We start from the raw sequence: 69,177 nt of genomic DNA, 5'->3' as shown, positions 1-69,177 counted from the left end.
AGTCCCACAAAATAAAGTTATAATGAAAAGGACAAAATCTGAAAAATCTATCTCAAAATTCAAAGAAATAATAGAGCCAATATTCAGTGACATGTCATGTGATCCTGCTGAGAACAGCTTTAGTCCCAGTTTAAGTGATCAATGTGTCGACTTGACCATGAATTCTCTGAAGTCTGCTCTTGACGTTGTCGCGCCGTTAAAACAGAAGGTCATTAGGCCAAAGCGCGCCTCCCCATGGTACAACCAAGAACTGCGTTCACATAAACAAAGAGTTAGAAAGTTAGAGGGATTATTTCGTCGCTCTCACACAGAAGAATCCCTAAAAGCATGGAAAAGTTGCCTGCTGTCCTATAAGCAGGCTCTGCGTAAGGCCCAAACCAGATATTATTCAAATCTAATAGAAGTCAACAAAAGTAACACTAAATTCCTTTTCAGCACTGTAGCTAGGCTAACAAACTGTCACAGCAGTAGAGCCCTCAATCCCAGCTACACTTAGCTCTGATGATTTCCTCCTATTTTTTAACAATAAAATAAAAACAATCAGAGATAAATTAGATGAAATTACCCCCGCTATTAGCCCTGAACTAGCCCAAGCTGTAAATCTAACGTCCCATATAAATCCACCTGTAAACCTAGAAAGGTTCACAGCTGTTGATCAAGCAGAGATAACTTCAGCCATTATGTCCTCTAAAAGCTCAACTTGTGTCCTAGACCCCATTCCAAGCTCCTCAAAGACATTCTCCTCCTAATTATAGACCCTATTCTTAATATAATAAATACTTCACTCCAAAGTGGCTATGTTCCACAGTCCTTCAAACATGCAGTCATTAAACCTCTTCTGAAAAAGCCTAATCTAGATCCCGACCTATTGGTAAACTACAGACCTATTTCAAATCTTCCCTTTGTCTCTAAAATCCTTGAAAAAGTTGTAGTAAAACAGCTTTGTCGCCACCTGCAGGACAATAACTTATTTGAAGTTTTCCAGTCAGGGTTCAGAGCCCACCACAGCACTGAAACTGCACTAGTTAAAGTCACAAATGATTTGTTATTAGCCGCTGACGATGGACTGGTCTCAATCCTGGTTCTGTTGGACCTCAGCGCAGCGTTTGACACCATTGACCACAACATTCTACTGCAGAGGTTAGAATGTGATGTAGGTGTTGGAGGAACAGCCCTCAGCTGGTTTAAATCCTATCTATCTGATAGGTTCCAATTTGTTAATGTAAACCAGAGCTCCTCACCAAGCTCTAAAGTAATTTACGGTGTGCCACAGGGTTCGGTACTCGGTCCAATTCTGTTTACTCTTTATATGCTGCCATTAGGCAACATTATCAGAAAGCATGACATTAACTTCCACTGCTCTGCAGACGACACTCAGCTGTATTTATCAATGAAACCTGATCAGAGCGATCAAGTAGACAGACTTAGTACTTGTGTGAAGGAGATAAAAACCTGGATGACACTAAACTACCTGCTTCTTAACCCTGAAAAAACCGAGGTCATTGTGCTGGTCCTAAGCATCTACGAGACGCTCTATCTGAGCAGATAGTCACACTGGACAATGTCAGTGTAGCCTCCAGTTCTACTGTAAGAAACCTCAGAGTCTTATTTGACCAGGAGCTCTCATTTAAAGCTCATATAAATCAAGCTTGTAAAACAGCCTATTTCCATTTGTGCAACAAGAGCCAAAATCGACTCGACTCCGACGGTCCCTCTTCTGCCTGAAGAGTGGGTCCAGCTCCAGTCTCCCTCGTGTCCGTCTGTGAGAGTGGGATCTCTCCTTCACTGGAACTCCTCCAGGTTTCTACGCTTTTTTCCCAAAGAGGTTTTTTTGTAGTTTTTCCGGCCGAGAAGGAGAGTCTAAGGACAGAGGACCCTGGGACATCGTCCCTCGCCACCACAGACATTGTTGATTCATTTCTCCCTGTGGCCCTCAGAGGCAACTGTTGTTGTGATTTTGGGCCTTACAAAAATAAATTGATTTGATTGGCGAGAGCGTCATATTTTTACTGAGTTTTTAAATCGTCGTCGTCTCCTTTTGCCTCACTTTTTCTGGACCTTTAACCCAATTTATTCTCTTACAGATGCCTTAATTCTTCTGGTATAATAACATTCAGTGAGTCCAGGTTTAGACCCGGTTTAGTCCCGGTTTAGACCTTATGGTTCTGACTGAGTGGGAGGAAACTAAACGGCCAATCATACGCCAGGAGCAGTAACAGGAGGAAACTCTGGAGCCAATCAGAGTCCAACATGTGTTTAAGTTTAACTTTAGAGTCAGAACTGGACTTTAGCCTTTAACGTGTTAAACGTGTTTAACACAAAGTCTCTCGTTTTGGACAAATTAAAAAATAAATTGCATTTAAAAGTCATTCATTTTGCTTCATAATTAAAATTAATTTCCATTTCAACTTTATTTGTATAGAGCCCTTCCCACCGACCCATTCGCCCGCCTCAGGCCCCCCCCGCCCCGCCTCAGGGCCCCCCCCCCCCGCCTCAGGACAGTATTGGTGTGTAAACTTGAGCTCTTTATTGGAGTAAAACCAGGTCCAGATGTTCTCACAAACCTCATCGTGACCAAGCAAGACCACCACAAAGACCACCTGAACCCCCCAAAGACCACCACAACCCCCCCACAACCCCCCAAAGACCACCACAACCCCCCAAAGACCACCACAACCCCCCCACAACCCCCCAAAGACCACCACAACCCCCCCACAACCCCCCAAAGACCACCACAACCCCCCAAAGACCACCACAACCCCCCCAAAGACCACCACAACCCCCCACAACCCCCCCAAAGACCACCACAACCCCCCACAACCCCCCAAAGACCACCACAACCCCCCAAAGACCACCACAACCCCCCCACAACCCCCCAAAGACCACCACAACCCCCCCACAACCCCCCAAAGACCACCACAACCCCCCCACAACCCCCCAAAGACCACCACAACCCCCCCAAAGACCACCACAACCCCCCCAAAGACCACCACAACCCCCCCACAACCCCCCAAAGACCACCACAACCCCCCAAAGACCACCACAACCCCCCCACAACCCCCCAAAGACCACCACAACCCCCCCAAAGACCACCACAACCCCCCCAAAGACCACCACAACCCCCCCACAACCCCCCCAAAGACCACCACAACCCCCCCAAAGACCACCACAACCCCCCCACAACCCCCCAAAGACCACCACAACCCCCCCACAACCCCCCAAAGACCACCACAACCCCCCCACAACCCCCCAAAGACCACCACAACCCCCCCAAAGACCACCACAACCCCCCCAAAGACCACCACAACCCCCCCACAACCCCCCAAAGACCACCACAACCCCCCAAAGACCACCACAACCCCCCCACAACCCCCCAAAGACCACCACAACCCCCCCAAAGACCACCACAACCCCCCCAAAGACCACCACAACCCCCCCACAACCCCCCCAAAGACCACCACAACCCCCCCAAAGACCACCACAACCCCCCCACAACCCCCCCAAAGACCACCACAACCCCCCCAAAGACCACCTGAACCCCCCAAAGACCACCACAACCCCCCAAAGACCACCACAACCCCCCAAAAACCACCTGAACCTAAGAGAGGGATTAGATCTAAACCATGGTTTGGGGGCGGGGCCACAGCTGCACTTGTTCTGATTGGTTGGGAAGACATTAGCGTTCAGAGTAAATGTAATTTCAAGAGCAAAACACATCTGCGGGTCTAAACCAGGACTAAACCAGGACTAAACCAGGACTAAACCAGGACTAAACCAGGACTAAACCAGATCTAAACCAGGACTAAACCAGGACTAAACCAGGACTAAACCAGGACTAAACCAGGTCTAAACCAGGACTAAACCAGGACTAAACCAGGTCTAAACCAGATCTAAACCAGGACTAAACCAGGACTAAACCAGGACTAAACCAGGTCTAAACCAGGACTAAACCAGGTCTAAACCAGGACTAAACCAGGTCTAAACCAGGTCTAAACCAGGACTAAACCAGGACTAAACCAGGACTAAACCAGGACTAAACCAGGACTAAACCAGGTCTAAACCAGGACTAAACCAGGACTAACCCGTCCCCGGTGTCACTGACCTGAGATCTTCTCCTGGTAGCCCTTGGTGAAGAACTGCATGGCGGTGGCGGCTCTCCACGGGGTCTTGATCAGACCCTGGCGCTCTGGATCTTCTCCTAAGCCGCGGAGGATGGAGCTGTACGCGGCGGCGAGCGACGGCAGGTTCCGCTCGTTCTCCTCCAGGCTCCGAGTGCGCTCCTCCCGCCGACTCTCAGCCGCCGCCGAGCCGACCCCGGAGCGCGTGAGGCCGGGGAGGACGGGCTCTGGGGCCGCGGCCACCGTCTGGGGGTCCATCTGCTCCATCTGCTCCATCTGCACGGCTCAGAGCGGGCTGAAGCGGGCTGGGGCGGGCTGGGGCGGGCTGGGGCGGGCTGAAGCGGGCTGAAGCGGGCTGAGGCGGGCTGAAGCGGGCTGAGGCGGGCTGAAGCGGGCTGGGGCGGGCTGGGGCGGGCTAAACGCGCACTTGGGACGCACTTGCGCTCTGTCTTTCTGGCGCAGGTTTAGTCGCGTTTTGGCCGCACTTTGCCCTATTTTGGACTCGTTTTTCTGTCTCTCAGTTGCACTTTCGTCCCTTTTTGCCCAGGTTCCGTGACACTCTCGCGTGTCCCTCGCGTGTCTCTCGCGTGTCTCTCGCGTGTCTCTCGCGTGTGTCGCTCGCGTGTGTCCCTCGCGTGTCCCTCGCGTGTGTCTCTCGCGTGTCCCTCGCGCAGATTGGGGCAGGATTAGTGCAGCTCGTCCAACTGTTGCTCTTCCTCTCGCAGCCTCAGCATCCTCAGGCTTTATACTGGAGGATTACTCACGGAGCGACGCCATTGGCCGAGAGCGGAGAGGGGGCGGAGCCACGGGGGAAAATATGAATGAAATCTGCAATTAAAAGATCTCCCAATCCTGGTGTGAACCGAGCCTCAGGTCGGCCAATAGGAGGGAGGGGGCGGGGCAATTAAGTTGTCAAATAGTCAACATAAATGTGATAAAACTGTCTTAACGATTCAAGTCGAATCATGAGACAAACTCTTTTCTGAAAGTTATTTTTATATTTATTGAGCTCTTTTGGTGACATTTCTAAGAGATAACACACTTTTATATTCGACAAAGATCTAAATGATTGTATATTTTAGTATTATTTTTAGTTTCAGTATCAAACAGGTTTTTATTTTTATTTATCCATAATTAGCCTGTAGCAGCTTCTCAATTATTTTCTGATAAGCCCCTCCCCTAGGAAGAAGAAAACACGCCCCCGACCGCTATAAACATGGTGAGCCTATAAACTCCGCCCCTCGATATGTTAGCGAAGCTAAGTGTGTTTTATTGTCATTTTTATTCTTTTAATAACAATTAACTTCCCCACTCTTTAATACAGCGGATTCATTTCAAAATAAAATGGCCACAAATGGATTAAATTATATAAAAGTGTGCTTATTGGCCCCTCATTGTAGCTCTTTTAAGCATTATATCATTTATTAGTGAGATGATCTCCATGGTAACGCTCGGGGGCGGGGCTTGAAACTTTCCTTTGGCTCACGCCCACAACAAACAGATTTGTGAAGAATAAAAAAGCATTTAGTTTGTTCTGTGGCTCCACTTTGTGAGTCGCACTGAGCGACTGCAGCACCGCCAGTGGTGGAGGCCCTGCTCCACCCAAGATAAAACTACTCACGCTGACGGAGGGATGGAGGGACGGATGGAGGGATGGATGGAGGGATGGATGGAGGGATGGACGGATGGAGGGACGGATGGAGGGACGGATGGAGGGACGGATGGACGGATGGAGGGACGGATGGAGGGACGGATGGAGGGACGGATGGACGGATGGAGGGAGGGATGGAGGGACGGATGGATGGAGGGACGGATGGATGGAGGGACGGACGGACGGATGGAGGGACGGAGGGATGGAGGGACGGATGGAGGGACGGATGGAGGGACGGATGGAGGGATGGATGGATGGACGGATGGAGGGACGGATGGAGGGACGGATGGAGGGACGGATGGACGGATGGAGGGAGGGATGGAGGGACGGATGGATGGAGGGACGGATGGATGGAGGGACGGACGGACGGATGGAGGGACGGAGGGATGGAGGGACGGATGGAGGGACGGATGGAGGGACGGATGGAGGGATGGATGGATGGACGGATGGAGGGACGGATGGAGGGACGGATGGAGGGACGGATGGACGGATGGAGGGAGGGATGGAGGGACGGATGGATGGAGGGACGGATGGATGGAGGGACGGACGGACGGATGGAGGGACGGAGGGATGGAGGGACGGATGGAGGGACGGATGGACGGATGGAGGGAGGGATGGAGGGATGGACGGATGGAGGGACGGATGGATGGATGGAGGGACGGACGGACGGATGGAGGGACGGAGGGATGGAGGGACGGATGGAGGGACGGATGGATGGATGGAGGGACGGATGGAGGGATGGATGGACGGATGGATGGAGGGACGGATGGAGGGATGGATGGACGGATGGATGGACGGATGGAGGGACGGATGGAGGGACGGATGGAGGGACGGATGGAGGGACGGATGGAGGGAGGGACGGATGGATGGAGGGACGGATGGAGGGACGGATGGAGGGACGGATGGAGGGATGGATGGAGGGACGGATGGAGGGACGGATGGATGGAGGGACGGATGGAGGGATGGACGGACGGATGGAGGGACGGAGGGATGGAGGGACGGATGGAGGGACGGATGGAGGGATGGATGGACGGATGGATGGAGGGACGGATGGATGGAGGGACGGATGGAGGGATGGATGGACGGATGGATGGAGGGATGGACGGATGGAGGGACGGATGGAGGGATGGAGGGACGGATGGAGGGATGGATGGACGGATGGACGGACGGATGGAGGGACGGATGGAGGGACGGATGGACGGATGGAGGGAGGGATGGAGGGACGGATGGATGGAGGGACGGATGGAGGGAGGGATGGAGGGACGGATGGATGGAGGGATGGATGGACGGAGGGATGGAGGGACGGATGGAGGGATGGATGGAGGGACGGATGGAGGGATGGAGGGATGGACGGATGGACGGACGGATGGAGGGACGGATGGAGGGACGGATGGACGGATGGAGGGAGGGATGGAGGGACGGATGGATGGAGGGACGGATGGAGGGAGGGATGGAGGGACGGATGGATGGAGGGATGGATGGACGGAGGGATGGAGGGACGGATGGAGGGATGGATGGAGGGACGGATGGAGGAATGGAGGGATGGATGGAGGGATGGACGGATGGATGGAGGGACGGATGGAGGGACGGATGGAGGGACGGACGGAGGGATGGACGGATGGAGGGACGGATGGAGGGATGGATGGAGGGACGGATGGAGGGATGGACGGATGGATGGAGGGACGGATGGAGGGATGGACGGATGGTTGGAGGGATGGAGGGACGGATGGAGGGACGGATGGAGGGATGGACGGATGGTTGGAGGGATGGAGGGACGGACGGATGGAGGGATGGATGGAGGGATGGACGGATGGAGGAACGGATGGATGGACGGATGGATGGATGGACGGATGGAGGGAGGGACGGATGGAGGGACGGACGGATGGAGGGAGGGATGGAGGGACGGATGGATGGAGGGACGGATGGAGGGATGGATGGAGGGACGGAGGGATGGACGGATGGAGGGACGGATGGAGGGAGGGACGGATGGAGGGACGGATGGAGGGGTGGACGGATGGAGGAATGGAGGGATGGATGGAGGAATGGAGGGATGGATGGAGGGACGGACGGATGGAGGGACGGATGGAGGGACGGATGGAGGAATGGAGGGACGGATGGAGGGACGGATGGAGGAATGGAGGGACGGATGGAGGAATGGAGGGACGGATGGAGGAATGGAGGGACGGATGGAGGGATGGATGGATGGACTGGGCGCTCCTACTCTCAACGATAAACTCTGTGGTTTGGTCTGAAGACACTAGAGTTCAGGAGCACAGAGCGTCGTGCAGCTCCAGCTGAAGGCCTCAAAGTAAAGGAGGCGTTTTCATTTACTCATAATAACCCAGGGGGCGGGATCAGATGGTAATCAGGTACTCATCAGTGATGAGGAGCTGCAGCAGCTACCAGGCTAATAGGATATGGCCCATTACAGGGCTGTGAGGGTAAAAAAGGACAAAAGACAATTAGCAATAGTGTTAACAAATAGATAAACTGGACTGGCTAATATCAGGAGGCTCCACCCACTGGGCGAGGCTTACTCTGAGTTCTCAGACTAGTTCCACAGATTGAGAATGACTCTTGGATGAGTTGAAACGTCTCGTTCATCTGAAGTGTCCAGAAACGATGGACCCCTCCTGGACAGATGAGGAATTACACTTGATAAACTCAATATTTACATTTTTGCCTCTGTTTTAAACTCATGTTCTCGACCTTTAACCCCCAGAACCAGCGACAGTGACGTGTTTGTGCAGAGGGAGGTCCTCCTGACACCAGCAGGTGGCGCTGGTTCGTTTAGCTCCACAAAGAGGATTCGGAGACACAAAGTGCAGCTTCTAAAACGTGAGGAAACATTTATTGAAAAGACGTTTGAGGCTCAGTTAAAAGCAAACGCAGACAGTTTCTCGTTCACAGTCTTGGCCTTCTTTGCACTCGTCTCCTCGTTCGTCTCCTTGTTTCCTTCCTGGTCCTCTTCAGGTCGTTTCCTTTTCTTCAGCTCGTCTGCGCTCGGCCCTTTGGCTCGCTCCGTCCACGACTGAAACACAAACACTCACTTTAACATGAAACTAAAGCACTTTAAACACATTTGATTCATCTTTTCAGTCTGAAATAAATCATAATAAAATAAAGAAGGTTCTTGGATCGATTCCCCGTGGGGCCTTTCTGTGAGGAGTTTGCATGTTCTGCCAGTGTCTTCCCGCCCACTAAAAGGACTTGACCCTCCTGTCCACTGTGAGGCGCTGTCTGCAGGACATGGGACACCGTGAGAATGGAGCACTTTTTAAATATGGTTTAAATTCTTCACCGCAAAGAAAGTGTGAAATGTATTCTTAAAATGTGGATTCTTTTCTCCAACGTTTAAAACACATAAAAGACAATCAAACAATTACAAAAAGACAACAAAATAACCACAATGAAAAATTGTGGATGTTTGTGTCCATTTCTTTGGAATGTACTTTTTCCTGCTGCAAAAAGTACACTCCACAAGTATCCATGTATTGTGTCCATCCATCTTACTGTGATAATGTATACTCTCCACCAGGAGGCGCTCTCTCTTTAAATAATACATTTAAATAATACATTTAGTACATAAATACATAATGAGTTGATCTTTATCTGGAGAAAGATGAATCCTAATGTCACAATAAACACATTTTTACAACTCACATAAGATCTAAACTAGAGACGACTAAAGTGACAGAGGCCGACACAGGTCCAATAGATGTAAACTTAGATCTGGAACAGGAACAAAAAACACACTTTGGACATCCCATTCTCTGGGAGGCTCCTCCCATTCTCTGGGATGCTCCTCCCATTCTCTGGGAGACTCCTCCCATTCTCTGGGATGCAGCTAAAGCAGGTTTGAGGGGCAGAGTTATTGCTGTCGCCAAAAATAAACAAAGGCAGAAAACAAATGATTTACAGAACAAACTAAACATGCTGAAAACAAAGATCTCAAATGCAAAAGGAAATTAAAAAGACAAAGTGTGAGATTAATGACCCAAAGGAAGTCATAAAAATGCTCTTCAAACAAAGTGGATGAAAGTGGATCAAAATTCACTAAAATTATTAGCTTGGAAGTTTAGAAAACAACAGGTAGAAGCAGAGGAAAGGTTTTGTACCAAATAGAACTGACTCAAGGTCTGGAGGTCTAAAGGTTTTTCACCAGATGTAAAAGAATCACATGAAAATATTTGATATGTTGAAAGAGAAACAGAACTTTTATAGTTTTTACAAATAAAGACTTATTATAACCAAGACATGAAACAAAGTCATGACCTTTATAACCTCTGACTGAGATGTTTATCAAGGTCATGACCTTTATAACCTCTGACTGAGATGTTTATCAAAGTCATGACCTTTATAACCTCTGACTGAGATGTTTATCAGAACTTTCCAGAGGAATAATATCTAAATGATATGAATACATTTATAATCTGGACAAATACTAAATATAACGTACTTTTGGAACGTACTTTTGGAACGTACTTTTTGCAGTAGGAGAAAAGTCCATCACAGTGAAATGGACACAAACATCACCAACGATCAAGGACTGGACTGAGAGAGGAAGAGGCAAATGGAACAAATCTGACACTTTGGACTAAGGGGACATTTCTTTTTTGACTTTTTGTACCTTAGATTTCTTTGGGTCTCTTCTTTCTTTCTTTTATTATTTAATTTACTTTGATATGTTGTGTACTCTCTGGTCTCGTTTCTTGATTTTTTGTTATGTTTTTAAAATGAGAAAATGTATATCTATAGTAAAGTCCTGGTTTAGTCCTGGTTCAGTCCAGGTTCAGTCCTGGTTTAGTGCTGGTTTAGTCCTGGTTTAGTGCTGGTTTAGTGCTGGTTTAGTGCTGGTTTAGTGCTGGTTTAGACCTGGTTTAGTCCTGGTTTATTTCTGGTTTAGTCCTGGTTTAGTCCTGGTTTAGTCCTGGTTTAGTCCTGGTTTAGTCCTGGTTTAGACCTGGTTTAGTGCTGGTTTAGTCCAGGTTTAGTCCAGGTTTAGCCTCTAGGTTTTTTGTGGTATATTTAGGATCCACCTGTATGAGCCAAACAAAGACTAATGACACGTCTCATTCACGTGTGTGTGTGTGTCCAGTGCTGATGGATCAAAACAAAAGAGCTGCTGTGACTCATCTCCAGAGGATGGATTCTAACCAGGACTAAACTAAGTCTAAACCAGGACTAAACCAGGTCTAAACTAGGACTAAACCAGGCCTAAACCAGGCCTAAACCAGGCCTAAACTAGGACTAAACCAGGCCTAAACCAGGACTAAACCAGGCCTAAACCAGGACTAAACCAGGACTAAACCAGGCCTAAACCAGGACTAAACTAAGTCTAAACCAGGACTAAACCAGGTCTAAACTAGGACTAAACCAGGCCTAAACCAGGCCTAAACCAGGCCTAAACTAGGACTAAACCAGGCCTAAACCAGGACTAAACCAGGCCTAAACCAGGCCTAAACCAGGACTAAACCAGGCCTAAACTAGGACTAAACCAGGACTAAACTAGGACTAAACCAGGCCTAGACCAGGTCTGAAGCCGGTCTTTCTCACCAGTCTCTCCTCTGCAGACAGGGTCCTGAAGCGGCCCATTGCCTCTTTGATCAGCTCGGTCTCATCGAGGTCTGGACTTTCAGCCAAAATGGTTTTCCTGTGGTCTTCCAACCAGAGCTGGAACCCGGTCTGAGGCCTGGACAGAGGGAGGGGCAGGTACAGGTGAGGTACAGGTGAGGGAGGGGCAGGTACAGGTGAGGGGCAGGTACAGGTGAGGGGCCGGTACAGGTGAGGGAGGGGCAGGTACAGGTGAGGGGCAGGTACAGGTGAGGGGCAGGTACAGGTGAGGGAGGGGCAGGTACAGGTGAGGGGCAGGTACAGGTGAGGGGCCGGTACAGGTGAGGTACAGGTGAGGGAGAGGCAGGTACAGGTGAGGGGCCGGTGGAGGTGAGGGAGGGGCAGGTACAGGTGAGGGAGGGGCAGGTACAGGTGAGGGGCAGGTGCAGGTGCAGGTACAGGTGAGGGGCAGGTGAGGGAGGGGCAGGTGCAGGTGAGGGAGGGGCAGGTACAGGCGAGGTAGGGGTAGGTACAGGTGAGGGAGGGGCAGGTACAGGTGAGGTAGGGGCAGGTACAGGTGAGGGAGTACAGGTGAGGGAGGGGCTGGTGCAGGTGAGGGAGGGGCAGGTACAGGTGAGGGAGGGGCAGGTACAGGTGAGGGTGTACAGGTGAGGGAGGGGCAGGTGCAGGTGAGGGAGGGGCAGGTACAGGTGAGGGAGGGGCAGGTACAGGTGAGGGAGTACAGGTGAGGGAGGGGCAGGTACAGGTGAGGTAGGGGCAGGTACAGGTGAGGGAGTACAGGTGAGGGAGGGGCAGGTGCAGGTGAGGGAGGGGCAGGTACAGGTGAGGGAGGGGCAGGTACAGGTGAGGGAGGGGCAGGTGCAGGTGAGGGAGGGGCAGGTACAGGTGAGGGGCCGGTACAGATGAGGTACAGGTGAGGGGCCGGTGCAGGTGAGGGAGGGGCCGGTACAGGTGAGGGAGGGGCAGGTACAGGTGAGAGAGGGGCCGGTACAGGTGAGGGAGGGGCAGGTACAGGTGAGGGAGGGGCAGGTACAGGTGAGGGGCAGGTGCAGATGAGGCAGGGGCAGGTACAGGTGAGGGAGGGGAAGGTACAGGTGAGGGAGGGGCAGGTACAGGTGAGGGAGGGGCAGGTACAGGTGAGGGGCAGGTGCAGGTGAGGGGCAGGTGCAGGTACAGGTGACGGGCAGGTGCAGGTGAGGGAGGGGCAGGTACAGGTGAGGGAGGGGCAGGTACAGGTGAGGGAGGGGCAGGTACAGGTGAGGGGCAGGGGCCGGTACAGGTGAGGTACAGGTGAGGGAGGGGCAGGTGCAGGTGAGGGAGGGGCAGGTACAGGTGAGGGAGGGGCAGGTACAGGTGAGGGAGGGGCAGGTGCAGGTGAGGGAGGGGCAGGTACAGGTGAGGGGCCGGTACAGATGAGGTACAGGTGAGGGGCCGGTGCAGGTGAGGGAGGGGCCGGTACAGGTGAGGGGCAGGGGCAGGTACAGGTGAGGGGCCGGTACAGGTGAGGTACAGGTGAGGTACAGGTGAGGGAGGGGCAGGTACAGGTGAGGGGCAGGGGGGCAGGTACAGGTGGGGGGCAGGGGCAGGTACAGGTGAGGGGCCGGTGCAGGTGAGGGAGGGGCCGGTACAGGTGAGGGAGGGGCAGGTGCAGGTGAGGGAGGGGCAGGTACAGGTGAGGGAGGGGCAGGTACAGGTGAGGGAGGGGCAGGTACAGGTGAGGGGCAGGTGCAGGTGAGGGGCAGGTGCAGGTGAGGGAGGGGCAGGTACAGGTGAGGGAGGGGCAGGTACAGGTGAGGGGATGGGGCAGGTACAGGTGAGGGGCAGGTGAGGGGCAGGTGCAGGTACAGGTGAGGGGCAGGTGCAGGTGAGGGAGGGGCAGGTACAGGTGAGGGAGGGGCAGGTACAGGTGAGGGGCAGGGGGGCAGGTACAGGTGAGGAGCAGGGGCAGGTACAGGTGAGGGGCCGGTGCAGGTGAGGGAGGGGCAGGTACAGGTGAGGGGCAGGGGCAGGTACAGGTGAGGGGCAGGGGCAGGTACAGGTGAGGGGCCGGTACAGGTGAGGTACAGGTGAGGTACAGGTGAGGGAGGGGCAGGTACAGGTGGGGGGCAGGGGCAGGTACAGGTGAGGGGCCGGTGCAGGTGAGGGAGGGGCCGGTACAGGTGAGGGAGGGGCAGGTGCAGGTGAGGGAGGGGCAGGTACAGGTGAGGGAGGGGCAGGTACAGGTGAGGGAGGGGCAGGTACAGGTGAGGGGCAGGTGCAGGTGAGGGGCAGGTGCAGGTGAGGGAGGGGCAGGTTCAGGTGAGGGGATGGGGCAGGTACAGGTGAGGGGATGGGGCAGGTACAGGTGAGGGGCCGGTACAGGTGAGGTACAGGTGAGGGAGGGGCAGGTACAGGTGAGGGGCAGGGGGGCAGGTACAGGTGAGGAGCAGGGGCAGGTACAGGTGAGGGGCCGGTGCAGGTGAGGGAGGGGCCGGTACAGGTGAGGGAGGGGCGGGTACAGGTGAGGGAGGGGCGCGTGCAGGTGAGGGAGGGGCGGGTGCAGGTGAGGGAGGGGCAGGTACAGGTGAGGGAGAGCAGGTGCAGGTGAGGAGGGGCAGGTAAAGGTACAGGTAAGGGAGGGGCAGGTACAGGTGAGGGAGGGGTAGGTACAGGTGAGGGAGGGGCCGGTACAGGTGAGGGAGGGGCAGGTACGGGTGAGGGAGGGGCAGGTGCAGGGTGAGGGGCAGGTGCAGATGAGGGAGGGGCAGGTACAGGTGAGGGAGGGGCAGGTACAGGTGAGGGGCAGGTGCAGGTACAGGTGAGGGGCAGGTGAGGGAGGGGCAGGTACAGGTGAGGGAGGGGCAGGTACAGGTGAGGTACAGGTGAGGGAGGGGCAGGTACAGGTGAGGGGCAGGGGCAGGTACAGGTGAGGGGCAGGTACAGGTGAGGGGCAGGTGCAGGTTAGGGAGGGGCAGGTACAGGTGAGGGAGGGGCAGGTGCAGGTGAGGGAGGGGGGCAGGTACAGGTGAGGGGCAGGTGCAGATGAGGCAGGGGCAGGTACAGGTGAGGGAGGGGAAGGTACAGGTGAGGGGCAGGTGCAGATGAGGGAGGGGCAGGTACAGGTGAGGGAGGGGCAGGTACAGGTGAGGGAGGGGCAGGTACAGGTGAGGGGCCGGTACAGGTGAGGTACAGGTGAGGGAGGAGCAGGTACAGGTGAGGGGCAGGGGGGCAGGTACAGGTGAGGAGCAGGTACAGGTGAGGGGCAGGTGCAGGTGAGGGGCAGGTGCAGGTGAGGGAGGGGCAGGTACAGGTGAGGGAGGGGCAGGTACAGGTGAGGGAGGGGCAGGTACAGGTGAGGGGCAGGTGCAGGTGAGGGGCAGGTGCAGGTACAGGTGAGGGCCCGGTACAGGTGAGGGCCCGGTACAGGTGAGGGGCCGGTACAGGTGAGGTACAGGTGAGGGGCAGGGGCAGGTACAGGTGAGGGAGGGGCAGGTACAGGTGAGGGAGGGGCAGGTGCAGGTGAGGGAGGGGCAGGTACAGGTGAGGGAGGGGCAGGTACAGGTGAGCGAGGGGCAGGTGCAGGTGAGGGAGGGGCAGGTGCAGGTGAGGGAGGGGCAGGTACAGGTGAGGGAGGGTCAGGTACAGGTGAGGGGCAGGTGCAGGTGAGGGAGGGGCAGGTACAGGTGAGGGAGGGGCGGGTACAGGTGAGGGAGGGGCGCGTGCAGGTGAGGGAGGGGCGGGTGCAGGTGAGGGAGGGGCAGGTACAGGTGAGGGAGAGCAGGTGCAGGTGAGGGGGGGCAGGTAAAGGTACAGGTAAGGGAGGGGCAGGTACAGGTGAGGGAGGGGTAGGTACAGGTGAGGGAGGGGCCGGTACAGGTGAGGGAGGGGCAGGTACAGGTGAGGGAGGGGCAGGTACAGGGTGAGGGGCAGGTGCAGATGAGGGAGGGGCAGGTACAGGTGAGGGAGGGGCAGGTACAGGTGAGGGGCAGGTGCAGGTACAGGTGAGGGGCAGGTGAGGGAGGGGCAGGTACAGGTGAGGGAGGGGCAGGTACAGGTGAGGTACAGGTGAGGGAGGGGCAGGTACAGGTGAGGGGCAGGGGCAGGTACAGGTGAGGGGCAGGTACAGGTGAGGGGCAGGTGCAGGTTAGGGAGGGGCAGGTACAGGTGAGGGAGGGGCAGGTGCAGGTGAGGGAGGGGGGCAGGTACAGGTGAGGGGCAGGTGCAGATGAGGCAGGGGCAGGTACAGGTGAGGGAGGGGAAGGTACAGGTGAGGGGCAGGTGCAGATGAGGGAGGGGCAGGTACAGGTGAGGGAGGGGCAGGTACAGGTGAGGGAGGGGCAGGTACAGGTGAGGGGCCGGTACAGGTGAGGTACAGGTGAGGGAGGAGCAGGTACAGGTGAGGGGCAGGGGGGCAGGTACAGGTGAGGAGCAGGTACAGGTGAGGGGCAGGTGCAGGTGAGGGGCAGGTGCAGGTGAGGGAGGGGCAGGTACAGGTGAGGGAGGGGCAGGTACAGGTGAGGGAGGGGCAGGTACAGGTGAGGGGCAGGTGCAGGTGAGGGGCAGGTGCAGGTACAGGTGAGGGCCCGGTACAGGTGAGGGCCCGGTACAGGTGAGGGGCCGGTACAGGTGAGGTACAGGTGAGGGGCAGGGGCAGGTACAGGTGAGGGAGGGGCAGGTACAGGTGAGGGAGGGGCAGGTGCAGGTGAGGGAGGGGCAGGTACAGGTGAGGGAGGGGCAGGTACAGGTGAGCGAGGGGCAGGTGCAGGTGAGGGAGGGGCAGGTGCAGGTGAGGGAGGGGCAGGTACAGGTGAGGGAGGGTCAGGTACAGGTGAGGGGCAGGTGCAGGTGAGGGAGGGGCAGGTACAGGTGAGGGAGGGGCGGGTACAGGTGAGGGAGGGGCGCGTGCAGGTGAGGGAGGGGCGGGTGCAGGTGAGGGAGGGGCAGGTACAGGTGAGGGAGAGCAGGTGCAGGTGAGGGGGGGCAGGTAAAGGTACAGGTAAGGGAGGGGCAGGTACAGGTGAGGGAGGGGTAGGTACAGGTGAGGGAGGGGCCGGTACAGGTGAGGGAGGGGCAGGTACAGGGTGAGGGGCAGGTGCAGATGAGGGAGGGGCAGGTACAGGTGAGGGAGGGGCAGGTACAGGTGAGGGGCAGGTGCAGGTACAGGTGAGGGGCAGGTGAGGGAGGGGCAGGTACAGGTGAGGGAGGGGCAGGTACAGGTGAGGTACAGGTGAGGGAGGGGCAGGTACAGGTGAGGGGCAGGGGCAGGTACAGGTGAGGGGCAGGTACAGGTGAGGGGCAGGTGCAGGTTAGGGAGGGGCAGGTACAGGTGAGGGAGGGGCAGGTGCAGGTGAGGGAGGGGGGCAGGTACAGGTGAGGGGCAGGTGCAGATGAGGCAGGGGCAGGTACAGGTGAGGGAGGGGAAGGTACAGGTGAGGGGCAGGTGCAGATGACGGAGGGGCAGGTACAGGTGAGGGAGGGGCAGGTACAGGTGAGGGAGGGGCAGGTACAGGTGAGGGGCCGGTACAGGTGAGGTACAGGTGAGGGAGGAGCAGGTACAGGTGAGGGGCAGGGGGGCAGGTACAGGTGAGGAGCAGGGGCAGGTACAGGTGAGGGGCAGGTGCAGGTGAGGGGCAGGTGCAGGTGAGGGAGGGGCAGGTACAGGTGAGGGAGGGGCAGGTACAGGTGAGGGAGGGGCAGGTACAGGTGAGGGGCAGGTGCAGGTGAGGGGCAGGTGCAGGTACAGGTGAGGGCCCGGTACAGGTGAGGGCCCGGTACAGGTGAGGGGCCGGTACAGGTGAGGTACAGGTGAGGGGCAGGGGCAGGTACAGGTGAGGGGCCGGTGCAGGTGAGGGAGGGGCCGGTACAGGTGAGGGAGAGGCAGGTACAGGTGAGGGAGGGGCAGGTACAGGGTGAGGGGCAGGTGCAGATGAGGGAGGGGCAGGTGCAGGTGAGGGGCAGGTGCAGGTGAGGGGCAGGTGCAGGTACAGGTGAGGGGCAGGTGCAGGTACAGGTGAGGGGCAGGTGAGGGAGGGGCAGGTGCAGGTGAGGGGCAGGTGCAGGTACAGGTGAGGGGCAGGTGCAGGTACAGGTGAGGGGCAGGTGAGGGAGGGGCAGGTACAGGTGAGGTACAGGTGAGGGAGGGGCAGGTACAGGTGAGGTACAGGTGAGGGAGGGGCAGGTACAGGTGAGGTACAGGTGAGGGAGGGGCAGGTACAGGTGAGGTACAGGTGAGGGAGGGGCAAGTACAGGTGAGGGGCAGGTACAGGTGAGGGGCAGGTGCAGGAGAGGGAGGGGCAGGTACAGGTGAGGGAGGGGCAGGTGCAGGTGAGGGAGGGGCAGGTGCAGGTGAGGGAGGGGCAGGTACAGATGAGGGAGGGGCAGGTACAGGTGAGGGAGGGGCGGGTACAGGTGAGGGAGGGGCAGGTGCAGGTGAGGGGGGGCAGGTACAGGTACAGGTGAGGGAGGGGCAGGTACAGGTGAGGGAGGGGCAGGTGCAGGTGAGGGAGGGGCAGGTGCAGGTGAGGGGGGGGCAGGTACAGGTGAGGGAGGGGCAGGTACAGGTGAGGGAGGGGCAGGTACAGGTGAGGGAGTACAGGTGAGGGAGGGGCAGGTGCAGGTGAGGGAGGGGCAGGTGCAGGTGAGGGAGGGGCAGGTACAGGTGAGGGAGTACAGGTGAGGGAGGGGCAGGTGCAGGTGAGGGAGGGGCAGGTACAGGTGAGGGAGGGGCAGGTACAGGTGAGGGAGGGGCAGGTACAGGTGAGGTAGGGGCAGGTACAGGTGAGGGAGTACAGGTGAGGGAGGGGCAGGTGCAGGTGAGGGAGGGGCAGGTACAGGTGAGGGAGGGGCAGGTACAGGTGAGGGGCCGGTACAGATGAGGTACAGGTGAGGGGCCGGTGCAGGTGAGGGAGGGGCCGGTACAGGTGAGGGAGGGGCAGGTACAGGTGAGGGAGGGGCCGGTACAGGTGAGGGAGGGGCAGGTACAGGTGAGGGAGGGGCAGGTACAGGTGAGGGGCAGGTGCAGATGAGGCAGGGGCAGGTACAGGTGAGGGAGGGGCAGGTGCAGGTGAGGGAGGGGCAGGTGCAGGTGAGGGAGGGGCAGGTTCAGGTACAGGTGAGGGAGGGGCAGGTTCAGGTACAGGTGAGGGAGGGGCAGGTACAGGTACAGGTGAGGGAGGGGCAGGTACAGGTGAGGGAGGGGCAGGTACAGGTGAGGGAGGGGCAGGTACAGGTGAGGTAGGGGCAGGTACAGGTGAGGGAGTACAGGTGTGGGAGGGGCAGGTGCAGGTGAGGGAGGGGCAGGTACAGGTGAGGGAGGGGCAGGTAGAGGTGAGGGAGGGGCAGGTTCAGGTACAGGTGAGGTAGGGGTAGGTAGAGGTGAGGGAGGGGCAGGTACAGGTGAGGGAGTACAGGTGAGGGAGGGGCAGGTGCAGGTGAGGGAGGGGCAGGTACAGGTGAGGGAGGGGCAGGTACAGGTGAGGGAGGGGCAGGTACAGGTGAGGGAGGGGCAGGTACAGGTGAGGTAGGGGCAGGTACAGGTGAGGTAGGGGCAGGTACAGGTGAGGGAGTACAGGTGAGGGAGGGGCAGGTACAGGTGAGGGAGGGGCAGGTACAGGTGAGGGAGGGGCAGGTACAGGTGAGGTAGGGGCAGGTACAGGTGAGGGAGGGGCAGGTACAGGTGAGGGAGGGGCAGGTGCAGGTGAGGGAGGGGCAGGTACAGGTGAGGGAGGGGCAGGTTCAGGTACAGGTGAGGTAGGGGCAGGTTCAGGTACAGGTGAGGTAGGGGCAGGTACAGGTGAGGGAGGGGCAGGTACAGGTGAGGGAGGGGCAGGTGCAAGTGAGGGAGGGGCAGGTACAGATGAGGGAGTACAGGTGAGGGAGGGGCAGGTGAAGGTGAGGGAGGGGCAGGTACAGGTGAGGGAGGGGCAGGTACAGGTGAGGGAGGGGCAGGTACAGGTGAGGGAGGGGCAGGTACAGGTGAGGGAGGGGCAGGTACAGGTGAGGGGCAGGGGGGCAGGTACAGGTGAGGAGCAGGGGCAGGTACAGGTGAGGGGCCGGTGCAGGTGAGGGAGGGGCAGGTACAGGTGAGGGGCAGGGGCAGGTACAGGTGAGGGGCAGGGGCAGGTACAGGTGAGGGGCCGGTACAGGTGAGGTACAGGTGAGGTACAGGTGAGGGAGGGGCAGGTACAGGTGAGGGGCAGGGGGGCAGGTACAGGTGGGGAGCAGGGGCAGGTACAGGTGAGGGGCCGGTGCAGGTGAGGGAGGGGCCGGTACAGGTGAGGGAGGGGCAGGTGCAGGTGAGGGAGGGGCAGGTACAGGTGAGGGAGGGGCAGGTACAGGTGAGGGAGGGGCAGGTACAGGTGAGGGGCAGGTGCAGGTGAGGGGCAGGTGCAGGTGAGGGAGGGGCAGGTACAGGTGAGGGAGGGGCAGGTACAGGTGAGGGGATGGGGCAGGTACAGGTGAGGGGCAGGTGAGGGGCAGGTGCAGGTACAGGTGAGGGGCAGGTGCAGGTGAGGGAGGGGCAGGTACAGGTGAGGGAGGGGCAGGTACAGGTGAGGGGCAGGGGGGCAGGTACAGGTGAGGAGCAGGGGCAGGTACAGGTGAGGGGCCGGTGCAGGTGAGGGAGGGGCAGGTACAGGTGAGGGGCAGGGGCAGGTACAGGGCAGGGGCAGGTACAGGTGAGGGGCAGGTACAGGTGAGGTACAGGTGAGGGAGGGGCAGGTACAGGTGAGGGAGGGGCAGGTACAGGTGAGGGGCAGGGGGGCAGGTACAGGTGGGGGGCAGGGGCAGGTACAGGTGAGGGGCCGGTGCAGGTGAGGGAGGGGCCGGTACAGGTGAGGGAGGGGCAGGTGCAGGTGAGGGAGGGGCAGGTACAGGTGAGGGAGGGGCAGGTACAGGTGAGGGAGGGGCAGGTACAGGTGAGGGGCAGGTGCAGGTGAGGGGCAGGTGCAGGTGAGGGGCAGGTACAGGTGAGGGGATGGGGAAGGTACAGGTGAGGGGATGGGGCAGGTACAGGTGAGGGGCCGGTACAGGTGAGGTACAGGTGAGGGAGGGGCAGGTACAGGTGAGGGGCAGGGGGGCAGGTACAGGTGAGGGGCAGGGGGGCAGGTACAGGTGAGGAGCAGGGGCAGGTACAGGTGAGGGGCCGGTGCAGGTGAGGGAGGGGCCGGTACAGGTGAGGGAGGGGCAGGTACAGGTGAGGGAGGGGCAGGTACAGGTGAGGGGCAGGTGCAGATGAGGGAGGGGCAGGTACAGGTGAGGGAGGGGCAGGTACAGGTGAGGGAGGGGCAGGTACAGGTGAGGGGCAGGTGCAGGTGAGGGGCAGGTGCAGGTACAGGTGAGGGGCAGGTGCAGGTGAGGGAGGGGCAGGAACAGGTGAGGGAGGGGCAGGAACAGGTGAGGGAGGGGCAGGTACAGGTGAGGTAGGGGCAGGTACAGGTGAGGGAGTACAGGTGAGGGAGGGGCAGGTGCAGGTGAGGGAGGGGCAGGTACAGGTGAGGGAGGGGCAGGTGCAGGTGAGGGAGGGGCAGGTACAGGTGAGGGAGGGGGGGGTACAGGTGAGCGAGGGGCAGGTGCAGGTGAGGGAGGGGCAGGTACAGGTGAGGGAGGGTCAGGTACAGGTGAGGGGCAGGTGCAGGTGAGGGAGGGGCAGGTACAGGTGAGGGAGGGGCGGGTACAGGTGAGGGAGGGGCGCGTGCAGGTGAGGGAGGGGCGGGTGCAGGTGAGGGAGGGGCAGGTACAGGTGAGGGAGAGCAGGTGCAGGTGAGGGGGGGCAGGTAAAGGTACAGGTAAGGGAGGGGCAGGTACAGGTGAGGGAGGGGTAGGTACAGGTGAGGGAGGGGCCGGTACAGGTGAGGGAGGGGCAGGTACAGGTGAGGGAGGGGCAGGTACAGGGTGAGGGGCAGGTGCAGATGAGGGAGGGGCAGGTACAGGTGAGGGAGGGGCAGGTACAGGTGAGGGGCAGGTGCAGGTACAGGTGAGGGGCAGGTGAGGGAGGGGCAGGTACAGGTGAGGGAGGGGCAGGTACAGGTGAGGTACAGGTGAGGGAGGGGCAGGTACAGGTGAGGGGCAGGGGCAGGTACAGGTGAGGGGCAGGTACAGGTGAGGGGCAGGTGCAGGTTAGGGAGGGGCAGGTACAGGTGAGGGAGGGGCAGGTGCAGGTGAGGGAGGGGGGCAGGTACAGGTGAGGGGCAGGTGCAGATGAGGCAGGGGCAGGTACAGGTGAGGGAGGGGAAGGTACAGGTGAGGGGCAGGTGCAGATGAGGGAGGGGCAGGTACAGGTGAGGGAGGGGCAGGTACAGGTGAGGGGCCGGTACAGGTGAGGTACAGGTGAGGGAGGAGCAGGTACAGGTGAGGGGCAGGGGGGCAGGTACAGGTGAGGAGCAGGGGCAGGTACAGGTGAGGGAGGGGCAGGTACAGGTGAGGGGCAGGTGCAGGTGAGGGGCAGGTGCAGGTGAGGGAGGGGCAGGTACAGGTGAGGGAGGGGCAGGTACAGGTGAGGGAGGGGCAGGTACAGGTGAGGGGCAGGTGCAGGTACAGGTGAGGGCCCGGTACAGGTGAGGGCCCGGTACAGGTGAGGGGCCGGTACAGGTGAGGTACAGGTGAGGGGCAGGGGCAGGTACAGGTGAGGGAGGGGCAGGTACAGGTGAGGGAGGGGCAGGTGCAGGTGAGGGAGGGGCAGGTACAGGTGAGGGAGGGGCAGGTACAGGTGAGCGAGGGGCAGGTGCAGGTGAGGGAGGGGCAGGTGCAGGTGAGGGAGGGGCAGGTACAGGTGAGGGAGGGTCAGGTACAGGTGAGGGAGGGGCAGGTACAGGTGAGGGAGGGGCGGGTACAGGTGAGGGAGGGGCGGGTACAGGTGAGGGAGGGGCGCGTGCAGGTGAGGGAGGGGCGGGTGCAGGTGAGGGAGGGGCAGGTACAGGTGAGGGAGAGCAGGTGCAGGTGAGGGGGGGCAGGTAAAGGTACAGGTGAGGGGGGGGCAGGTACAGGTGAGGGAGGGGTAGGTACAGGTGAGGGAGGGGCAGGTACAGGTGAGGGAGGGGCAGGTACAGGGTGAGGGGCAGGTGCAGATGAGGGAGGGGCAGGTACAGGTGAGGGAGGGGCAGGTACAGGTGAGGGGCAGGTGCAGGTACAGGTGAGGGGCAGGTGAGGGAGGGGCAGGTACAGGTGAGGGAGGGGCAGGTACAGGTGAGGTACAGGTGAGGGAGGGGCAGGTACAGGTGAGGGGCAGGGGCAGGTACAGGTGAGGGGCAGGTACAGGTACAGGTGAGGGGCAGGTACAGGTGAGGGGCAGGTGCAGGTTAGGGAGGGGCAGGTACAGGTGAGGGAGGGGCAGGTGCAGGTGAGGGAGGGGGGCAGGTACAGGTGAGGGGCAGGTGCAGATGAGGCAGGGGCAGGTACAGGTGAGGGAGGGGAAGGTACAGGTGAGGGGCAGGTGCAGATGAGGGAGGGGCAGGTACAGGTGAGGGAGGGGCAGGTACAGGTGAGGGAGGGGCAGGTACAGGTGAGGGGCCGGTACAGGTGAGGTACAGGTGAGGGAGGAGCAGGTACAGGTGAGGGGCAGGGGGGCAGGTACAGGTGAGGAGCAGGGGCAGGTACAGGTGAGGGAGGGGCAGGTACAGGTGAGGGGCAGGTGCAGGTGAGGGAGGGGCAGGTGCAGGTGAGGGAGGGGCAGGTACAGGTGAGGGAGGGGCAGGTACAGGTGAGGGAGGGGCAGGTACAGGTGAGGGGCAGGTGCAGGTGAGGGGCAGGTGCAGGTACAGGTGAGGGGCCGGTACAGGTGAGGTACAGGTGAGGGGCCGATACAGGTGAGGTACAGGTGAGGGGCAGGGGCAGGTACAGGTGAGGGGCAGGTACAGGTGAGGGGCAGGGGCAGGTACAGGTGAGGGGCCGGTGCAGGTGAGGGAGAGGCAGGTACAGGTGAGGGAGGGGCAGGTACAGGGTGAGGGGCAGGTGCAGATGAGGGAGGGGCAGGTGCAGGTGAGGGGCAGGTGCAGGTGAGGGGCAGGTGCAGGTACAGGTGAGGGGCAGGTGCAGGTACAGGTGAGGGGCAGGTGAGGGAGGGGCAGGTACAGGTGAGGGGCAGGTGCAGGTGAGGGGCAGGTGCAGGTACAGGTGAGGGGCAGGTACAGGTACAGGTGAGGGGCAGGTGAGGGAGGGGCAGGTACAGGTGAGGTACAGGTGAGGGAGGGGCAGGTACAGGTAAGGTACAGGTGAGGGAGGGGCAGGTACAGGTGAGGTACAGGTGAGGGAGGGGCAAGTACAGGTGAGGGGCAGGTACAGGTGAGGGGCAGGTGCAGGAGAGGGAGGGGCAGGTGCAGGTGAGGGAGGGGCAGGTGCAGGTGAGGGAGGGGCAGGTACAGGTGAGGGAGGGGCAGGTACAGGTGAGGGAGGGGCAGGTACAGGTGAGGGAGGGGCGGGTACAGGTGAGGGAGGGGCAGGTGCAGGTGAGGGGGGGGCAGGTACAGGTACAGGTGAGGGAGGGGCAGGTACAGGTGAGGGAGGGGCAGGTGCAGGTGAGGGAGGGGCAGGTGCAGGTGAGGGGGGGGCAGGTACAGGTGAGGGAGGGGCAGGTACAGGTGAGGGAGGGGCAGGTACAGGTGAGGGAGTACAGGTGAGGGAGGGGCAGGTGCAGGTGAGGGAGGGGCAGGTACAGGTGAGGGAGGGGCAGGTACAGGTGAGGGAGTACAGGTGAGGGAGGGGCAGGTGCAGGTGAGGGAGGGGCAGGTACAGGTGAGGGAGGGGCAGGTACAGGTGAGGGAGGGGCAGGTGCAGGTGAGGGAGGGGCAGGTGCAGGTGAGGGAGGGGCAGGTTCAGGTACAGGTGAGGGAGGGGCAGGTTCAGGTACAGGTGAGGGAGGGGCAGGTTCAGGTACAGGTGAGGGAGGGGCAGGTACAGGTGAGGGAGGGGCAGGTACAGGTGAGGTAGGGGCAGGTACAGGTGAGGGAGTACAGGTGTGGGAGGGGCAGGTGCAGGTGAGGGAGGGGCAGGTACAGGTGAGGGAGGGGCAGGTAGAGGTGAGGGAGGGGCAGGTTCAGGTACAGGTGAGGTAGGGGTAGGTAGAGGTGAGGGAGGGGCAGGTACAGGTGAGGGAGTACAGGTGAGGGAGGGGCAGGTGCAGGTGAGGGAGGGGCAGGTACAGGTGAGGGAGGGGCAGGTACAGGTGAGGGAGGGGCAGGTACAGGTGAGGTAGGGGCAGGTACAGGTGAGGTAGGGGCAGGTACAGGTGAGGTAGGGGCAGGTACAGGTGAGGGAGTACAGGTGAGGTAGGGGCAGGTACAGGTGAGGGAGGGGCAGGTACAGGTGAGGTAGGGGCAGGTACAGGTGAGGGAGGGGCAGGTTCAGGTACAGGTGAGGTAGGGGCAGGTTCAGGTACAGGTGAGGTAGGGGCAGGTACAGGTGAGGGAGGGGCAGGTGCAGGTGAGGGAGGGGCAGGTACAGATGAGGGAGTACAGGTGAGGGAGGGGCAGGTGCAGGTGAGGGAGGGGCAGGTACAGGTGAGGGAGGGGCAGGTACAGGTGAGGGAGGGGCAGGTACAGGTGAGGTAGGGGCAGGTTCAGGTACAGGTGAGGTAGGGGTAGGTACAGGTGAGGGAGGGGCAGGTACAGGTGAGGGAGGGGCAGGTACAGGTGAGGGAGGGGCAGGTGCAGGTGAGGGAGGGGCAGGTACAGGTGAGGGAGGGGCAGGTGCAGGTGAGGGAGGGGCAGGTGCAGGTGAGGGAGGGGCAGGTGCAGGTGAGGGAGGGGCAGGTACAGGTGAGGGAGGTGCAGGTGAGGGAGGGGCAGGTACAGGTGAGGGAGGGGCAGGTGCAGGTGAGGGAGGGGCAGGTACAGGTGAGGGAGGGGCAGGTGCAGGTGAGGGAGGGGCAGGTGCAGGTGAGGGAGGGGCAGGTGCAGGTGAGGGAGTACAGGTGAGGGAGGGGCAGGTGCAGGTGAGGGAGGGGCAGGTACAGGTGAGGGAGGGGCAGGTTCAGGTACAGGTGAGGGAGGGGCAGGTACAGGTACAGGTGAGGGAGGGGCAGGTTCAGGTACAGGTGAGGGAGGGGCAGGTACAGGTGAGGGAGGGGCAGGTACAGGTGAGGTAGGGGCAGGTACAGGTGAGGGAGTACAGGTGTGGGAGGGGCAGGTGCAGGTGAGGGAGGGGCAGGTACAGGTGAGGGAGGGGCAGGTACAGGTGAGGGAGGGGCAGGTTCAGGTACAGGTGAGGTAGGGGTAGGTACAGGTGAGGGAGGGGCAGGTACAGGTGAGGGAGTACAGGTGAGGGAGGGGCAGGTACAGGTGAGGGAGGGGCAGGTACAGGTGAGGTAGGGGCAGGTACAGGTGAGGTAGGGGCAGGTACAGGTGAGGTAGGGGCAGGTACAGGTGAGGTAGGGGCAGGTACAGGTGAGGGAGTACAGGTGAGGGAGGGGCAGGTACAGGTGAGGGAGGGGCAGGTACAGGTGAGGGAGTACAGGTGAGGGAGGGGCAGGTGCAGGTGAGGGAGGGGCAGGTACAGGTGAGGTAGGGGCAGGTACAGGTGAGGTAGGGGCAGGTACAGGTGAGGGAGGGGCAGGTACAGGTGAGGTAGGGGCAGGTACAGGTGAGGTAGGGGCAGGTACAGGTGAGGGAGTACAGGTGAGGGAGGGGCAGGTGCAGGTGAGGGAGGGGCAGGTACAGGTGAGGGAGGGGCAGGTTCAGGTACAGGTGAGGTAGGGGCAGGTTCAGGTACAGGTGAGGTAGGGGCAGGTGCAGGTGAGGGAGGGGCAGGTGCAGGTGAGGGAGGGGCAGGTGCAGGTGAGGGAGGGGCAGGTGCAGGTGAGGGAGGGGCAGGTGCAGGTGAGGGAGGGGCAGGTACAGGTGAGGGAGGGGCAGGTGCAGGTGAGGGAGGGGCAGGTGCAGGTGAGGGAGGGGCAGGTGCAGGTGAGGGAGGGGCAGGTACAGGTGAGGGAGGGGCAGGTGCAGGTGAGGGAGGGGCAGGTACAGGTGAGGGAGTACAGGTGAGGGAGGGGCAGGTGCAGGTGAGGGAGGGGCAGGTACAGGTGAGGGAGGGGCAGGTTCAGGTACAGGTGAGGGAGGGGCAGGTACAGGTACAGGTGAGGGAGGGGCAGGTTCAGGTACAGGTGAGGTAGGGGTAGGTACAGGTGAGGGAGGGGCAGGTACAGGTGAGGGAGTACAGGTGAGGGAGGGGCAGGTGCAGGTGAGGGAGGGGCAGGTACAGGTGAGGGAGGGGCAGGTACAGGTGAGGGAGGGGCAGGTACAGGTGAGGGAGGGGCAGGTGCAGGTGAGGGAGGGGCAGGTACAGGTGAGGGAGGGGCAGGTACAGGTGAGGGAGGGGCAGGTACAGGTGAGGGAGGGGCAGGTGCAGGTGAGGGAGGGGCAGGTACAGGTGAGGGAGGGGCAGGTGCAGGTGAGGGAGGGGCAGGTACAGGTGAGGGAGGGGCAGGTACAGGTGAGGGAGGGGCAGGTGCAGGTGAGGGAGGGGCAGGTACAGGTGAGGTAGGGGTAGGTACAGGTGAGGGAGGGGCAAGTGTGTGGATCTCTCGTTCACTGTGGGAGAATAAAGCATTGGGAGATTTCTTCTTGGGGCCAGAGGTGCAGTACCGTGGAGCAGCCACTGGTCAATCTGCCTCGGACAGAGGGGAGTGTCTTATGCAGATGATATAATAGATCCACACGCCTGCTCAGAGTAAAGTCATCTCAAAGTACATCTAGTAATAAAAATACTAGAACAAAGATGATATTGAATTGGAAGTGTAGATATTTCTAAGATGTTACAAGCTCTTACAGACATTACCTCCTGTTCTCTGTGCTCTCAGCCTCTCGTCGTTCCCCTGGTTTCTCCCCTGGTTTCTCCCCTGGTTTCTCCCCTGGTTTCTCCCCTGGTTTCTCCCCTGGTTTCTCCTCTGGTTTCTCCTCTGGTTTCTCCTCTGGTTTCTCCTCTGGTTTCTCCTCTGGCTCTGCTCTCTTGGTGTTGGTCTTGGAGCTCATCTGCAGCAGAGTGGACTGAGTCTACAGAGAAAAAAATACAAGAGTTTATTATGAGAAATAAATCACATGGGATAAACCAGGACTAAACCAGGACTAAGAGTACCTTGCTCTTGGCTCTCGGGGCCAGTGGCTTGAGGACAGGGCTCTTCCTGGTTTTGGAGGAAGTGAGTGGAGTGTACTTCCTGTTTGGGATGTTGTCCAGGATGTTAGTGCCGCGCGGCTGAGCAGGAGACGCAGCTGCACACGACACCTGAGGGGGGCGCTCAGCAGTTACATCATCAACACAGAAACATTTAAAGATGCGTTTGTGTGTGTGTCTGTGTGTGTGTGAGTGTCTGCGTGTGTGTGAGTGTGTGTGTGTGTGTGCGTGCGTGCCTGTGTGTGTGTGTGTGTGTGTGCCTGTGTGTGTGTGTGTGTGCGTGCGTGCCTGTGCGTGCGCGTTTGTGTGTCTGTGTGTGTGCGTGCGTGCCTGTGTGTGTGTGTGCCTGTGTGTGTGTGTGTGTGTGTGCGTGCGCGTGTGCGTTTGTGTGTCTGTGTGTGTGTGTGTGTGCGTGCCTGTGTGTGTGTGTGCGCGTTTGTGTGTCTGTGTGTGTGCGTGCGCGTTTGTGTGTCTGTGTGTGTGCGTGCGTGCCTGTGTGTGTGTGTGTGTGTGTGCGTGCGTGCCTGTGTGTGTGTGTGCCTGTGTGTGTGTGTGCGTGCGCGTTTGTGTGTGCGTGTGTGTTTGTATCCTCACCTTGAACGGGTTGGAGCGAGTGACTTTGGACACTGAAAAAAGAGAATACTTTATAGACAATGTTTAGAAACTGTTGGATGGTTTAGAGTTCACACCTGGTTTTAGAGCTTTCTCTGGAGAAGCAGCAGCATCTTTGACAAACGGATTCAGGCCTAAACCAGAGAAAAAGACACTTAAGGGTAAAATGTCCGTTTGATTTTTTATTACAAAAGATGGAAAAGTGAAGAATCATTAGTGTCACATTCCTGGAAATCAAATCAAAAACCATTCAGGGGTCGATGAGTGATTTGTCTAGTAAAACCTCAAATCAGCACTCTGGAGCTCACACTGACCCCTGACCCTGGAGCTCACACTGACCCCTGACCCTGGAGCTCACACTGACCCCTGACCCTGGAGCTCACACTGACCCCTGACCTCACACTGACCCATGACCCTGGAGCTCACGCTGACCCCTGACCCTGGAGCTCACACTGACCCGACACTGACCCCTGACACTGGAGCTCACACTGACCATTGACCTCACACTGACCCCTGACCCTGGAGCTCACACTGACCCCTGACCCTGGAGCTCACACTGACCCCTGACCCTGGACCTCACACTAACCCCTGACCCTGGACCTCACACTGACCCCTGACCTCACACTGACCCATGACCCTGGAGCTCACGCTGACCCCTGACCCTGGAGCTCACACTGACCCCTGACCCTGGAGCTCACACTGACCCTTGACCTCACACTGACCCGTGACCGTGGAGCTCACACTGACCCCTGACCTCACACTGACCCGTGACCCTGGAGCTCACACTGACCCCTGACCCTGGAGCTCACACTGACCCCTGACCTCACACTGACCCTGGAGCTCACACTGACCCCTGACCTGATACTGACCCCTGACCTCACACTGACCCCTGACCCTGGAGCTCACACTGACCCAACACTGACCCCTGACCTTACACTGACCCCTGAGCTCACACTGACCCCTGACCCCACACTGACCCCTGAGCTCACCCTGACCCCACACTGACCCCTGACCCCACACTGACCCTGAGATGATCCACTTACGTTCCCTGGGCTGCGTCTCCGTCTCCTCCTCTTCTTCTTCGTCTCGCTCATCTTCAGTTTGTCGAGCGCTGGATCGAGGGGCTTGACCGCGACTCCCTCTGGACACAGACAGGACCCTTTCATTTGTGTTTGAACTGACCCCTGAACCTCACAGTGACCTGGGCGTAGAACAGTTTGACCCATTGTTTGGTGGAAAAGAAACCACGACACAACGTTGACCAGTCCGTCCTGCAGTGTGCCCGTATCAAGTCAGCGGTCAGAATAACTGGACTGCTTCGTCTGAGCGTCTGAAGCGTTTTCTGCTGCACTGACCCGAGGCTCCTGTCAGACACAGTTAGACCAGAGCGCTGTGGCATTTCACAGAATACGCTCTAAACACGGCCAGATGCCCTCCCATCCCCCGTGTCCAGGCCCCGTGTCCAGGCCCCGTGTCCAGGCCCCGTGTCCAGGCCCCGTGTCCAGGCCCCGTGTCCAGGCCCCGTGTCCAGGCCCCGTGTCCAGGCCTGTCACGGTCATCACCAGATCCACTCATCATGTCATAAACAACATGTGCCAGTCGTTCCTCTGCACGTGTGTGGTCAGAGGTCAGAGGTCAGAGGTCGGGCGCTCCACCTTTTATCAAGTACCTTTTATCTGGAAGTGGGAAGAATGTGATTTATCATTCATAGTAATAAACATTAAATCAGGGGTTTCTGCTTAAAATAACACATTTTATTCTTAATTTCAAACGTTTGTTTGAAAAAGTGAGACACGGAGGCTAAAGCGAGAGACGGAGGCTAAAGCGAGACACGGAGGCTAAAGCGAGCGGCGCACGGAGGCTAAAGCGAGCGGCGCACGGAGGCTAAAGCGAGCGGCGCACGGAGGCTAAAGCGAGCGGCGCACGGAGGCTAAAGCGAGCGGCGCACGGAGGCTAAAGTGAGACACGGAGGCTAAAGCGAGCGACACACAGAGGCTAAAGCGAGCGGCGCACGGAGGCTAAAGCGAGACACTGAGGCTAAAGTGAGACACCGAGGCTAAAGCGAGCGGCACACGGAGGCTAAAGCGAGACACGGAGGCTAAAGTGAGACACCGAGGCTAAAGCGAGCGGCACACGGAGGCTAAAGCGAGACACGGAGGCTAAAGCGAGACACGGAGGCTAAAGCGAGACACGGAGGCTAAAGCGAGGCACGGAGGCTAAAGCGAGGCACGGAGGCTAAAGCGAGACACGGAGGCTAAAGCGAGGCACGGAGGCTAAAGCGAGACACGGAGGCTAAAGCGAGCGGCACACGGAGGCTAAAGCGAGCGAGGCACGGAGGCTAAAGCGAGCGAGGCACGGAGGCTAAAGCGAGCGAGGCACGGAGGCTAAAGCGAGCGAGGCACGGAGGCTAAAGCGAGCGACACACGGAGGCTAAAGCGAGACACGGAGGCTAAAGCGAGCGACACACGGAGGCTACAGCGAGCGGCGCACGGAGGCTACAGCGAGCGGCGCACGGAGGCTACAGCGAGCGGCGCACGGAGGCTAAAGCGAGCGGCGCACGGAGGCTAAAGCGAGACACGGAGGCTAAAGCGAGCAACACACGGAGGCTAAAGCGAGCGGCACACGGAGGCTAAAGCGAGACACGGAGGCTAAAGCGAGCGGCGCACGGAGGCTAAAGCGAGCGGCGCACGGAGGCTAAAGCGAGCGGCGCACGGAGGCTAAAGCGAGCGGCGCACGGAGGCTAAAGTGAGACACGGAGGCTAAAGCGAGCGGCGCACGGAGGCTAAAGCGAGCGGCACACGGAGGCTAAAGCGAGCGGCAAACGGAGGCTAAAGCGAGACACGGAGGCTAAAGCGAGCGGCGCACGGAGGCTAAAGCGAGCGGCGCACGGAGGCTAAAGCGAGCGGCGCACGGAGGCTAAAGCGAGCGGCGCACGGAGGCTAAAGTGAGACACGGAGGCTAAAGCGAGCGGCGCACGGAGGCTAAAGCGAGCGGCGCACGGAGGCTAAAGCGAGCGGCGCACGGAGGCTAAAGTGAGACACGGAGGCTAAAGCGAGCGACACACAGAGGCTAAAGCGAGCGGCGCACGGAGGCTAAAGCGAGACACTGAGGCTAAAGTGAGACACCGAGGCTAAAGCGAGCGGCACACGGAGGCTAAAGCGAGACACGGAGGCTAAAGTGAGACACCGGGGCTAAAGCGAGCGGCACACGGAGGCTAAAGCGAGACACGGAGGCTAAAGCGAGGCACGGAGGCTAAAGCGAGGCACGGAGGCTAAAGCGAGCGAGGCACGGAGGCTAAAGCGAGCGACACACGGAGGCTAAAGCGAGCGGCGCACGGAGACTAAAGCGAGACACGGAGGCTAAAGCGAGCGACACACGGAGGCTACAGCGAGCGGCGCACGGAGGCTACAGCGAGCGGCGCACGGAGGCTAAAGCGAGCGGCGCACGGAGGCTAAAGCGAGACACGGAGGCTAAAGCGAGCAACACACGGAGGCTAAAGCGAGCGGCACACGGAGGCTAAAGCGAGACACGGAGGCTAAAGCGAGCGGCGCACGGAGGCTAAAGCGAGCGGCGCACGGAGGCTAAAGCGAGCGGCGCACGGAGGCTAAAGCGAGCGGCGCACGGAGGCTAAAGTGAGACACGGAGGCTAAAGCGAGCGGCGCACGGAGGCTAAAGCGAGCGGCACACGGAGGCTAAAGCGAGCGGCACACGGAGGCTAAAGCGAGACACGGAGGCTAAAGCGAGCGGCGCACGGAGGCTAAAGCGAGCGGCGCACGGAGGCTAAAGCGAGCGGCGCACGGAGGCTAAAGCGAGCGGCGCACGGAGGCTAAAGTGAGACACGGAGGCTAAAGCGAGCGGCGCACGGAGGCTAAAGCGAGCGGCGCACGGAGGCTAAAGCGAGCGGCGCACGGAGGCTAAAGTGAGACACGGAGGCTAAAGCGAGCGACACACAGAGGCTAAAGCGAGCGGCGCACGGAGGCTAAAGCGAGACACTGAGGCTAAAGTGAGACACCGAGGCTAAAGCGAGCGGCACACGGAGGCTAAAGCGAGACACGGAGGCTAAAGTGAGACACCGAGGCTAAAGCGAGCGGCACACGGAGGCTAAAGCGAGACACGGAGGCTAAAGCGAGGCACGGAGGCTAAAGCGAGGCACGGAGGCTAAAGCGAGACACGGAGGCTAAAGCGAGGCACGGAGGCTAAAGCGAGACACGGAGGCTAAAGCGAGGCACGGAGGCTAAAGCGAGACACGGAGGCTAAAGCGAGACACGGAGGCTAAAGCGAGACACGGAGGCTAAAGCGAGACACGGAGGCTAAAGCGAGGCACGGAGGCTAAAGCGAGACACGGAGGCTAAAGCGGGACACGGAGGCTAAAGCGAGACACGGAGGCTAAAGCGAGGCACGGAGGCTAAAGCGAGACACGGAGGCTAAAGCGAGACACGAGGCTAAAGCGAGCGGCACACGGAGGCTAAAGCGAGCGAGGCACGGAGGCTAAAGCGAGCGAGGCACGGAGGCTAAAGCGAGCGAGGCACGGAGGCTAAAGCGAGCGACGCACGGAGGCTAAAGCGAGCGGCGCACGGAGACTAAAGCGAGACACGGAGGCTAAAGCGAGCGACACACGGAGGCTACAGCGAGCGGCGCACGGAGGCTACAGCGAGCGGCGCACGGAGGCTAAAGCGAGCGGCGCACGGAGGCTAAAGCGAGACACGGAGGCTAAAGCGAGCAACACACGGAGGCTAAAGCGAGCGGCACACGGAGGCTAAAGCGAGACACGGAGGCTAAAGCGAGCGGCGCACGGAGGCTAAAGCGAGCGGCGCACGGAGGCTAAAGCGAGCGGCGCACGGAGGCTAAAGCGAGCGGCGCACGGAGGCTAAAGTGAGACACGGAGGCTAAAGCGAGCGGCGCACGGAGGCTAAAGCGAGCGGCACACGGAGGCTAAAGCGAGCGGCACACGGAGGCTAAAGCGAGACACGGAGGCTAAAGCGAGCGGCGCACGGAGGCTAAAGCGAGCGGCGCACGGAGGCTAAAGCGAGCGGCGCACGGAGGCTAAAGTGAGACACGGAGGCTAAAGCGAGCGGCGCACGGAGGCTAAAGCGAGCGGCGCACGGAGGCTAAAGCGAGCGGCGCACGGAGGCTAAAGCGAGACACGGAGGCTAAAGCGAGGCACGGAGGCTAAAGCGAGCGACACACGGAGGCTAAAGCGAGACACGGAGGCTAAAGCGAGGCACGGAGGCTAAAGCGAGCGGCGCACGGAGGCTAAAGCGAGACACGGAGGCTAAAGCGAGGCACGGAGGCTAAAGCGAGCGGCGCACGGAGGCTAAAGCGAGACACGGAGGCTAAAGCGAGGCACGGAGGCTAAAGCGAGGCACGGAGGCTAAAGCGAGGCACGGAGGCTAAAGCGAGGCACGGAGGCTAAAGCGAGAGACGGAGGCTAAAGCGAGCGGCACACGGAGGCTAAAGCGAGACACGGAGGCTAAAGCGAAACACGGAGGCTAAAGCGAGCGACACACGGAGGCTAAAGCGAGACACGGAGGCTAAAGCGAGCGGCACACGGAGGCTAAAGCGAGCGGCACACGGAGGCTAAAGCGAGCGGCGCACGGAGGCTAAAGCGAGACACGGAGGCTAAAGCGAAACACGGAGGCTAAAGCGAGCGACACACGGAGGCTAAAGCGAGACATGGAGGCTAAAGCGAGCGGCACACGGAGGCTAAAGCGAGCGGCGCACGGAGGCTAAAGCGAGCGCCGCACGGAGGATAAAGCGAGCAACAGACGGAGGCTAAAGCGAGCGGCGCACGGAGGCTAAAGCGAGCGACGCACGGAGGCTAAAGCGAGCGGCGCACGGAGACTAAAGCGAGACACGGAGGCTAAAGCGAGCGGCACACGGAGGCTAAAGCGAGCAGATGAAGGGTGTGTGTCAGATGCCGTCCCATCCTGCATACCTGGCCGGCTCCTGGTCCTGGTCCTGGTCCTGGTCCTTCTCCAGGGCGATCTCACTCAGCCTCTGGGCCAGTCCCATCTTTCCGCTGCGAGACGCGTATTTAATGGCCAGAGTCACAAGGTTCTGACTCATCATCTCTGCCAACTCCACACAGCGGAACTCACGGTGCAGTTTACAGGAGAGCTGAGGGTCAAAGGTCACAGGGGAGCTGAGGGTCAAAGGTCACAGGAGAGCTGCGAAACAGGTCAAAGGTGAAAACTCACAGCAAACATCTTCATGAGCAGTTCTTGTTGTTCCTTCAGACTCTTGCTCTGAGCGTCCTCGTCGATCTCGTATCCGCTCGACGACAGGAAACTGAAGTGATTGTGAAGCAGCGTGGACCTCCAGAACTGCTCCTGAGAACAGAACAGGGTTTAGACCAGGACTAAACCATCTCAGCAGATCTAAACCAAGACTAAACTCGAAACTAAACAAGATTTTACAAAAGAAATATTTGAAAAGGGGATTTTTACTTCAATTGAACCTAAAACAAGGCTGTGTTGACATGACATCATAACACTTAAAATAAGACACTTTAGGGTTTGTGGCATATCTGCGACAGTCCAAGTACAAAACAGAACTAAACCAGGTCTAAACCAGGTCTAAACCAGGTCTAAACCAGCCCTAAACCAGCCCTAAACCAGGACTAAACCAGGTCCAAACCAGGACTACGGCATTCCACCATCACAATGACAAATATACTTTTTTCATTTAATGTTAAATAATAATGTGACTTTTGTTTATTTGTGGCGACAGAGAAGACTGGATCGGCACAGTAATTAGACATGAACGTGACCTCTGACCTCTGCCACACAGAGTTCACCTGAGGATTCAAACAGTTTAAATGTGGTGATGTCACAAGAACACAACGTGGTTCTGGACAGTACCTCCATCTGACCCTTCTCTGTGGACGTCTGACACAGAGGGATCTTAAAGGAGAGCACGGCCACAGCAGGTCTGGGCAGAGTGGGAGGGAACCTGGAGCCTTTACACGGGATACACCTGGAACACACCCACAAACGCAAAACACGCCCATCATTACCTGTGTGAAGGCCACGTTTGGGTTAGCGCAGGTCTAAGTCCTCCTGAAGGACTCTTAAGACACTAAAAGAGCTTTAGTGTTCAGTGTGTGAGGGGCGTGGCTAAAGCTAGTGTGTGTGAGGGGCGTGGCTAAAGCTAGTGTGTGTGTGAGGGGCGTGGCTAAAGCTAGTGTGTGTGAGGGGCGTGGCTAAAGCTAGTGTGTGTGAGGGACGTGGCTAAAGCTAGTGTGTGTGAGGGGCGTGGCTAAAGCTAGTGTGTGTGAGGGACGTGGCTAAAGCTAGTGTGTGTGAGGGGCGTGGCTAAAGCTAGTGTGTGTGAGGGGCGTGGCTAAAGCTAGTGTGTGTGAGGGGCGTGGCTAAAGCTAGTGTGTGTGAGGGACGTGGCTAAAGCTAGTGTGTGTGAGGGGCGTGGCTAAAGCTAGTGTGTGAGGGGCGTGGCAAAAGCTAACGTGCTTTGCTAGCTTTGTGTTGCTAAGGCTCTTTGTTCTTGCCTGATCTGCTGAGGGTTCTCGTGGACGCCGATGACCCAGTAGTGGTCAGACTTGCTCTTGCAGGTGTCTCTGGTGTTACAGATCGGAGTCCAGGTGTTTCCCAAAGAGCGGTTCAACATCCGGACCACGCCCTCGGAGTCCACAGAGCACGGGGTCCCTGAAAACACAGAAAGGATCAACATCCGGACCACGCCCTCGGGGACCACGCCCTCGGGGTCCCTGAAGATGATGGTGGAGGTTCAGACCCTCGGCGCTGAAGCCCATCCAGCTGAGGTGAGAGCAAGGACTCAGAGGCAGAGGCGTGTCCAGGATCAGTCTCCTCCTCCTGGACAGAGACAGCAGCTGGACGCCCAGAGCCTGGTCTCCAGAGATGCCTGGACCTGAACACAGGAGCCACTCATGAGCCACTCATGATGAAACCCTGAACACAGGAGCCACTCATGATGAAACCCTGAACACAGGAGTCACTCATGATGAAACCCTGAACACAGGAGTCACTCATGATGAAACCCTGAACACAGGAGTCACTCATGATGAAACCCTGAACACAGGAGTCACTCATGATGAAACCCTGAACACAGGAGTCACTCATGATGAAACCCTGAACACAGGAGCCACTCATGATGAAACCCTGAACACAGGAGTCACTCATGATGAAACCCTGAACACAGGAGTCACTCATGATGAAACCCTGAACACAGGAGTCACTCATGATGAAACCCTGAACACAGGAGTCACTCATGATGAAACCCTGAACACAGGAGTCACTCATGATGAAACCCTGAACACAGGAGTCACTCATGATGAAACCCTGAACACAGGAGTCACTCATGATGAAACCCTGAACACAGGAGCCACTCATGATGAAACCCTGAACACAGGAGTCACTCATGATGAAACCCTGAACACAGGAGTCACTCATGATGAAACCCTGAACACAGGAGTCACTCATGATGAAACCCTGAACACAGGAGTCACTCATGATGAAACCCTGAACACAGGAGTCACTCATGATGAAACCCTGAACACAGGAGTCACTCATGATGAAACCCTGAACACAGGAGTCACTCATGATGAAACCCTGAACACAGGAGTCACTCATAATGAAACCCTGAACACAGGAGCCACTCATGATGAAACCCTGAACACAGGAGTCACTCATGATGAAACCCTGAACACAGGAGTCACTCATGATGAAACCCTGAACACAGGAGTCACTCATGATGAAACCCTGAACACAGGAGCCACTCATGATGAAACCCTGAACACAGGAGTCACTCATAATGAAACCCTGAACACAGGAGCCACTCATGATGAAACCCTGAACACAGGAGTCACTCATGATGAAACCCTGAACACAGGAGTCACTCATGATGAAACCCTGAACACAGGAGCCACTCATGATGAAACCCTGAACACAGGAGCCACTCATGATGAAACCCTGAACACAGGAGCCACTCATGATGAAACCCTGAACACAGGAGCCACTCATGAGTCACTCATGATGAAACCCTGAACACAGGAGTCACTCATGATGAAACCCTGAACACAGGAGTCACTCATGATGAAACCCTGAACACAGGAGCCACTCATGATGAAACCCTGAACACAGGAGCCACTCATGATGAAACCCTGAACACAGGAGCCACTCATGATGAAACCCTGAACACAGGAGCCACTCATGATGAAACCCTGAACACAGGAGCCACTCATGATGAAACCCTGAACACAGGAGCCACTCATGATGAAACCCTGAACACAGGAGTCACTCATGATGAAACCCTGAACACAGGAGTCACTCATGATGAAACCCTGAACACAGGAGCCACTCATGATGAAACCCTGAACACAGGAGCCACTCATGAGTCACTCATGATGAAACCCTGAACACAGGAGTCACTCATGATGAAACCCTGAACACAGGAGCCACTCATGATGAAACCCTGAACACAGGAGTCACTCATGATGAAACCCTGAACACAGGAGTCACTCATGATGAAACCCTGAACACAGGAGTCACTCATGATGAAACCCTGAACACAGGAGTCACTCATGATGAAACCCTGAACACAGGAGTCACTCATGATGAAACCCTGAACACAGGAGTCACTCATGATGAAACCCTGAACACAGGAGTCACTCATGATGAAACCCTGAACACAGGAGTCACTCATGATGAAACCCTGAACACAGGAGCCACTCATAATGAAACCCTGAACACAGGAGCCACTCATGAGCCACTCATGATGAAACCCTGAACACAGGAGCCACTCATGATGAAACCCTGAACACAGGAGTCACTCATGATGAAACCCTGAACACAGGAGCCACTCATGATGAAACCCTGAACACAGGAGTCACTCATGATGAAACCCTGAACACAGGAGTCACTCATGATGAAACCCTGAACACAGGAGTCACTCATGATGAAACCCTGAACACAGGAGTCACTCATAATGAAACCCTGAACACAGGAGCCACTCATGATGAAACCCTGAACACAGGAGTCACTCATGATGAAACCCTCAACACAGGAGTCACTCATAATGAAACCCTGAACACAGGAGCCACTCATGATGAAACCCTGAACACAGGAGTCACTCATGATGAAACCCTGAACACAGGAGTCACTCATGATGAAACCCTGAACACAGGAGCCACTCATGATGAAACCCTGAACACAGGAGCCACTCATGATGAAACCCTGAACACAGGAGCCACTCATGATGAAACCCTGAACACAGGAGTCACTCATGATGAAACCCTGAACACAGGATTCTTGGAAATATGTCGGTGTAATCCCTCATTCGTCCAGGCGTGTTCCATAGTAGAAAAAGCTTCAGTTGTTTCATCTGGACTCAGTTTGAAAAAATAGACGTTTCGACTCTCATCCAAGAGTCATTGTCAATAAAAGAATTTAGATCGAGAACTCCGATATTAATACTGTTCTGTGGTAAGACCCGCCCATTGGGCGGAGCCTTCCTGAAGTAGAAAGAGTTGTTTGTTTCAACAGAAACTTCCCCCTTGTATCTACCGAGCCTATTCAGAATCTTAATGGGCTATTAGAATCCTCTTTGTCTTTGTGAGACCCTGGCTCAACCACCCTGAGGACCTGATTAGCATCTAAATGTCCTGGTCCTCTACCTTTCCAGGGGTTCAGTAACCCATTATAAATAACAGTGTGACCCATAGTGTGCAGCACAGATTCCATCACTTACAATGTGGCCAAGCATTTAACAACTATATTGGCTCCGCTTGTGGGGAATTCGGAACATCATGTGGAAAACACGCACAACTTTGTGGACAAAGTGAAACATCTCCAACTGGACCCAGATGACCTCATGGTTTCATATGATGTTGTGTCCCTGTTCACCTGCATCTGACCTCTGACCTCTGATGCAGTAGCAGCAGTGAGGATCAGACTGCAGGAAGACACCACCCTACAGGAAAGGACCAAACTGACACCTGAACACATATGTAAACTGTTGGACATCTGTCTGAACACCACTTACTTTCAATTCCGGGGACAATTTTACAGACAGATTTATGGCTGTGCCATGGGCTCGCCCGTCTCTCCCATAGTGGCCAACCTGTACATGGAGCACTTTGAGAAGAAGGCACTGTCCTCATTCTCAGGCATAGCCCCAAAACTGTGGCTCCGCTATGTCGATGATACTTTTGTAACAATCAAGAAACAAGAGCTGGAAACCTTCTCTGATCACATCAATGCTGTGGACCCACATATCAGGTTTACAAGAGAAGACCCTAAGGAGAATCGCTTGGCCTTTCTTGATTGTTCCACGATCAGAGGAGAGGACGGGAAACTCCAAATAGAAGTATATAGGAAACCTACACACACGGACCAGTATCTGCTCTTTGGTTCCAACCACCCACTACAGCACAAGCTGAGAGTGATCAGAACCTTACAACACAGAGCTCAAGGTGTGCCCACCAGCTCAGAGGGCAAGAAGAAAGAGGAAAAACATGTCCGAAATGCCCTCTCAGCCTGTGGTTACCCCGCTTGGGCTCTCAACAGAGTGAAGAGAACCAAGAAGCAGGACAAAAGGGAAACTGAACAGAGAAGGAAGGGTGTTTCTATCCCTTATGTGTCTGGCCTGTCGGAAAAACTGCAGAGAATTTTTAGACAGTCCCTGTTTATTTTAAACCAGGAAACACTTTAAGACAAAAACTGGTTCACCCTAAGGACAAAAACAGAGCAATGTAGTTTATTCGATCCAATGCAGTGAAGAAAGTTGTAAAGAACGTTACATAGGTGAGACGAAACAGCCTCTACACAAGAGGCTTTATCAGCACAGAAGAAATACAAGTTCAGGTCCACAGAGCGCCGTGCATCTCCATCTTGAAGCCTCTAATCACTCGTTTGAAGACGGTGAGGTGAAGGTTTTAAGCAGGAGAAAAGATGGTTTGAAAGAGGAGTCAAGGAAGCTATTTTTGTTAAAAAAGAAAGACCTTCTTTAAACAGAAATGGAGGGCTTAGGTTTAATCTTCCTGTTATTTATAATGGGTTACTGAACCCCTGGAAAGGTAGAGGACCAGGACAAAGACATTTATATGCTAATCAGGTCCTCAGGGTGGTTGAGCCAGGGTCTCACAAAGACAAAGAGGATTCTAATAGACCATTAAGATTCTGAATAGGCTCGGTAGATACAAGGGGGAGTTTCTGTTGAAACAAACAACTCTTTCTACTTCATTAAATTCACTAAATTCTTTTATTGACAATGAGTCTTGGATGAGAGTCGAAACGTCTATTTTTTCAAACTGAGTCCAGATGAAACAACTGAAGCTTTTTCTACCCTGAACACAGGAGCCACTCACGAGAGTAACTTAAAGCTTCATAGAGTTTACTTTTGTCTTTAGTCATGTGACAAGCCAAACCAACGAATCGGCCTGCGATTTAAAGCAGATATGGTTATGCAACATCACATCACATCACGTCACGGCACGCACACGTTAAATACCTCTGTGGTAGACGACACATAGCTGCTCTCCGTGCGCGCACAAACACACCACGTTCCCGCTCAGGCTGAACACTTCCTTCTGGATTCCTCCGATGGTGAAGAGTCTCAGGAGCAGGGCAGATGTGGCCACGGCGGCCCAGCCTCGGCCCAAACACAGCGCCTGAGCGTCCTCGCCCTGCGGCAGGTCCACCAGCCACTCTTTATTAGTGTCCCAGGACGAGAAGTGCACGCACAAGAGTTTACTGAGGGAGAAGGACACACTAGAGTTTACTGAGGGAGAAGGACACAAGAGTTTACTGAGGGAGAAGGACACAAGAGTTTACTGAGGGAGAAGGACACAAGAGTTTACTGAGGGAGAAGGACACACTAGAGTTTACTGAGGGAGAAGGACACAAGAGTTTACTGAGGGAGAAGGACACACTAGAGTTTACTGAGGGAGAAGGACACAAGAGTTTACTGAGGGAGAAGGACACACTAGAGTTTACTGAGGGAGAAGGACACACTAGAGTTTACTGAGGGAGAAGGACACACTAGAGTTTACTGAGGGAGAAGGACACTAGAGTTTACTGAGGGAGAAGGACACAAGAGTTTACTGAGGGAGAAGGACACACTAGAGTTTACTGAGGGAGAAGGACACAAGAGTTTACTGAGGGAGAAGGACACAAGAGTTTACTGAGGGAGAAGGACACAAGAGTTTACTGAGGGAGAAGGACACAAGAGTTTACTGAGGGAGAAGGACACAAGAGTTTACTGAGGGAGAAGGACACACTAGAGTTTACTGAGGGAGAAGGACACAAGAGTTTACTGAGGGAGAAGGACACAAGAGTTTACTGAGGGAGAAGGACACTAGAGTTTACTGAGGGAGAAGGACACACTAGAGTTTACTGAGGGAGAAGGACACAAGAGTTTACTGAGGGAGAAGGACACACTAGAGTTTACTGAGGGAGAAGGACACACTAGAGTTTACTGAGGGAGAAGGACACAAGAGTTTACTGAGGGAGAAGGACACAAGAGTTTACTGAGGGAGAAGGACACAAGAGTTTACTGAGGGAGAAGGACACTAGAGTTTACTGAGGGAGAAGGACACACTAGAGTTTACTGAGGGAGAAGGACACACTAGAGTTTACTGAGGGAGAAGGACACACTAGAGTTTACTGAGGGAGAAGGACACACTAGAGTTTACTGAGGGAGAAGGACACTAGAGTTTACTGAGGGAGAAGGACACAAGAGTTTACTGAGGGAGAAGGACACAAGAGTTTACTGAGGGAGAAGGACACTAGAGTTTACTGAGGGAGAAGGACACAAGAGTTTACTGAGGGAGAAGGACACAAGAGTTTACTGAGGGAGAAGGACACAAGAGTTTACTGAGGGAGAAGGACACAAGAGTTTACTGAGGGAGAAGGACACTAGAGTTTACTGAGGGAGAAGGACACAAGAGTTTACTGAGGGAGAAGGACACTAGAGTTTACTGAGGGAGAAGGACACACTAGAGTTTACTGAGGGAGAAGGACACAAGAGTTTACTGAGGGAGAAGGACACACTAAAGTTTACTGAGGGAGAAGGACACAAGAGTTTACTGAGGGAGAAGGACACAAGAGTTTACTGAGGGAGAAGGACACAAGAGTTTACTGAGGGAGAAGGACACAAGAGTTTACTGAGGGAGAAGGACACAAGAGTTTACTGAGGGAGAAGGACACACTAGAGTTTACTGAGGGAGAAGGACACAAGAGTTTACTGAGGGAGAAGGACACAATAGTTTACTGAGGGAGAAGGACACAAGAGTTTACTGAGGGAGAAGGACACACTAGAGTTTACTGAGGGAGAAGGACACACTAGAGTTTACTGAGGGAGAAGGACACACTAGAGTTTACTGAGGGAGAAGGACACAAGAGTTTACTGAGGGAGAAGGACACACTAGAGTTTACTGAGGGAGAAAGACACAAGAGTTTACTGAGGGAGAAGGACACAAGAGTTTACTGAGGGAGAAGGACACAAGAGTTTACTGAGGGAGAAGGACACAAGAGTTTACTGAGGGAGAAGGACACTAGAGTTTACTGAGGGAGAAGGACACACTAGAGTTTACTGAGGGAGAAGGACACACTAGAGTTTACTGAGGGAGAAGGACACACTAGAGTTTACTGAGGGAGAAGGACACTAGAGTTTACTGAGGGAGAAGGACACAAGAGTTTACTGAGGGAGAAGGACACTAGAGTTTACTGAGGGAGAAGGACACTAGAGTTTACTGAGGGAGAAGGACACAAGAGTTTACTGAGGGAGAAGGACACAAGAGTTTACTGAGGGAGAAGGACACAAGAGTTTACTGAGGGAGAAGGACACTAGAGTTTACTGAGGGAGAAGGACACTAGAGTTTACTGAGGGAGAAGGACACAAGAGTTTACTGAGGGAGAAGGACACAAGAGTTTACTGAGGGAGAAGGACACAAGAGTTTACTGAGATGTTCAGCCCGTAAAGAACAGACTCTGAAACACTATAAGAGTTCTAGTCTCGGTTCTAGTCTCGGTTCTAGGTCCTGCTGCCCTCCCTCCGTACGTCAGATGTGTCAGATGCCCCGGCTGTACCTGGCGAGCTCGTCGGTGCCGGGGCAGGCCAGCAGCACGGCCTCCTGGGAGATGTCGGCCATCTTGTGTCCCAGTGCGTTGGACAGGTGCATGTTGTGGTGAACGGCCGAGTCGTGGAACTCGATGTCGACGGCGTTTTCCGGCTCGTCGTTATATCCACGGACGATCCCCACCGAGTTCCACACCTGAGACACGGGGCGGGTCAGGGCACATCAAATGAGGTTATGAACTACAACTGTGGTGGAAACTGCAGGAGACGAGATGAAGCGTTGGACGTAAAGCGTGTCCACTGAAACTTTAAAGTAAACTAAGCCCAGACACTATATTCAGACAATGTCAATCCAAATGTCTTGAAGCGTTTTAGTCGAGGTTTAATTATCAGACAAATGTCAGAAATATCACATTATTAATTTATTAGATTTTTTCCCCCTTTTATATTCTTTATCCGCTCTTTTTCTTCTTGATTTTTTACTCTAAACTCAATATTGAAATCGTGCATTTCTTCAAACATCCATGAAATTATCTCAAATGTAATATATTGTCCCCAGAGGAAATGTTCTTCTCAATCTAACACTTTATGAACATATTGAGCACAACCCAAAGAGTCCAGATCTACGGCGTCTGATTGGTCCAGAGCCGAGGAGTCTGACAGAGCGAGCGCTGTAGCTCAGAAGATCCTGCTCAGAAGTGTGTACCATGAATCTGTGGGTGAGGTGAGCCGCTGTGGCCCCGGGCTGGAAGGCTCTCTGAGGAGGCGTGGCCAAAGGGCCCTCGTACACGGGACGCAGTGACACCGGAGGACCAGCAGGAGGCGCTACAGAACCGCCTCCGTCATCATCTTCATCCAGGAACTTCTGTCCCCCGAGTTTCAGAGAGTCAGTGTCTGCAGACGGAGAACACGTTACTCATGAGGAGGCCTACAGGTGTCCAGTCTAAAGAGACCTACAGGTGTCCAGTCTAAAGAGACCTACAGGTGTCCAGTCTAAAGAGACCTACAGGTGTCCAGTTTAAAGAGACCTACAGGTGTCCAGTTTAAAGAGACCTACAGGTGTCCAGTCTAAAGAAACCTACAGGTGTCCAGTCTAAAGAGACCTACAGGTGTCCAGTCTAAAAAGACCTACAGGTGTCCAGTTTAAAGAGACCTACAGGTGTCCAGTCTAAAAAGACCTACAGGTGTCCAGTCTAAAGAAACCTACAGGTGTCCGAGACCTACAGGTGTCCAGTCTAAAGAGACCTACAGGTGTCCAGTCTAAAAAGACCTACAGGTGTCCAGTCTAAAGAAACCTACAGGTGTCCGAGACCTGCAGGTGTCCAGTCTAAAGAGACCTACAGGTGTCCGAGACCTACAGGTGTCCAGTCTAAAGAAACCTACAGGTGTCCAGTCTAAAGAAACCTACAGGTGTCCAGTCTAAAGAGACCTACAGGTGTCCAGTCTAAAGAGACCTACAGGTGTCCAGTTTAAAGAGACCTACAGGTGTCCAGTCTAAAGAGACCTACAGGTGTCCAGTTTAAAAGAGACCTACAGGTGTCCAGTCTAGAGACCTACAGGTGTCCAGTCTAAAGAGACCTACAGGTGTCCAGTCTAAAGAGACCTACAGGTGTCCAGTCTAGAGACCTACAGGTGTCCAGTCTAGAGACCTACAGGTGTCCAGTCTAAAGAGACCTACAGGTGTCCAGTCTAGAGACCTACAGGTGTCCAGTCTAGAGACCTACAGGTGTCCAGTCTAAAGAGACCTACAGGTGTCCAGTCTAAAGAGACCTACACCAGGCTGCAAAATAGACGGGGGCCCGGGGCCCGTAGGCCCTCAAATCTCCGGCGGGCCCAGGCTTTGAATTAGGAGGGGCCCCGGGCCCCTGTATCAAAATTTCTCGAAAAAAAATCAAGATTTAACTAGTAATTTGTCCATATTTGGGGCATTTTCATGGCTTAAGTTTGGTTTTGACGGACATGCCACTTCACAGTCTTCTCGCTTCTCATTGGCCGAGCGGTGTCCGTGATCTAATTTCGATGAAAGTGGCATCTGATTGGCCGCTGCGTTCGGTCGTGTTGGGGCCAGTGCTGAGGGCCAGTGCCGTCTACAAAGATGTGGAAAGATAAACTAAACACACACGTGTTCAAGATGAATTCCACAGTAAATGTGAACTCTAGATTTGAGGCTTTTCATTGTATGAAAATATGATTCTATTGCAGGCTGCAAAATAGACGGGGGCCCGGGGCCCGTAGGCCCTCAAATCACCGGTGGGCCCGGGGTTTGAATTTGAAGGGGGCCCGCCGTGCTCATGTATCGATTTAACTAGTAATTTGGCCATATTTGGGGCATTTTCATGGCTTAAAGGTTGAACGGACGAGTCTCATTTCCTCGTATCAATCATAAAACGCACCTACTGCTTATCTGCAGCCGCGTGCGGCTCGTCCCCATGAGCAGCACGTTTCCGCGTGTTTAAGTGCATTGATCTATATTAATATAGTTCCCTCAGTGACGGGACAAAATGAAGACGGAGAAAGACAGTTCGAGTTGACTCATATGAGATGGAAATCTACTGGAGACGCGAGATGATGCGATCAGAGCTAATAAACAAACGCACGTGTGTGTTGTATCAGTCCACACGGGGGAGTGGCACGAGCACGGGGGAGTGGCACGTGCACGGGGGAGTGGCATGTGCACGGGGGAGTGGCACGTGCACGGGGGAGTGGCACGAGCGCGGGGGAGTGGCATGTGTGCGGGGGAGTGGCACGAGCACGGGGGAGTGGCACGTGCACGGGGGAGTGGCACGAGCACGGGGGAGTGGCACGAGCACGGGGGAGTGGCACGTGCGCGGGGGAGTGGCACGAGCACGGGGGAGTGGCATGTGTGCGGGGGAGTGGCACGAGCACGGGGGAGTGGCACGAGCACGGGGGAGTGGCACGAGCACGGGGGAGTGGCACGAGCACGGGGGAGTGGCATGTGTGCGGGGGAGTGGCACGAGCACGGGGGAGTGGCACGTGCGCGGGGGAGTGGCATGTGTGCGGGGGAGTGGCACGAGCACGGGGGAGTGGCATGTGTGCGGGGGAGTGGCACGAGCACGGGGGAGTGGCATGTGTGCGGGGGAGTGGCACGAGCACGGGGGAGTGGCATGTGTGCGGGGGAGTGGCATGTGTGCGGGGGAGTGGCACGAGCACGGGGGAGTGGCACGAGCACGGGGGAGTGGCATGTGTGCGGGGGAGTGGCACGAGCACGGGGGAGTGGCATGTGTGCGGGGGAGTGGCACGAGCACGGGGGAGTGGCATGTGCGCGGGGGAGTGGCATGTGTGCGGGGGAGTGGCATGTGCGCGGGGGAGTGGCATGTGCGCGGGGGAGTGGCATGTGCGCGGGGGAGTGGCATGTGTGCGGGGGAGTGGCATGTGCGCGGGGGAGTGGCACGAGCACGGGGGAGTGGCACGAGCACGGGGGAGTGGCATGTGTGCGGGGGAGTGGCACGAGCACGGGGGAGTGGCATGTGTGCGGGGGAGTGGCACGTGCGCGGGGGAGTGGCACGTGTGCGGGGGAGTGGCACGTGCACGGGGGAGTGGCACGTGCGCGGGGGAGTGGCACGAGCACGGGGGAGTGGCATGTGTGCGGGGGAGTGGCACGAGCACGGGGGAGTGGCATGTGTGCGGGGGAGTGGCACGAGCACGGGGGAGTGGCATGTGTGCGGGGGAGTGGCACGAGCACGGGGGAGTGGCACGAGCACGGGGGAGTGGCACGAGCACGGGGGAGTGGCACGAGCACGGGGGAGTGGCACGAGCACGGGGGAGTGGCACGAGCACGGGGGAGTGGCACGAGCACGGGGGAGTGGCACGTGCACGGGGGAGTGGCACGAGCACGGGGGAGTGGCACGAGCACGGGGGAGTGGCACGAGCACGGGGGAGTGGCACGAGCACGGGGGAGTGGCATGTGTGCGGGGGAGTGGCACGAGCACGGGGGAGTGGCATGTGTGCGGGGGAGTGGCAAATGCTGTAAACAGTATTTATTTTGTATCTTAGAAACATGATATATCAAAGAACAGATCAAAGTACTTTCAATTGTTTTACATGCTAATAACCAGGTTTAAAACACATGTATCTTGTTCTTATGACGCCATGATGCCGCGTGCGCTTGTGGGCCCCTGAAATTGCTGGGGGCCCCTAACTTTTTAGGTAGGGGGGGCCCCTGGCCCCTAACTTTGAAAATCTATCTCTCAGCCTGTTCACACGTCCAGTCTAAAGAGCGTAAACTACAGGCGTGCGCCCCGTGCGCCCCGTGCGCCCCGTGCGCCCCGTGCGCCCCGTGCGCCTCATGCGCCTCATGCGCCTCATGCGCCTCATGCGCCTCATGCGTCTCATGCGCCTCATGCGCCTCATGCGTCTCATGCGTCTCATGCGTCTCATGCGTCTCATGCGCCTCATGCGTCTCATGCGCCTCATGCGTCTCATGCGCCTCATGCGTCTCATGCGCCTCATGCGTCTCATGCGCCTCATGCGCCTCATGCGCCTCATGCGCCTCATGCGCCTCATGCGCCTCATGCGTCTCATGCGCCTCATGCGCCTCATGCGCCTCATGCGCCTCATGCGCCTCATGCGTCTCATGCGCCTCATGCGTCTCATGCGCCTCATGCGTCTCATGCGCCTCATGCGTCTCATGCGCCTCATGCGTCTCATGCGCCTCATGCGTCTCATGCGCCTCATGCGCCTCATGCGTCTCATGCGCCTCATGCGTCTCATGCGTCTCATGCGCCTCATGCGTCTCATGCGCCTCATGCGTCTCATGCGTCTCATGCGCCTCATGCGTCTCATGCGCCTCATGCGTCTCATGCGCCTCATGCGCCTCATGCGCCTCATGCGTCTCATGCGCCCTCAGACAGACCTAGAATATTATTTCATGTCCCAGAACTTGACTTCAGCTCAACATTAGAACTGTAGAATATGTTCTGTCATTTCTGTGTCTGACAGGTTCATGGCAGGTGCATTTCCACTGAGAATCTAAAACAAAAACCGAGAACACCACCCCGAGAGAACACCACCCCGAGAGAACACCACCCCGAGAGAACACCACCCCGAGAGAACACCACCCCGAGAGAACACCACCCCGAGAGAACACCACCCCGAGAGAACACCACCCCGAGAGAACACCACCCCGAGAGAACACCACCCCGAGAGAACACCACCCCGAGAGAACACCACCCCGAGAGAACACCACCCAGAGAGAACACCACCCAGAGAGAACACCACCCAGAGAGAACACCACCCCGAGAGAACACCACCCAGAGAGAACACCACCCCGAGAGAACACCACCCCGAGAGAACACCACCCCGAGAGAACACCACCCTGAGAGAACACCACCCCGAGAGAACACCACCCCGAGAGAACACCACCCCGAGAGAACACCACCCCGAGAGAACACCACCCAGAGAGAACACCACCCAGAGAGAACACCACCCCGAGAGAACACCACCCCGAGAGAACACCACCCCGAGAGAACACCACCCCGAGAGAACACCACCCAGAGAGAACACCACCCGAGAGAACACCACCCAGAGAGAACACCACCCGAGAGAACACCACCCCGAGAGAACACCACCCCGAGAGAACACCACCCAGAGAGAACACCACCCCGAGAGAACACCACCCAGAGAGAACACCACCCAGAGAGAACACCACCCCGAGAGAACACCACCCCGAGAGAACACCACCCAGAGAGAACACCACCCAGAGAGAACACCACCCAGAGAGAACACCACCCCGAGAACACCACCCCCACGTGGTGTCTGGGTCACAGGCAGGAGAAGCGTGGGCTCTGAAGGGCCCTCACAGTGAGGCTAACCACTCTGCCACGCTCGTTGATCTTTCGTACCCAGAGAGTTGTCGTCGTCGAGGAAAGCCGCTCTGTTCCTGACTCGTCCCGTCGGCGTGACGTCGTCCTCGTCGTCTCGTTCCGCTCGTCTCTTCAGCGGCGACTCGCCTTCGTCCATCGGTCCGTCCTCGTCCTCATCGAACAGGTCGTCCAGGTCTCGCGCGGCGGTGGCCCCTGGGGGCGCCTGCAGAAGGAGAGACTCTTACAGCGTCTGGTTTCTCTGTGGTGAGAGGACTTGAGCCAAGGTTTGAGTAGATGTTGGGACCTTGTGAGGCTCTGCTCCGGCGCACACTCGCTCCAGGAGCCCCACACAGCCCTCTGTGTCGGTGTAGGCCAGGTCACACCCTCCAGGACTCCAGGCCAGAGCGCACACCGTGAAGCCCTTCTCATGCTTCTGCCTGAGGAACAGCACACACGTCACTATAAAACAACTATAAACTATAGTTCTCTCCTCGATCATACTTAAAACACTCTAAAAAGATGTACAAACGTGTGACCGTAAGTGTCGACTTCATACTTCACCTGATATGTCCAGTCAGCTTAAGACAGAGATTACACAATTATACTATGGCCCCGCCCTAAACCAAACAGGGCGTCGGCCATATTGGTTCAAATTTGACACGCCCAAAATCCTGTCCTGATATTTAAAATATCATTTTAATTAATTTTTCATCTGACGGGCCCCAAACTGGGGTCACAGGACCAATGTGGGGTCAAAAGTTGTTCAAATAATTTGCATGAGAAAAACAAGACGTGTGGGGATTATTAACGAGGAAAGTCTGGTTAGTTTACCTCTCCAGACACACCCTGGAGCTGACGTCCCAGATCACCATGACTCCACCCACCGACGCCGCGGCCAGACGTTTCCCACATGGAGACCAGCAGACCACGTTCACCGGCTGCAACAGAGAGAGGCCGTCAGAGAACACAGGGGACTGCGGACGGGGGGACTGCGGACGGGGGGACTGCGGACGGGGGGACTGCGGACGGGGGACTGGGAACTGTGGACGGGGGACTGGACGGGGGACTGCGGACTGGGGACTGCGGACGGGGGGACTGCGGACGGGGGACTGCGGACTGGGAACTGTGGACGGGGGACTGTGGACCGGGCCAGCAGGGGTGTTTCCCTCACAGATGGGCGTGGCTCGTTCTGCTGGTGTCCATACAAACTTCATTACTGAAATATGGATTATGCAAATACCGGATGAACACGTTAAACAGAACCTGGTCACATGGTCACATGGACAAAGAGTTTATGTAAATGAGCAGTGAGACGCCATGACGACGCCCACACAAACGCATCACAAACCATCGTCGTGGTGGTGACCCGAGGGACATAGTTACCTGAGTAATGAGGTCGTCGCTCAGACTGGTCACATGACTCCAGGTGTCCCTCTCGTACAGGTGAACTTTGTCCCCCACGGGAACGGCCAAGAACTGAGAACGAGAGAACGCCAGGTCACACGGGCGGGGCATCAGGTGTAGGTACAGAAGGGGCGGGGCATCAGGTGTAGGTACAGAAGGGGCGGGGCATCAGGTGTAGGTACAGAAGGGGCGGGGCATCAGGTGTAGGTACAGAAGGGGCGAGGCATCAGGTGTAACACAGAATGGGCGGGGCATCAGGTGTAAGTAGAGAAGGGGCGGGGCATCAGGTGTAGGTATAGAAGGGACGAGGCATCAGGTGTAGGTACAAACGGGGCGGGGCATCAGGTGTAGGTACAAAAGGGGCGGGGCATCAGGTGTAGGTACAAAAGGGGCGGGGCATCAGGTGTAGGTACAAAAGGGGTGGGGCATCAGGTGTAGGTACAAAAGGGGCGGGGCATCAGGTGTAGGTACAGAAGGGACGAGGCATCAGGTGTAGGTACAAACGGGGCGGGGCATCAGGTGTAGGTACAGAAGGGGCGGGGCATCAGGTGTAGGTACAAAAGGGGCGGGGCATCAGGTGTAGGTACAGAAGGGGCGGGGCATCAGGTGTAGGTACAGAAGGGGCGAGGCATCAGGTGTAACACAGAAGGGGGCGGGCATCAGGTGTAGGTACAAAAGGGGCGGGGCATCAGGTGTAGGTACAAAAGGGGCGGGGCATCAGGTGTAGGTACAAAAGGGGCGGGGCATCAGGTGTAACACAGAAGGGGGCGGGCATCAGGTGTAGGTACAAAAGGGGCGGGGCATCAGGTGTAACACAGAAGGGGGCGGGCATCAGGTGTAGGTACAAAAGGGGCGGGGCATCAGGTGTAACACAGAAGGGGGCGGGCATCAGGTGTAGGTACAAAAGGGGCGGGGCATCAGGTGTAGGTACAAAAGGGGCGGGGCATCAGGTATAGGTACAAAAGGGGCGAGGCATCAGGTGTAACACAGAAGGGGGCGGGGCATCACAGGTGTAACACAGAAGGGGGCGTGGCCACAGAAGGGGGCGTACCTTTCCGGACAGCGGCTGGAACGCCAGGCGACACAGAGACTTGGCGTTGGACACGTCGTTAGTTTTGTGCAGCAGAGTCCAGCGGGTCACCTGACTCTGAGGACCAATCACAGACCAATGATGTCATACATGTCCCAATATGCACTTTGAGAATGTGATCAAAACAACGTGAGGTTTAATTCTAATGAAACAGATTTGAACAACACATTTTGCACACGTCTTCTTCTCTGCACCGCTCCAAATGCTCCGACACCCTCTGACTTTCACAATAAAGCTCTTCCTGCAGTGGCACAGATGCTTTTATTGTGTAAGAGCCACAGGAAGTGCAGCAGTCACTTTACCCAGGGTTTGAAAAGCTTTGATACTTTAAGAACAGACGATGCACTTTGAACATGGCATGAATATGGACGTGAGCAACGACGCAGGAATTATTCTGAAGGGTCAAGAACAACGTCCTGTAAAACACAACAAACCCTGATGGAACCACAAACCTGCTGCTCGATGTTCCACACGATCACGGAGCCGTCGCAGCTGGACGACGCCTGCGGTCAGATGAGTAAACGTGAGGTCAGGGTCAGATGATGAGTAAACGTGAGGTCAGATGATGAGTAAACGTGAGGTCAGATGATGAGTAAACGTGAGGTACCACTGACCACGAGCTGGTCTCGAGGGTCAAAGGTCACGCTGAGCACCGGGGCCTCGTGACCTCTGAGTGTCTTCTGATCACTGCTGTCCCCGACCTGCACCACCTTCACCAGGAAGTCACTGAAACCAGAGAGAGACGGGTTTAGAGCGGGTTTAGAGCGGGTTTAGAGCGGGTTTAGAGCGTGTTTAGAGCGTGTTTAGAGCGTGTTTAGAGCGTGTTTAAAGCATGTTTAAAGCATGTTTAGAGCGAGTTTAGAGCATGTTTAGAGCGGGTTTAGAGCGGGTTTAGAGCGTGTTTAGAGCGTGTTTAGAGCATGTTTAGAGCGGGTTTAGAGCGGGTTTAGAGCGGGTTTAGAGCGGGTTTAGAGCGGGTTTAGAGCGTGTTTAGAGCGTGTTTAGAGCGGGTTTAGAGCGGGTTTAGAGCGGGTTTAGAGCGGGTTTAGAGCGGGTTTAGAGCGTGTTTAGAGCGTGTTTAGAGCGTGTTTAAAGCGTGTTTAGAGCGGGTTTAGAGCGTGTTTAGAGCGTGTTTAGAGCGGGTTTAGAGCGTGTTTAGAGCTTGTTTAGAGCGTGTTTAAAGCGTGTTTAGAGCGGGTTTAGAGCGTGTTTAGAGCGTGTTTAGAGCGTGTTTAAAGCGGGTTTAGAGCGAGTTTAAAGCGGGTTTAGAGCGGGTTTAGAGCGTGTTTAGAGCGTGTTTAAAGCTGGTTTAGAGCGGGTTTAGAGCGTGTTTAGAGCGTGTTTAGAGCATGTTTAGAGCGGGTTTAGAGCGGGTTTAGAGCGTGTTTAGAGCATGTTTAGAGCGGGTTTAGAGCGTGTTTAGAGCGAGTTTAAAGCGGGTTTAGAGCGGGTTTAGAGCGTGTTTAGAGCGTGTTTAGAGCGTGTTTAAAGCGGGTTTAGAGCGTGTTTAAAGCGGGTTTAGAGCATGTTTAGAGCGGGTTTAGAGCGTGTTTAGAGCGTGTTTAGAGCATGTTTAGAGCGGGTTTAGAGCGGGTTTAGAGCATGTTTAGAGCATGTTTAGAGCGGGTTTAGAGCGGGTTTAGAGCGTGTTTAGAGCATGTTTAGAGCGGGTTTAGAGCGGGTTTAGAGCGTGTTTAGAGCATGTTTAGAGCGGGTTTAGAGCGGGTTTAGAGCGGGTTTAGAGCGGGTTTAGAGCGTGTTTAGAGCGTGTTTAGAGCGGGTTTAGAGCGGGTTTAGAGCGTGTTTAGAGCGGGTTTAGAGCATGTTTAGAGCATGTTTAGAGCATGTTTAGAGCGGGTTTAGAGCATGTTTAGAGCGGGTTTAGAGCGGGTTTAGAGCGTGTTTAGAGCGTGTTTAGAGCATGTTTAGAGCGGGTTTAGAGCATGTTTAGAGCGTGTTTAGAGCGTGTTTAGAGCGTGTTTAGAGCGTGTTTAGAGCGGGTTTAGAGCATGTTTAGAGCATGTTTAGAGCGGGTTTAGAGCATGTTTAGAGCGGGTTTAGAGCGTGTTTAGAGCATGTTTAGAGCATGTTTAGAGCGGGTTTAGAGCATGTTTAGAGCGTGTTTAGAGCATGTTTAGAGCGGGTTTAGAGCGTGTTTAGAGCGTGTTTAGAGCGTGTTTAGAGCGTGTTTAGAGCGTGTTTAGAGCGGGTTTAGAGCGTGTTTAGAGCGGGTTTAGAGCGTGTTTAGAGCGTGTTTAGAGCGGGTTTAGAGCATGTTTAGAGCGGGTTTAGAGCGGGTTTAGAGCGGGTTTAGAGCGGGTTTAGAGCGGGTTTAGAGCATGTTTAGAGCGGGTTTAGAGCGTGTTTAGAGCGTGTTTAGAGCATGTTTAGAGCGGGTTTAGAGCGGGTTTAGAGCGGGTTTAGAGCGGGTTTAGAGCGGGTTTAGAGCGTGTTTAGAGCGTGTTTAGAGCATGTTTAGAGCGGGTTTAGAGCATGTTTAGAGCGGGTTTAGAGCGGGTTTAGAGCATGTTTAGAGCGGGTTTAGAGCGTGTTTAGAGCGTGTTTAGAGCGTGTTTAGAGCATGTTTAGAGCGGGTTTAGAGCGTGTTTAGAGCGTGTTTAGAGCATGTTTAGAGCGGGTTTAGAGCGTGTTTAGAGCGTGTTTAGAGCGGGTTTAGAGCGTGTTTAGAGCGTGTTTAGAGCATGTTTAGAGCATGTTTAGAGCGGGTTTAGAGCGGGTTTAGAGCATGTTTAGAGCGGGTTTAGAGCGTGTTTAGAGCGTGTTTAGAGCGTGTTTAGAGCATGTTTAGAGCGGGTTTAGAGCGTGTTTAGAGCGTGTTTAGAGCGTGTTTAGAGCATGTTTAGAGCGGGTTTAGAGCGGGTTTAGAGCGTGTTTAAAGCGGGTTTAGAGCATGTTTAGAGCGGGTTTAGAGCGGGTTTAGAGCGTGTTTAGAGCGTGTTTAGAGCGTGTTTAGAGCGTGTTTAGAGCGTGTTTAGAGCATGTTTAGAGCATGTTTAGAGCGGGTTTAGAGCATGTTTAGAGCGGGTTTAGAGCGTGTTTAGAGCGTGTTTAGAGCATGTTTAGAGCGGGTTTAGAGCGGGTTTAGAGCATGTTTAGAGCGGGTTTAGAGCATGTTTAGAGCGGGTTTAGAGCGGGTTTAGAGCGTGTTTAGAGCGTGTTTAGAGCGTGTTTAGAGCGTGTTTAGAGCGTGTTTAGAGCATGTTTAGAGCGGGTTTAGAGCATGTTTAGAGCATGTTTAGAGCGGGTTTAGAGCGTGTTTAGAGCGTGTTTAGAGCGTGTTTAAAGCATGTTTAGAGCGGGTTTAGAGCGTGTTTAGAGCGTGTTTAGAGCGTGTTTAGAGCGTGTTTAGAGCGTGTTTAGAGCGGGTTTAGAGCGTGTTTAGAGCGGGTTTAGAGCGGGTTTAGAGCGTGTTTAAAGCGGGTTTAGAGCGTGTTTAAAGCTGGTTTAGAGCGGGTTTAAAGCGGGTTTAGAGCATGTTTAGAGCGGGTTTAGAGCATGTTTAGAGCGTGTTTAAAGCGGGTTTAGAGCGGGTTTAGAGCGTGTTTAGAGCGTGTTTAGAGCGGGTTTAGAGCGTGTTTAGAGCGTGTTTAAAGCGTGTTTAAAGCGTGTTTAGAGCGGGTTTAGAGCGGGTTTAGAGCGTGTTTAGAGCGGGTTTAAAGCGGGTTTAGAGCGGGTTTAGAGCGGGTTTAAAGCGGGTTTAGAGCGTGTTTAGAGCGGGTTTAGAGCGGGTTTAGAGCATGTTTAGAGCGTGTTTAAAGCGGGTTTAGAGCGGGTTTAGAGCGTGTTTAGAGCGGGTTTAGAGCGTGTTTAAAGCGGGTTTAGAGCGTGTTTAGAGCGGGTTTAGAGCGGGTTTAGAGCGGGTTTAGAGCGGGTTTAGAGCGTGTTTAGAGCGTGTTTAGAGCGTGTTTAGAGCGTGTTTAGAGCGTGTTTAGAGCGTGTTTAGAGCGTGTTTAGAGCGGGTTTAGAGCGGGTTTAGAGCGTGTTTAGAGCGTGTTTAGAGCGGGTTTAGAGCGGGTTTAGAGCGTGTTTAGAGCGGGTTTAGAGCGGGTTTAGAGCGGGTTTAGAGCGTGTTTAGAGCGTGTTTAGAGCGGGTTTAGAGCGTGTTTAGAGCGGGTTTAGAGCATGTTTAGAGCGGGTTTAGAGCATGTTTAGTGCGGGTTTAGAGCGGGTTTAGAGCGGGTTTAGAGCATGTTTAGAGCGGGTTTAGAGCGGGTTTAGAGCGGGTTTAGAGCGGGTTTAGAGCGGGTTTAAAGCGGGTTTAGAGCGTGTTTAGAGCGGGTTTAGAGCGTGTTTAGAGCGTGTTTAGAGCGTGTTTAGAGCGTGTTTAGAGCATGTTTAGAGCGGGTTTAGAGCGGGTTTAGAGCGGGTTTAGAGCGTGTTTAGAGCATGTTTAGAGCGGGTTTAGAGCGTGTTTAGAGCATGTTTAGAGCGGGTTTAGAGCGGGTTTAGAGCATGTTTAGAGCGGGTTTAGAGCGGGTTTAGAGCGGGTTTAGAGCGTGTTTAGAGCGTGTTTAGAGCGTGTTTAGAGCGGGTTTAGAGCGGGTTTAGAGCGTGTTTAGAGCGTGTTTAGAGCGGGTTTAGAGCATGTTTAGAGCATGTTTAGAGCATGTTTAGAGCGGGTTTAGAGCATGTTTAGAGCGGGTTTAGAGCGGGTTTAGAGCGTGTTTAGAGCGTGTTTAGAGCGTGTTTAGAGCGGGTTTAGAGCATGTTTAGAGCGTGTTTAGAGCGTGTTTAGAGCGTGTTTAGAGCGTGTTTAGAGCATGTTTAGAGCGGGTTTAGAGCATGTTTAGAGCATGTTTAGAGCGGGTTTAGAGCGTGTTTAGAGCGTGTTTAGAGCATGTTTAGAGCGGGTTTAGAGCATGTTTAGAGCGGGTTTAGAGCGGGTTTAGAGCGTGTTTAGAGCGGGTTTAGAGCGGGTTTAGAGCGGGTTTAGAGCGTGTTTAGAGCGTGTTTAGAGCGGGTTTAGAGCGGGTTTAGAGCGGGTTTAGAGCGTGTTTAGAGCGTGTTTAGAGCGTGTTTAGAGCGTGTTTAGAGCGGGTTTAGAGCGGGTTTAGAGCATGTTTAGAGCGGGTTTAGAGCGGGTTTAGAGCGTGTTTAGAGCGTGTTTAGAGCGTGTTTAGAGCGTGTTTAGAGCGGGTTTAGAGCGGGTTTAGAGCGGGTTTAGAGCATGTTTAGAGCGGGTTTAGAGCGGGTTTAGAGCGGGTTTAGAGCGGGTTTAGAGCATGTTTAGAGCGTGTTTAGAGCGTGTTTAGAGCATGTTTAGAGCGGGTTTAGAGCGGGTTTAGAGCGGGTTTAGAGCGTGTTTAGAGCGTGTTTAGAGCATGTTTAGAGCGGGTTTAGAGCGTGTTTAGAGCGTGTTTAGAGCGTGTTTAGAGCGTGTTTAGAGCGTGTTTAGAGCATGTTTAGAGCATGTTTAGAGCGGGTTTAGAGCGGGTTTAGAGCATGTTTAGAGCGGGTTTAGAGCGTGTTTAGAGCGTGTTTAGAGCATGTTTAGAGCGGGTTTAGAGCGTGTTTAGAGCGTGTTTAGAGCGTGTTTAGAGCATGTTTAGAGCGGGTTTAGAGCGGGTTTAGAGCGTGTTTAAAGCGGGTTTAGAGCATGTTTAGAGCGGGTTTAGAGCGGGTTTAGAGCGTGTTTAGAGCGTGTTTAGAGCGTGTTTAGAGCGTGTTTAGAGCATGTTTAGAGCATGTTTAGAGCGGGTTTAGAGCATGTTTAGAGCGGGTTTAGAGCGTGTTTAGAGCGGGTTTAGAGCGTGTTTAGAGCATGTTTAGAGCGGGTTTAGAGCGGGTTTAGAGCATGTTTAGAGCGGGTTTAGAGCATGTTTAGAGCGGGTTTAGAGCGGGTTTAGAGCGGGTTTAGAGCGGGTTTAGAGCGTGTTTAGAGCGTGTTTAGAGCGGGTTTAGAGCGTGTTTAGAGCGGGTTTAGAGCGGGTTTAGAGCATGTTTAGAGCGGGTTTAGAGCATGTTTAGTGCGGGTTTAGAGCGGGTTTAGAGCGGGTTTAGAGCGGGTTTAGAGCGGGTTTAGAGCGGGTTTAGAGCGGGTTTAGAGCGGGTTTAGAGCGGGTTTAAAGCGGGTTTAGAGCGTGTTTAGAGCGGGTTTAGAGCGTGTTTAGAGCGTGTTTAGAGCGGGTTTAGAGCGTGTTTAGAGCGTGTTTAGAGCATGTTTAGAGCGGGTTTAGAGCGGGTTTAGAGCATGTTTAGAGCGGGTTTAGAGCGGGTTTAGAGCGGGTTTAGAGCGGGTTTAAAGCGGGTTTAGAGCGTGTTTAGAGCGGGTTTAGAGCGTGTTTAGAGCGTGTTTAGAGCGGGTTTAGAGCGTGTTTAGAGCGTGTTTAGAGCATGTTTAGAGCGGGTTTAGAGCATGTTTAGAGCATGTTTAGACACGTTTCCTCTTCTCTCCAGGCTGTTTCTTCTTTTAGACTTGTTTGTTTGGAAACCTTTACGTTAAACCCTTTCTCTGAGGTTCAGGACGATGTCTCCTTCTAACTCTTCCTTGTTGCTTTTATCCAGGATTAACACTTATCAACTTGTGTCTTTTTGTTTCGGTGCATTTCACAGACGCCTCGATCTGAGGCAATCAATGTTTCTGAAGTGGAAAATGATTATTCTGATCGATGTGAGCGAAAACAGAACGTGCTTTAGACTTGCTTTAGTCCTGCTTTAGTCCTGCTTTAGTCCTGCTTTAGTCCTGCTTTAGTCCTGCTTTAGTCCTGCTTTAGACCTGCTTTAGACCTGGTTTAGACCTGCTTTAGACCTGCTTTAGACCTGCTTTAGACCTGCTTTAGTCCTGCTTTAGTCCTGCTTTAGTCCTGCTTTAGTCCTGCTTTAGTCCTGGTTTAGACCTGGTTTAGACCTGGTTTAGACCTGGTTTAGACCTGGTTTAGACCTGGTTTAGACCTGGTTTAGACCTGGTTTAGTCCTGCTTTAGACCTGCTTTAGACCTGGTTTAGACCTGGTTTAGACCTGGTTTAGACCTGGTTTAGACCTGGTTTAGACCTGGTTTAGACCTGGTTTAGTCCTGGTTTAGTCCTGGTTTAGTCCTGCTTTAGTCCTGCTTTAGTCCTGGTTTAGTCCTGGTTTAGTCCTGGTTTAGACCTGGTTTAGACCTGGTTTAGACCTGGTTTAGACCTGGTTTAGACCTGGTTTAGTCCTGGTTTAGTCCTGGTTTAGTCCTGGTTTAGTCCTGGTTTAGACCTGGTTTAGACCTGGTTTAGACCTGGTTTAGTCCTGCTTTAGTCCTGCTTTAGTCCTGCTTTAGTCCTGCTTTAGTCCTGCTTTAGTCCTGCTTTAGTCCTGCTTTAGTCCTGGTTTAGACCTGGTTTAGACCTGGTTTAGACCTGGTTTAGACCTGGTTTAGTCCTGGTTTAGTCCTGGTTTAGTCCTGGTTTAGACCTGGTTTAGACCTGGTTTAGACCTGGTTTAGACCTGGTTTAGACCTGGTTTAGACCTGGTTTAGACCTGGTTTAGTCCTGGTTTAGTCCTGGTTTAGACCTGGTTTAGTCCTGGTTTAGACCCGGTTTAGACCCGGTTTAGACCCGGTTTAGACCCGGTTTAGACCCGGTTTAGTCCCGGTTTAGACCCGGTTTAGACCCGGTTTAGACCCGGTTTAGACCCGGTTTAGTCCCGGTTTAGACCCGGTTTAGACCCGGTTTAGACCCGGTTTAGACCCGGTTTAGACCCGGTTTAGTCCCGGTTTAGTACGGTTTAGACCCGGTTTAGACCCGGTTTAGACCCGGTTTAGTCCCGGTTTAGTCCCGGTTTAGTCCCGGTTTAGACCCGGTTTAGTCCCGGTTTAGTCCCGGTTTAGTCCCGGTTTAGACCCGGTTTAGTCCCGGTTTAGTCCCGGTTTAGTCCCGGTTTAGTCCCGGTTTAGTCCCGGTTTAGACCCGGTTTAGACCCGGTTTAGACCCGGTTTAGACCCGGTTTAGTCCCGGTTTAGTCCCGGTTTAGTCCCGGTTTAGTCCCGGTTTAGTCCCGGTTTAGTCCCGGTTTTTTAGTCCCGGTTTAGTCCCGGTTTAGTCCCGGTTTAGTCCCGGTTTAGACCCGGTTTAGTCCCGGTTTAGACCCGGTTTAGACCCGGTTTAGACCCGGTTTAGACCCGGTTTAGACCCGGTTTAGACCCGGTTTAGTCCTGGTTTAGACCTGGTTTAGTCCTGGTTTAGACCCGGTTTAGACCCGGTTTAGACCCGGTTTAGACCCGGTTTAGTCCCGGTTTAGACCTGGTTTAGTCCTGGTTTAGACCTGGTTTAGACCTGGTTTAGACCTGGTTTAGACCTGGTTTAGACATGGTTTAGTCCTGGTTTAGTCCTGGTTTAGACTTGGTTTAGACCTGGTTTAGTCCTGGTTTAGACCCGGTTTAGACCCGGTTTAGACCCGGTTTAGTCCCGGTTTAGTCCCGGTTTAGACCCGGTTTAGACCCGGTTTAGTCCCGGTTTAGTCCCGGTTTAGTCCCGGTTTAGTCCCGGTTTAGTCCCGGTTTTTTAGTCCCGGTTTAGTCCCGGTTTAGTCCCGGTTTAGTCCCGGTTTAGTCCCGGTTTAGACCCGGTTTAGACCCGGTTTAGACCCGGTTTAGACCCGGTTTAGACCTGGTTTAGTCCTGGTTTAGACCTGGTTTAGTCCTGGTTTAGACCCGGTTTAGACCCGGTTTAGACCCGGTTTAGACCTGGTTTAGTCCTGGTTTAGACCTGGTTTAGTCCTGGTTTAGACCCGGTTTAGACCCGGTTTAGACCCGGTTTAGACCTGGTTTAGTCCTGGTTTAGACCTGGTTTAGACCTGGTTTAGACCTGGTTTAGACCTGGTTCGTCTGAACAGACTGAATCATAATGAAACAACTAAAACAGCAGAAAAAGGTTCAGTTTAGAAAAAACAAGACGTTTCATTATTGTCAATTTGCAAATTTAGACCTGGAACTCAGGTGGGCGGGGCTTACCACAGAATAGAATAAGGCCCCGCCCAGTGGGTCTAAATTCTTAGATTGACAATGACTCTTGGATGAATCCAGATGAAAGAACTGAACCTTTTTCTACAATGGATCTTAGGACCTGGATCTTAGGGCGTCAGGACCTGGATCTTAGGGCATCTGGACCTGGATCTTAGGGCGTTAGGATCTTAGGACCTGGATCTTAGGGCGTTAGGATCTTAGGACCTGGATCTTAGGGCGTTAGCATCTTAGGACCTGGATCTTAGGGCGTTAGCATCTTAGGACCTGGATCTTAGGGCGTTAGGATCTTAGGACCTGGATCTTAGGGCGTTAGCATCTTAGGACCTGGATCTTAGGGCGTTAGCATCTTAGGACCTGGATCTTAGGGCGTTAGGATCTTAGGACCTGGATCTTAGGGCGTTAGCATCTTAGGACCTGGATCTTAGGGCGTTAGCATCTTAGGACCTGGATCTTAGGGCGTTAGCATCTTAGGACCTGGATCTTAGGGCGTTAGCATCTTAGGACCTGGATCTTAGGGCGTTAGGATCTTAGGACCTGGATCTTAGGGCGTTAGCATCTTAGGACCTGGATCTTAGGGCGTTAGCATCTTAGGACCTGGATCTTAGGGCGTTAGCATCTTAGGACCTGGATCTTAGGGCGTCAGGACCTGGATCTTAGGGCGTTAGGATCTTAGGACCTGGATCTTAGGGCGTTGGTACCTGGATCCTGCGGCGACTCTGGTGCCGCTGCAGTTGAAGGTGACGTGAGTGGCGTTGGAGGTGAAGCGAGTCAGAATCCCGTCTGGTTCTCCCTCAGGAAACGTGTGAATTTGCACCGTGTTGTTGGAAGTCGCCGTCACCAGTTTATCGTTCTGCACGAGACGTTCAGGTCAGTGGAGAAAACAAAGACTGGAGCGAGAAGAGCAGCTCTGACCTTCAGACTCAGAGAAAGAGCAGCTCTGACCTTCAGGCTCAGAGAAAGAGCAGCTCTGACCTTCAGACTCAGAAAGAGCAGCTCTGACCTTCAGGCTCAGAGAAAGAGCAGCTCTGACCTTCAGACTCAGAAAGAGCAGCTCTGACCTTCAGGCTCAGAAAGAGCAGCTCTGACCTTCAGGCTCAGAGAAAGAGCAGCTCTGACCTTCAGGCTCAGAAAGAGCAGCTCTGACCTTCAGGCTCAGAGAAAGAGCAGCTCTGACCTTCAGGCTCAGAAAGAGCAGCTCTGACCTTCAGGCTCAGAAAGAGCAGCTCTGACCTTCAGGCTCAGAGAAAGAGCAGCTCTGACCTTCAGGCTCAGAGAAAGAGCAGCTCTGACCTTCAGGCTCAGAAAGAGCAGCTCTGACCTTCAGGCTCAGAAAGAGCAGCTCTGACCTTCAGGCTCAGAAAGAGCAGCTCTGACCTTCAGACTCAGAAAGAGCAGCTCTGACCTTCAGGCTCAGAAAGAGCAGCTCTGACCTTCAGGCTCAGAAAGAGCAGCTCTGACCTTCAGGCTCAGAGAAAGAGCAGCTCTGACCTTCAGGCTCAGAAAGAGCAGCTCTGACCTTCAGGCTCAGAGAAAGAGCAGCTCTGACCTTCAGGCTCAGAAAGAGCAGCTCTGACCTTCAGGCTCAGAAAGAGCAGCTCTGACCTTCAGGCTCAGAAAGAGCAGCTCTGACCTTCAGGCTCAGAGAAAGAGCAGCTCTGACCTTCAGGCTCAGAAAGAGCAGCTCTGACCTTCAGACTCAGAAAGAGCAGCTCTGACCTTCAGGCTCAGAAAGAGCAGCTCTGACCTTCAGACTCAGAAAGAGCAGCTCTGACCTTCAGGCTCAGAAAGAGCAGCTCTGACCTTCAGGCTCAGAAAGAGCAGCTCTGACCTTCAGGCTCAGAGAAAGAGCAGCTCTGACCTTCAGGCTCAGAAAGAGCAGCTCTGACCTTCAGACTCAGAAAGAGCAGCTCTGACCTTCAGGCTCAGAAAGAGCAGCTCTGACCTTCAGGCTCAGAGAAAGAGCAGCTCTGACCTTCAGGCTCAGAAAGAGCAGCTCTGACCTTCAGGCTCAGAGAAAGAGCAGCTCTGACCTTCAGGCTCAGAAAGAGCAGCTCTGACCTTCAGGCTCAGAGAAAGAGCAGCTCTGACCTTCAGGCTCAGAAAGAGCAGCTCTGACCTTCAGGCTCAGAAAGAGCAGCTCTGACCTTCAGGCTCAGAAAGAGCAGCTCTGACCTTCAGGCTCAGAGAAAGAGCCTTCTCTCCCACGGTGATGAATCGTGGGTCGTCGTCGTCCAAACCTTCCCAAATACGAACGTCTCCATCGTTTCCACACGTCACAATGAACCTGAGAAACATCAGACCCAGAGGAGCAGAAACATCAGACCCAGAGGAGCAGAAACATCAGACCCAGAGGAGCAGAAACATCAGACCCAGAGGAGCAGAAACATCAGACCCAGAGCAGGTGGAGCAGGGACAGAGATGGACATTTAAAAAGGACATTTATGGGCTGGACCCACAGGGGGCGACGTTGCTATTTTCTATTCAATTCCAATTGAACTTTGTGTTTCTCATGTTCATCTCTGTCTCTGCGGCCAATCAGAGAACAGAACTGTGCAGGTCCAAACTAATTCTAATAAAGGTGCGTTTCCTGTCTCCCGACCGACCTGAATTTCAAAATAAAAAAAACGACCTTAAACAGTTTATCACATATTTACGGCCGAACGTTTTGAGAACGTCAAATTGTGAGAGAGAGAATCCAGAAGCTGCATATATAGTATAGAGTATATAGTATAGTGAATATAGTATAGTATAGAGTATAGACTATATAGTGTAGTATATAGTATAAAGTATAGAGAATATAGTATAGAGTATAGAGTATATAGTGTAGTATATAGTATAGAGTATATAGTATAGTATATAGTATAGAGTATACAGTGTAGTATATAGTATAGTATAGAGTATATAGTGTAGTATAGAGTATATAGTATAGAGTAGTATATAGTATAGAGTATACAGTATATAGTATAGAGTATTTAGTGTAGAGTATAGAGTATAGTATATAGTGTAGTATAGAGTATATAGTATATAGTGTAGTATAGAGTATATAGTATATAGTATAGTATATAGTATATAGTGTAGTATATAGTATAGAGTATATAGTATAGTATATAGTATATAGTGTAGTATATAGTATAGAGTATATAGTATAGTATATAGTATATAGTGTAGTATATAGTATAGAGTATATAGTATAGTATATAGTATATAGTGTAGTATAGAGTATATAGTATATAGTATAGTATATAGTATATAGTGTAGTATATAGTATAGAGTATATAGTATATAGTATAGAGTATATAGTATATAGTATAGAGTATATAGTATAGTATATAGTATATAGTATAGAGTATTTAGTGTAGAGTATAGAGTATAGTATATAGTATATAGTGTAGTATAGAGTATATAGTATATAGTATAGTATATAGTATATAGTGTAGTATATAGTATAGAGTATATAGTATATAGTATAGAGTATATAGTATATAGTATATAGTATATAGTATAGTATATAGTATATAGTGTAGTATATAGTATAGAGTATATAGTATATAGTATAGAGTATATAGTATATAGTATAGAGTATATAGTATAGTATATAGTATATAGTGTAGTATATAGTATAGAGTATATAGTATATAGTATAGAGTATTTAGTGTAGAGTATAGAGTATAGTATATAGTATATAGTGTAGTATAGAGTATATAGTATATAGTATAGTATATAGTATATAGTGTAGTATATAGTATAGAGTATATAGTATATAGTATAGAGTATATAGTATATAGTATAGAGTATATAGTATAGTATATAGTATATAGTGTAGTATATAGTATAGAGTATATAGTATAGTATAAGGAGTCGTACTTCCCGGTCTGGTCGTAGCAGACCTCGGTGTGTCCCTCGGAGTGTCCGTATCGCATCGGCTTCTTCTCACACGCCATTTCACCTCAAAACTTCACAAATGAACAGGAAATACAACAAAAACATTGTGAAATGTCTTTAAATCTTCAAAAACAAACTGAAGAGTTTCACAAAAGTCACGAACTGTAAAGATTTGAATGTTCAATGTTCAGTTTTGGATGGATTTTTGTTCTTTTGACACGAGACTGACGTCAAACTACCAAATTAAAGTCATAATTATTAAAACATGACTATCTGACATGTGCTTTATCCAAAGTAAAACAACTGACTGAGTTATGCTTTAACTAGTTTAACTGCTTTAACTTGAATTGGACAAATACTGACAAAACCAATTTCATCTGCACAAATATAACGATCTTTATCACAAGAAAACAAGATTTTCCATCTTTTATTTTCTCTTGAAAAGCTAAAAACAACATGACTTTTTTGACACTAGAAAATCAAAAAAGCTTCTTATTTTGTAATAACGACTTAAAAACAATAGCATTTAGAGCCGATTTTCTTTTCACTAAATCGCCTTCTCTTCAGACTTTAGAGCAGAATAAGTTAGAGTTTTGTCTGTTGTGCGTTTTCTGTGGATTTCATGCTGTTTTTGTGAGTTTTTGTCGTGTTTTTGTGAGTTTTTGTGTCGCTTACGTCTCGCGGCTCCGCTCCACAAACTCCCGCGCTTCAACGTAAACACCGGAATTGATGAACATTTTCTCTGTCCTCACTTCCGTTCCTCTTCTTCTTCGGTTCAGTGTTGTGGCGCCACACTGCCCCCGGTGGTCAGGAGAACCGCTTTGACCAACATGAAATACATCGTGTTCACCGGAAACACGCTTTAGTTCTTTAAACAGCGCGTTTTATACAAGACTTTTATAAGAATACGATTTATTACAACAACAACAACAACAACAACAACAACATTACACGACTGTACGCACATGACGTCACTGCGCCGCGCACGGACGCACAGCTCAGGCTAATGCTAATGCTAACGCATAAGTTCGGTCTCTCTTTGTTTTGAAACAACGAACCGGGACTAAACCGGTACTAAACCGGGACTAAACCGGGTCTAAACCAGGTCTAAACCAGGTCTAAACCAGGACTAAACCAGGACTAAACCAGGACTAAACCGGGACTAAACCGGGACTAAACCGGGTCTAAACCAGGTCTAAACCAGGTCTAAACCAGGACTAAACCAGGACTAAACCAGGACTAAACCGGGACTAAACCGGGACTAAACCGGGTCTAAACCAGGTCTAAACCAGGACTAAACCAGGACTAAACCAGGACTAAAGCAGGACTAAACCGGGACTAAACCGGGACTAAACCGGGTCTAAACCGGGACTAAACCGGGACTAAACCGGGTCTAAACCAGGTCTAAACCAGGTCTAAACCAGGTCCACTGAGGGACTGAGCCAGGACCAGGTAGACTGAAGTTATTTCTACAGAAATGTCAAGATAAATGAAAACACTGAGACAGAATAATCCTTCAGAATCTTTGTAAACTCTTTTTTAAACGTTTCATATTTTCAAAAAAACCTTGAGCGGAAATAAATAAACAAATAGCAGAACTTACTTTATTTGACCCAAATCGTGAACAATAAATATTGAGTCCCCAAAACGTCTAGTTGTTATTTATTAAAGTTGATTAAGTAATTATTGTGACAGGTTCAGGACCAGGACCAGGACCAGAGCCAGGACCAGGAACAGGACCAGGACCAGAGCCAGGACCAGGACCAGGACCAGGACCAGAGCCAGGACCAGAGCCAGGACCAGGACCAGGACCAGGACCAGGACCAGGACCAGGACCAGGACCAGAGCCAGGACCAGGACCAGGACCAGGACCAGGACCAGGACCAGAGCCAGGACCAGAGCCAGGACCAGAGCCAGGACCAGGACCAGGACCAGGACCAGGACCAGAGCCAGGACCAGGACCAGGACCATGGATCCAGGGATGGAGGACGAGCCTGAGCCGATCACTCTGAAGTCGGTGAAGGATTTCAGGTTTGTCTCTAGTTTCGTGCAGCTGGAGCAGCTTGATGTGAACACGGTTGTGCGTCTGCTCAGGTGGTTCCCGGTGCCGCAGAGCGATCGTCTCGGCAGCTGCAGAAGCGTCCGAGAGTTCGAGAAGCTGAATCGTATCGGCGAGGGCACGTACGGCATCGTGTACCGCGCCCGTGACTCCGCCTCTGGAGAGATCGTGGCGCTGAAGAAAGTGCGCATGGATAAAGAGAAGGACGGCATCCCCATCAGCAGCCTGCGCGAGATCACCGTGCTGCTGCGCCTGCGCCACCAGAACATCGTGGAGCTGCAGGAGGTGGTGGTGGGCTCGCAGCTGCAGAGCCTCTTCCTGGTCATGGGCTACTGCGAGCAGGACCTGGCCTCGCTGCTGGAGAACATGCAGAGTCCTTTCTCCGAGGCGCAGGTCAAATGCATCGTTCTGCAGCTGCTGCGCGGCCTTCAGTATCTGCACCACAACTTCATCATCCACCGCGACCTGAAGGTGTCCAACCTGCTCATGACGGACAAAGGTCAGGTGAAGATCGCAGACTTCGGGCTGGCGCGCACGTACGGCCTGCCGCAGCAGCCCATGACGCCCCGTGTGGTGACGCTGTGGTACCGCGCCCCGGAGCTGCTGCTGGGCTCCACGTCTCAGAGCACGGCCCTGGACATGTGGGCCGTGGGCTGCATCCTGGCCGAGCTGCTGCTGCACAAGCCGCTGCTGCCCGGAGTGTCGGAGATCCAGCAGCTGGACCTCATCGTGCAGCTGCTGGGTTCTCCCAACGACTCCATCTGGCCCGGCTTCTCCCGGCTGCCTCTGGCCGGACAGTACAGCCTGAGGAAACAGCCCTACAACAACCTGAAGAGCCGCTTCTCCTGGCTGTCCGAGGCCGGCCACCGCCTGCTGAACACGCTCTTCATGTACCAGCCTCAGCGCCGCGCCTCGGCCGCAGACTGTCTCCAGAGCTCCTACTTTAAAGAGAAACCTCTGCCCTGTGAACCCGAGCTCATGCCCACCTTCCCCCACCACCGCAACAGACGCTCTGGAGCAGGAGCTGAGGGCAACAGACGCTCTGGAGCAGGAGCTGAGGGCAACAGACGCTCTGGAGCAGGAGCTGAGGGCAACAGACGCTCTGGAGCAGGAGCTGAGGGCAACAGACGCTCTGGAGCAGGAGCTGAGGGCAACAGACGCTCTGGAGCAGGAGCTGAGGGCAACAGACGCTCTGGAGCAGGAGCTGAGGGCAACAGACGCTCTGGAGCAGGAGCTGAGGGATCTTCTAAGAGGAGCAAGTTCTAACTCTGTTCCTCGTCACAAACACAAGACAACAGGAGCTGGACTTATTTATTTAAAGTGAAATATTCAACCAAACCAGAAATGTCCAAACCTAATGTGATGCATTTGCTTCATGGTGTATGTCCAATGTCTGGATACAAATGAAAAAACTGAAATTCTCTCTCTCTGGCGCCCCCTCTGTTCAAAAGATTTACTTATTTAAATGGAAACAGAATCTTTTCAATATTTAACTGTGGCACTTGATAAAGTGGAAAAGAACAATCTTACACTAAACTCCTCTTTTCTCCACTAGAAAGAAAGATCTCAATGGTCTTATACTGAGAGTCATGTGGTGCCTGAGGTTCCTGTACAGGTCTTATACTGAGAGTCATGTGGTGCCTGAGGTTCCTGTACAGGTCTTATACTGAGAGTCATGTGGTGCCTGAGGTTCCTGTACAGGTCTTATACTGAGAGTCATGTGGTGCCTGAGGTTCCTGTACAGGTCTTACTGCAGATGACAGACGCTTGAGTCATGTGGAGGAAGTGAAGAATCCCTGGCTCAAATCTGTTCTTACAACATGGAAGGAGCTGATCGCTTTGATGCTGTTTTATCTCTCTTTTCCAGTTTTGTTTTACTGTGTTTGTTATTTTGTTATAAATCTGAAAAATACAAACTTCACACGTCTCTTTCTATTGTATTAACTTATAACTTTCCCCCTTTCATTTCTTTGCTCCATTATAACTCTTCTGAGACACAATCATGTGACACAAACTCAGGCACTGCCGTCTTTATTCTAAATATTCATGCAGGTCAGAAAATATAAATTACATTGAACCTTTTTTCCACTTTCTTCCATTTTTGTAAAAAAATTCTTAGATTTTTCTTAATAAACATAATTATTTGTCTGTTTAATATTGTCGGCCTGCAGTCAATACAAGGCTCTGTGCAAAGAGAACTGCACTTTACACAAACACTGCAGCAACCAGAGGTTTAGACCTGGTTTAGACCTGGTTTAGACCTGGTTTAGACCTGGTTTAGACCTGGTTTAGACCTGGTTTAGACCCGGTTTAGACCTGGTTTAGACCTGGTTTAGACCTGGTTTAGACCTGGTTTAGACCTGGTTTAGACCTGGTTTAGACCCGGTTTAGTCCTGGTTTAGACCTGGTTTAGACCCGGTTTAGACCCGGTTTAGACCTGGTTTAGACCCGGTTTAGACCCGGTTTAGACCCGGTTTAGACCCAGTTTAGACCCGGTTTAGACCCGGTTTCTGGTTTGGACCCGGTTTAGACCTGGTTTAGACCTGGTTTAGACCCGGTTTAGACCCGGTTTCTGGTTTGGACCCGGTTTAGACCCGGTTTAGACCTGGTTTAGACCTGGTTTAGACCCGGTTTAGACCCGGTTTACTTGGTTTTCCTATAGTCTTTACATTAAAGTTACACATTAAAATACTGCTATAGTTTGCACATGTCACACAAAATCCCATATATATCCAAACAGTCAAATCTGAGGCACATTTGGTAAAATTAAGCAAAATAAAAAGGTTACAGAGATATTGAGATGCTCGTATGGTTTCCAGCCATAAAATAAAAGTAATAATACAACACTAAAGAAGCACAAATAAATAAAAGAAATGCAACA

General features: G+C 54.2%; 4 protein-coding genes across 4 annotated transcripts in view; 1 reads left to right on the top strand and 3 right to left on the bottom strand.

Annotated features, from left to right (window-relative positions):
- Positions 1–4,394, bottom strand: part of LOC140372570 (GTP cyclohydrolase 1-like) — a 9,325-nt gene extending 4,931 nt beyond the window's left edge. Inside the window, exon 1 of the mRNA XM_072459702.1 lies at positions 4,103–4,394. Coding sequence (XP_072315803.1) covers positions 4,103–4,394 — 292 coding nt within the window. The remainder of the gene's footprint in view (positions 1–4,102) is intronic.
- A 4,247-nt stretch (positions 4,395–8,641) lies between these two features.
- Positions 8,642–64,302, bottom strand: LOC140372569 (WD repeat and HMG-box DNA-binding protein 1-like). Its single transcript, XM_072459701.1, has 25 exons — positions 64,220–64,302; positions 62,528–62,639; positions 61,054–61,205; positions 52,014–52,125; positions 51,852–51,902; positions 51,361–51,456; positions 50,289–50,381; positions 49,737–49,843; positions 49,210–49,342; positions 48,945–49,128; positions 43,790–43,977; positions 43,095–43,279; positions 40,516–40,757; positions 35,782–35,916; positions 35,537–35,693; positions 34,893–35,007; positions 34,230–34,361; positions 33,968–34,149; positions 29,076–29,173; positions 28,110–28,166; positions 28,015–28,046; positions 27,385–27,531; positions 27,088–27,302; positions 11,326–11,461; positions 8,642–8,800 (listed from the first exon to the last, which is right to left on the bottom strand). Exons 1-25 carry the CDS (start codon positions 64,294–64,296, stop codon positions 8,642–8,644), a joined length of 3,297 nt encoding a protein of 1,098 aa, XP_072315802.1. The 5' UTR covers positions 64,297–64,302.
- A 1,818-nt stretch (positions 64,303–66,120) lies between these two features.
- LOC140372568 (cyclin-dependent kinase 10-like) lies at positions 66,121–68,135 on the top strand. The gene is made up of 2 exons (XM_072459700.1): positions 66,121–66,268; positions 66,332–68,135. Exons 1-2 carry the CDS (start codon positions 66,207–66,209, stop codon positions 67,560–67,562), a joined length of 1,293 nt encoding a protein of 430 aa, XP_072315801.1. The 5' UTR covers positions 66,121–66,206; the 3' UTR covers positions 67,563–68,135.
- Positions 68,136–68,312: 177 nt separating this feature from the next.
- LOC140372567 (protein Smaug homolog 1-like) overlaps positions 68,313–69,177 on the bottom strand; it is a gene marked incomplete at its 5' end in the record, with an annotated part of 10,102 nt that continues 9,237 nt past the window's right edge. The window contains one exon of the mRNA XM_072459699.1: positions 68,313–69,177. This exon is cut by the window's right edge and continues 1,136 nt beyond it.

Source organism: Eucyclogobius newberryi, unplaced genomic scaffold, assembly GCF_026437365.1.
Source record: "Eucyclogobius newberryi isolate DKJ021-1_F unplaced genomic scaffold, fEucNew1.0.hap1 SCAF_258, whole genome shotgun sequence".
NCBI lineage: Eukaryota > Metazoa > Chordata > Actinopteri > Gobiiformes > Gobiidae > Eucyclogobius > Eucyclogobius newberryi.
Note: the sequence above shows the minus strand (reverse complement) of the source record. Positions and strands in the feature narration are given on the sequence as shown.

Bases quoted from the DNA above. Each gene is read 5' to 3' on its own strand.
- LOC140372569 (XM_072459701.1), bottom strand. From the start codon at position 64,296: ATGGCGTGTGAGAAGAAGCCGATGCGATACGGACACTCCGAGGGACAC. The intron at 51,903-52,013 runs GTCAGTGGTACC...ATCTGACCGCAG, and splicing joins ACCCTCGAGACCAGCTCGTG to GCGTCGTCCAGCTGCGACGG. The intron at 35,008-35,536 runs GCAAGAACAAAG...GGTGTGTTCCAG, and splicing joins GAGAACCCTCAGCAGATCAG to GTGTATCCCGTGTAAAGGCT.
- LOC140372568 (XM_072459700.1), top strand. From the start codon at position 66,207: ATGGATCCAGGGATGGAGGACGAGCCTGAGCCGATCACTCTGAAGTCG. The intron at 66,269-66,331 runs GTTTGTCTCTAG...GCGTCTGCTCAG, and splicing joins AAGTCGGTGAAGGATTTCAG to GTGGTTCCCGGTGCCGCAGA.